The 70,957-nt window shown below is 48.0% G+C and overlaps 1 protein-coding gene across 2 annotated transcripts; it reads right to left on the bottom strand.

Annotated features, from left to right (window-relative positions):
- Positions 1-24,575: 24,575 nt before the first annotated feature.
- Positions 24,576-48,708, bottom strand: PI15 (peptidase inhibitor 15). 2 transcript variants are annotated; one of them, XM_068164306.1, is made up of 6 exons: positions 48,651-48,708; positions 46,894-47,235; positions 32,732-32,850; positions 31,280-31,412; positions 31,013-31,128; positions 24,576-26,937 (listed from the first exon to the last, which is right to left on the bottom strand). In XM_068164306.1, exons 2-6 carry the CDS (start codon positions 47,164-47,166, stop codon positions 26,802-26,804), a joined length of 777 nt encoding a protein of 258 aa, XP_068020407.1. In that variant the 5' UTR covers positions 47,167-47,235; positions 48,651-48,708; the 3' UTR covers positions 24,576-26,801. The 2 variants fall into 2 exon arrangements, with proteins under 2 accessions (XP_068020407.1, XP_068020409.1); XM_068164308.1 differs by lacking the exon at positions 48,651-48,708 and adding an exon at positions 47,808-47,839.
- Between the last annotated feature and the right edge of the window lie 22,249 nt (positions 48,709-70,957).

The following is a 70,957-nucleotide window of genomic DNA, read 5'->3' as shown; positions in this document are numbered from 1 at the left end:
CTAGCTGAAAGACTAACTCCTGCTTTACTCCACAGGCCAGAGTAAAGCTCTAGGTGCTTTGCAGTTCTTTTTCCCCTCTTTCTTCACCAGAAGTTCTTTACCACTCTCAGGAGACAAACTGCTACGTTGTGGCATACTGCAAGGTAGTCACTTTCTCTTGTAGCTCTCATCACAGTATCACATTACGTTAGAGAAGGGACCTCCAGAGATCAGCCACTCCAGGTCCCCTGCCAGAGCCACATCACCCAGGACAGTCTGCACAGGAATGCATCCAGGTGGGGTTGGAAGGCCTCCAGAGAAGGAGACTCCACAACCTCTCTGGGCAGCCTGCTCCAGGGCTCTGCCACCCTCACTGCAAAGAAGTTTCTCCTCATGTTGAGCTGAAACCTTCTCTGTTCAAGTTTGTATCCAATGGTCCTTGTCCTATTACTGCACACCACCCAAAAGAGCTTGGCCCCCTTCACTTGCCACCCACCCCTCACATATTGATAGATATTGATCAGATCCCCTCTCAGCTTTCTCTTCTCCAGACTAAACAGCCCCAGGGCTCTCAGTCTCTCTTCACAGGGGAGATGCTCAAGTCCCCTAAGCATCCTCATGGCTCTCCCTTGGACTCTCTCCAGCAGGTCTCTGTCTCTCTTGAACTGGGGAGCCCAGAACTGGACACAGGATTGCAGGAGTGGTCTCAGCAGGGCAGAGCAGAGAGGGAGAAGAACCTCCCTAGCCCTGCTGGCCACACTTTGCTTGCTGCAGCCCAGGATGCCATTGGCTCTCTTGGCCACCAGGGCACATTGCTGTCCCATGCAGAACTTGCTGTCCACCAGCACTCCAAGGTCTTTCTCCATGGAGCTGCTCTCCAGCAGGACAGCTCCTAAGCTGTCCTGGTGCCTGCTGTTATTCCTCCCCAGATGCAGGACCCTGCATTTGTCCTTCTTGAACTCCATGAGGTTTGCCTGCACCCAGCTCTCAGCCTGTCCAGATGTGGTTTGATGGCAGCACAGCCTGACAGGTGTCAGCCTCCCCCCAGTTTGGTATCATCAATGAATTGCTGAGGGTACTCTCAATGCCCTCAGCCAGGTCATTGATAAAGATATTGAACAAAAGTGGACCCAGTACTGATCCCTGGGGAGCACCACTGGCCACAGACCTCTATGTGGCCTCTGTGCCACTGATGGCAACCCTCTGAACTCTGTTGGGGAGCCTGTTTGCTGCAATCCATCTCATGTACCACTGAATATTGAATTTTGTGTTGAAGGTTAAAAGGCATGAAACTTGAGAAGGATTGTCCAGTGAGTCAGGGCACTCTCTGGGAAAGGGCAGACTGGGACCCTTCCCTTGCACAGATTAATTCTTGCTGTGCAGTGGAGCAGATTCTCCAAGGCTCACGGCAGAATGTTTGCAATGCTACAACATCCTGCAGCTGAGATTTGAAGCTTCCTTCAGGCAAGAAAGGAGGTAAGACTTTGAAGACTTCGGAATAAATTCTTGACAGTGAAGGAGTGAGACACTGGCACAGGTTGTCCAGGGAGGTGGTGGATGCCCCTTCCCTGGAGGTGTTCAAGACCAGGTTGGATGAGGCCTTGAGCAACCTGCTGTAGTGGGAGATGTCCCTACAGGGGGTTGGAAATGAATGATCTTTTAGGTCTCTTCCAACCCAAAGCATTGTGTGATTCAATGTGGAGGGTTAATGCCCATTCTGAAAGCAAATCCAAAGCAGGGGGGGAGGGCTTGCGAGTGCTTTGCCCTCCCTGCAGGGCGTTTTCCCCCTGGGAAACTGAGTCTGTTCCACTCCCCCCTCCCTGCCCAGCTAGGGTATAAAAAACAGGGCATTGCAGCCATTAGGGCTTTTTGGTTCCTGCCTCTCCTGGATGAGAGCTACTGCAGCTGCTTTCCTGCTCCTCTGCCACGTGGTTGGGCCTGATCCTTCTCCCTGCTGCCTCTGTGCCTCTTCAGGGAGAGACTGGTTTTGTATTCTTCTTCTTTGTCCCCCTCCCATCCATCCTTGTTCCTTGCCCTTGTGAACCTTACCTGTTATTGTTATATATACATTGCTTAAAGAAAACTCTTTACCTCTCTGCTTCCAGGCCAACTCCAAATTATTGCTTGGTGGATTTGTTCCTTCACTTTCCTTTTTTTTCCTCTCTGTTGGGAGGGAGGAGGGGGGAGCAGGGGTGAGATTCTCAGCCTTGCCCCCATCTGAGCTCTTAACTCCCAGTTCAGGCTCAAACCACCACATTCAACAATGCTATGAAGACCCTGGAACAAGGACACTGGAAAGTGACTCAGATACCTCCTCCTGAAGCCAGATCTTGATCTGGTGTTCTGGAAAGCTCTGATCTGTTCCTACTGTCTGCTTGGATCGAATATCAACCAGAAAATTCTTAAGACTTTCTAATTTTGCCTCTAGTTTATATTTAGCAGTCAAGTGATGCATTCCAGTAATAATATGGGGTTGTTTTTTCTGTTGGGTTTGGGTTTTTTGTTAAGTTTGGGATTTTTTGGGGTGTTTTATTTTGAGGGGGTGTTGTTGTTGTTTTTTTTTCTGGCTTATGCTGATCTGTACCTTTATTAAAACAGTCAATAAATTACTTAATTTTGGTTTTCACAGGATCAGAGGATGTCAGGGGTTGGATGAGACCTCTGGAGATCATCCAGTCCATCCCCCCTGCCACAGCAGGACCATGGAATCCAGCACAGGTCACACAGGAACACATCCAGACAGGGCTGGAAAGGCTCCAGAGAAAGAGACTCCACAACCTCTCTGGGCAGCCTACTCCAGGGCTCTAGGATCCTTATAGTAAAGAATTTCCCCTTGTGTTGAGGTGGAACCTCCTGTGCTGCAGCTTACATCCTTTGCTCCTTGTCCTATCACAGAGAGCAAGTGAGCAGAGCCTGTCCCCTCCCTCCTGACCTCCAGCCCTCAGATATTTGTAGAAATTTATTAAATGCCCTCTCAGTCTTCTCCTCTCCAGACTAAACAGCCCCAGGGCTCTCAGCCTCTCCTCACCAGGCAGTGCTGCAGTCCCTTCAGCATCCTTGTAGCCCTCCCTTGGACTCTCTCCAGCAAATCCCTGTCCCTCTTGACCTGGGGAGCCCAGAGCTGGATGTTTTGAGTAAAAGCCTTTGAAATAAATGACAGGAAAGACTGTCTGCTATACACAGGGTGATATATTTCATCACAGAATTATCCAAAGGTTTGTGTTGGAAGGGACCTTAAAGATCATCCCTGCCATGGGATCCTTATTGTTGAAAACAAGTCCTATTTAGTTAAACAGTAGTATTTGCTCTTTTTAAGGACTTCATTCTGATCAATTCTGTCTTGGCAGATGTAAGAACTCTGGATACACACAGCCTGAGCCTGGAAGAGGGAGTGAGGTTACTGTAGTGCTGGCAGCCAGGTTGGCATCAGATGGATTCTATAGAATAGAATAGAATAGAATAGAATAGAATAGAATAGAATAGAATAGAATAGAATAGAATAGAATAGAATAGAATAGAATAGAATAGAAAGAATAGAATAGAATAGAATAGAATAGAATAGAATAGAATAGAATAGAATAGAATAGAATAGAATAGACCAGGTTGGAAGAGACCTTCAAGAACATCATGTCCAACCTATCACCCAACACCATGTAATCAACTAAACCATGCACCAAGCACCCCATTCAGTCTCTTCCTAAACGCCTCCAGTGATGGTGACTCCACCACCTTCCTGGGCAGCACATTCCAATGGGCAATCTCTCTTTCTGGGAAGAACTTCTTCCTAACATCCAGCCTAAGCCTCCCCTGGCACAGCTTGAGACTGTGTCCTCTTGTTCTGGTGCTGGTTGCCTGGGAGGAGACTAACCCCCACCTGGCTACAACCTCCCCTCAGGGAGTTGTAGAGGGCAAGAAGGTCTCCCCTGAGCCTCCTCCTCTCCAGGCTAAGCAACCCCAGCTCCCTCAGCCTCTCCTCACAGGGCTGTGCTCCAGACCCCTCCCCAGCTTTGTTGCCCTTCTCTGGACACCTTCCAGCAACTCAACATCTTTCCTAAACTGAGGAGCCCAGAACTGGACACAGGACTCAAGGTGTGTCCTAACCAGTGCTGAGCACAGGGCACAATGACTTCCCTGCTCCTGCTGGCCACACTGTTCCTGATGCAGGCCAGGATGCCATTGGCCTTCTTGGCCACTTGGGCACACTGCCTGGCAGCTCTCAAGTCACTCTGACCCCAGCCTGTAGCTCTGCCTGGGGTTGTTGTGGCCAAAGTGCAGCACCTGGCACTTGGATTTGCTGAATACCATCCTGTTGGACTCTGCCCATCTGTCCAGTCAGTCAAGGTCCCTCTGCAGAGCCGTTCTACCCTCTAACAGATCAACATCTGCTCCCAACCTGGTGTCACCTGCAAATCTGCTGATGACTGACTCAATCCCCTCATCCAGATCATCAATGAAGATATTAAAGAGGATGGGGCCCAGCACTGATCCCTGGAGGACACCCAGGGTCACTGTCTATTTCCAAGGAGCACTTAATTGTACTGACTTCTGCTTTTCTGCTTGCTAACCCATAAAAAAGTGATTCTCCATCTCTTCAGGAACAAGATGGCAAGCTCAGCACCATGGGAAGTTTGATTCCATTGATGGGTTCCCATCCTTACACAAAGGATGGAGTTTTTCACTCCCTTTAATCCACAGCATGCTAATGATGTCCTTCTGCCACCTCCACAGTGAAACAGCTCCAGGTTAAAGGCAGGAGCCCAGGCAGAGAACCACAGAATGGTCTGGGTTGGAAAGGCCTCCCAAAGGTCACCCAGTCCAAATCCCTCTTCAGCCAGCAGGGACATCCCCAATTAGATCAGGTTGCCCAGAGCCCTGTTGAGCCTCACATTGAATGTCTTAAGGGATGGAGCATCAAGCACACATTTGAGCACAAGCCCTATGAGGAGAGGCTGAGGGAGCTGGGATTGTTTAGCCTGGAGAAGAGGAGGCTCAGGGGAGACCTTCTTGCTGTCTACAACTCCCTGAAGGGAGGTTGTAGTCAGGTGGGGGTTGGTCTCTTCTCCCAGGCAACCAGCACCAGAACAAGAGGACACAGTCTCAAGCTGTGCCAGGGGAGGTTTAGACTCGAGGTGAGGAGAAAGTTCTTCACACAGAGAGTCATTCGTCATTGGAGTGTGCTGCCCTGGGAGGTGGTGGAGTCCCCATCCCTGGAGGTGTTCAAGAGGGGATTGGATGTGGCACTTGGTGCCATGGTTTAGTCATGAGGTCTGTGGTGATAGGTTGGACTCGATGATCCTCAAGGTCTCTTCCAACCTTAGTGATACTGTGATAATTACCTGCCTGGGCAACCTGTTCCAGTGTTACACCACTCTCCAGAGGTGCTGGAGTACTGTTAAAAGAGGCTCTCTTCTACTCAGCACTCCAAATGGAGTCACATGGTGGAACTGCGTGGCCTTTTCCATCTCTTCACTGCCTGAAATTCCCTCCACTCTTGTAGTGAAGTCTTGTGCACCTGGGAAAGAATAAACTGCAGCAGTACAGGCTGGGAGGGATCTGCTGGAGAGCAGCCCTGGGGAGAAGGACCTGGGAGTGCTGGTGGACAGCAAGTTCTGCATGGGACAGCAATGTGCCCTGGGGGCCAAGAAGGCCAAGGGGATCCTGGGCTGCATTCAGAGGAGTGTGTCCAGCAGAGCCAGGGAGGTTCTCCTCCCCCTCTACTCTGCCCTGGGGAGACCTCACCTGGAATATTGCATCCAGAAAGAGAGTTGTTAGCTGTTGGAATGTGCTGCCCAGGGAGGTGGTGAAGTCCCCATCCCTGGAGGGGTTCAAGAGGGGATTGGATGTAGCACTTGGTGCCATGGTTTAGTCATGAGGTGTTGGGTGACAGGTTGGACTTGATGATCTTTGAGGTCTCTTGGTGATTCTGTGATATGTCCAGTTAACACCCATTTAGCTTTATCACCATCCTCAGCCATCCCATGAGCAGCATTCTAAATTAGTGGATGTATGTTTTGGCCAGGGAGACCGAATTCTAGAGTTCTTCATAATGACAGCCTTAGCCTTGTTCACTTCACCCTGCATTCTTCTCCTTGCCCTTCATGCCAGCACTTTCATGCTTTCTTTTCCCCTCCCCTCCTCCCTGCAAAGAAAGCTGTTGGAAATACAAGATTGTTTTGAACCCAACACTTATTTGCCTTTGAAAATAAACATCTCTTCGTGTTTCTCAGTAGGGGGTTTGCTTTGCGCTTACTTAGGGCTTTCAAACTATTCTTTCAGGGCACTTCAGGTCCCTCTGCCTGCAGCTGATCTGAAAAACAAGAAAAAGAATGAAAGTAAAAAAGGTGGAGGCTTTTCAGAGCCACAGCAAAAGCATGGAGCTTCAGACTTCTACCTCTCCACTACAGCATTTTTTCCCAGTAAATCCAGGTGGGCCCTGATGCAGTCACCTCTTGCAGAGCTGAGCAGATGCTCGAGGGTGCCTCTGATGCTCTTACAATGCTTGAGCAGATGCTCAAGGGTGCCTGTGATACCTTCACTGTAGCTGAGCAGATGCTCAAGGGTGCCTGTGATGCTCTTACTGTGCTTGAGCAGATGTTCAAGGGTGCCTGTGGTGCTCTTACTGTGCTTGAGCAGATGCTCAAGGGTGCCTGTGGTGCTCTTACTGTGCTTGAGCAGATGTTCAAGGGTGCCTGTGGTGCTCTTACTGTGCTTGAGCAGATGCTCAAGGGTGCCTGTGATGCTCTTACTGTGCATGAGCAGATGTTCAAGGGTGCCTGTGGTGCTCTTACTGTGCTTGAGCAGATGCTCAAGGGTGCCTGTGATGCTCTTACTGTGCTTGAGCAGATGTTCAAGGGTGCCTGTGATGCTCTTACTGTGCTTGAGCAGATGTTCAAGGGTGCCTGTGGTGCTCTTACTGTGCTTGAGCAGATGCTCAAGGGTGCCTGTGATGCTCTTACTGTGCTTGAGCAGATGCTCAAGGGTGCCTGTGATGCTCTTACTGTGCTTGAGCAGATGCTCAAGGGCGCCTGTGATGCTCTTACTGTGCTTGAGCAGATGCTCAAGGGTGCCTGTGGTGCTCTTACTGTGCTTGAGCAGATGCTCAAGGGTGCCTGTTGTGCTCTTACTGTGCTTGAGCAGATGCTCAAGGGTGCCTGTTGTGCTCTTACTGTGCTTGAGCAGATGCTCAAGGGTGCCTGTGGTGCTCTTACTGTGCTTGAGCAGATGCTCAAGGGCGCCTGTGGTGCTCTTACTGTGCTTGAGCAGATGTTCAAGGGTGCCTGTTGTGCTCTTACTGTGCTTGAGCAGATGCTCAAGGGTACCTGTGATGCTCTTACTGTGCTTGAGCAGATGCTCAAGGGTGCCTGTGATGCCCTCACTGTAGCTGAGCAGATGCTCAAGGGTACTTGTTGTGCTCTTACTGTGCTTGAGCAGATGCTCAAGGGTGCCTGTGGTGCTCTTACTGTGTTTGAGCAGATGTTCCAGGGTGTCTGTGATGCTCTTACTGTGCTTGAGCAGATGCTCAAGGGTGCCTGTTGTGCTCTTACTGTGTTTGAGCAGATGTTCCAGGGTGTCTGTGATGCTCTTACTGTGCTTGAGCAGATGCTCAAGGGTGCCTGTTGTGCTCTTACTATGCTTGAGCAGATGCTCAAGGGTGCCTGTTGTGCTCTTACTGTGCTTGAGCAGATGCCTCTTCTTCTCCAGGCTAAGCAATCCCAGCTCCCTCAGCCTCTCCTCATACACTCTGCTTAGAGAAGAAGTATGAGGTGGTGTACAGTCTGCTGCTTCCCAGGATTTTGCAATGAGGTATGCTAACAATTAATGAGGGGAAGTGTAAACTGGTGAAATCTGAAGCTTGCACAACCAGGAATGGCATAATTGAAAGAAACTTCAATCATCAAGAGCCCAGGAGTAGCGGAAAGGAGGACACATTGCTTCATCTCAACCCTTTGTACTGCCAGCCCAACACAAATACTGCACAATTAAGCAGCAATAAAACCCACACAGCATCCACTTTGGCAGACAGAGGCTGCTGGAAGGATGATGCCTGCCTTGTCTGATCTGATGTGATGCCAGCTGCAACACTGCAGCCCATGGGGTTACAGATAGCTGTCTGGAACACTTTGCTTTGAGGAAAAGGAGGAGGTGGTGAAATCACCTTGGTTTAGTGATTCACAGCACGTTCAAGATACTCACACCTCATCAAGCAGAGAACAAGGAGGCTCAGTGTGTGGGGAATCCTTAGTTTGGGCTCTTTGGGGTTTGTTCTTGAGATTTTTTAACTCATATCATGGGCTGCCTCCAAAGAAGTGTGACCAGCAGGATGAGGGAGGTGATTCTGCCCCTCTGCTCTGGGTGCTGGCTCTGGATTCTGCAGCAGGACAGCAAGAGGATGAGTAAGCAGAGAGGCAGGCAAAACAGAGAGATCCTGGAGTTTTCTTCTCCTAAGGGTGTGGAAGCCAGGAGAATCTGTGCTGAGTGGAATAGGTGGGAAGGATAGGCTCAGCAGAGAGGTCTGAACAGGCTGGATCAACGGGCTGAGGCCAAAGGGCTGAGGTTCAACAAGGCCAACTCTGGATCCTGCACTTGGACCACAGCCACAGGCAGCAACCCCAACAACTCCAGCCTTGGGGCAGAGTGGCTGGAAACTCCTAACAGAAAAGGAGCTGGGGGTCACAGGATCCCAGGATGTTAGGGGTTGGAAGGGACCTCTGAAGATCATCAAGTCCAACCCCCCTGCCAGAGCAGGACCAGAGAATCCAGCACAGGTCACACAGGAATGCATCCAGATGGGGTGTTGATCAACAGCTGCCTGAACATTAGCCAGCATGTGCCTAGGTGGCCATGAAAGGCACCAGCATCCTGTCCTGAATCAGCAATGGTGTGGCCAGGAGGACCACAAAAGTGATTGTCCCCCTGGACTCAGCACTGAGGAGGCTACACCTCATGTACTGGGTTCAATTTTGGAGCCCTCACTCCAAGGAGGTCACTGAGGTGCTGGAGTGGGTCCAGAGGAGGGCAACAAAGCCGGTGAAGGGTCTGGAGAACAGGGTTGGGGAGGAGCAGATGAGGGACCTGGGGGTGTTCAGTCTGGAGAAGAGGAGGCTGAGGGGAGACCCCATAGCATGCTCTCTACAGCTCCCTAAAAGGAGGCTGGAACCAGGTGGGTTTTGATCTCTTTCCCATTGTAGCAAGTGTTAGAACAAGAGAAAATGGCCTCAGTTTGCACCAGGTGAGGTTTAGGTTGGACATTAAAAGAGAATTTTTGACTGAAAGGGTTCTTCAGCCACTGGCACAGTGGAGGTGGTTGAATCCCCACTCCTGGGGGTGTTTCAAAGAGGCAGAGCTGTGGTGCTCAGGGCCATGGGTTAGCCTCAGCCTTCACAGAGCTAGAGAATGGTTGGACTCAGGGATCTGAAAGGCCTTTTCCAACCACAAGAACTCTATGATTCAGCAAATCAAGTGGCAGCCTCCTGTTGTAGCAGCAGCTTTAACACCACTCATAGCTCTTGCTCTTAGCTTTTCTGTTGGCAGGGTTTTGGGGTTTTTTTTTGCTCTAAACTCTCTTCATGGACCTGCAGCTTCCATAACCCTGGGTGCCAGGAGGAGCAGTGGAACAAGCACCAGTGCTTTCATTGCACAGCTTAGGGGCAGATGGAGAGAGACAGAACCATTTTCTCTGGGTTTTTCAGACCATGCTTTCACTTGGCATGGTTTGCATAAACAGTTCTCAAAGTGTGGCTTGCAGAGCACTCCCTGGAGGTCCATGAAGAATGAGCTCAGCCGACAGGGCCCTGAAAACACAGCTAACGCTGCACTCAGGCCTTTCCTGGCACCCCTTCTCCAGGCAGGCAAATGCTGCACTCCTCTGCAGGAATGCTCTAAGTTTCTGAACAGGCTGGTTAAAAATTGGTCCTTCCCCTGGCATCTCCTGAGAGCTCACAGCTGGCCCTCCCCAGCTCTCTGGCCAGCCCAGAGATTGTAATACAAGGAGGCAATGCAAAAACAAATCCCAGCAGTGCAGGAGTACTCCAGCCACGGTTTGTGCACACTCAGCATGCTGAGCTAGTCCAAGCCAAAAGGACTATTTTTTTTTTTTCCCCTCCCCTTGCATTTAAAGAAAGATTTATTCAGAAAGGTGAAGAGGGCAAATTCCCAACATTTCAGCCCTCAGCTGGCTTTTGTCAGGGGGTTTCCAACGCACGCGCGTGGTGAGGCTTGGCCTGAGTCACACAGCGGGGAAGAGGTTATGAAGTAAATTCTATGGATTGATACATTCTGTGCAGCGAGGGTTAGGTTTGCCAGGCTTGTCATGGATGAGGAATGTGAAAGCTGAGGAGTATCTGCAGCTCTGCTTGTGCTTTTACACACACAGGCACGGTGCAGCCTGTGCCTTGCCACCGCCACTTCACTGCTGCGTTGTCTTCCTTGCTGCCCAGACATGCACTCAGTAACCCTTTCAGCTACACAGCTGGCATAAAAGCAACCACATCTGACCTTCTAAATGACATTCAGAGGTCCCTTCCAACCCAAACCATTCTGTGATCCTGTAATTCTGTGATTTTGTGATTCTGTGCTTCTGTGCTTCTGGACTCTATGATTCTGTGATTCTGTGACTCTGTGATTCTGTGATTCTATGATTCTGTTATTCTGTGGTTCTGTGATTCTGTGACTATATGATTCTGTGATTCTATGATTCTGTGATTCTATGATTCTGTGACTCTGTGATTCTGTGATTCTATGATTCTGTTATTCTGTGGTTCTGTGATTCTATGATTCTATGATTCTGTGACTCTATGATTCTGTGATTCTGTGACTGTATGATTCTGTGATTCTATGATTCTGTGATTCCATGATTCTGTGATTCTATGATTCTGTGACTCTGTGATTCTATGATTCTGTGACTCTGTGATTCTGTGATTCTGTGACTCTGTGATTCTGTGATTCTGTGATTCTGTGACTCCATGATTCTGTGATTCTGTGACTCTATGATTCTGTGACTCTATGATTCTGTGATTCTATGATTCTGTGACTCTATGATTCTGTGATTCCATGATTCTGTGACTCTGTGGTTCTGTGATTCTGTGGTTTTATGATTCTGTGATTCTGTGGTTTTATGATTCTGTGATTTTATGCTTCTGTGATTCTATGATTGAATGATCCTGTGATTCTATGATTCTATGAGTAATGCCCAGCCATGCCAGGCTCCTCTTCCTCATGCTAAAGGACAAACAAACCTTGCAACTCCTTGCAACTCAAAGCAGCATTTATAGCCAGCAGTGTGAGCTTGCAGCACAGAAGGCCAATGGCTTCCTGGGCTGCATCCAAAGCAGCATTGCCAGCAGAGCCAGAGAGGTGATTCTGACACTTTGCTCTGGTGAGACCTCACCTGAAGTGCTGTGTGCAGGTCTGGAGCCCTCAATATAGGAAGGACATGGACCTGATGGAGAGCGTCCAGAGGAGGGCCACAAAAATGATGAGGGGGTTGGAGCACCTCTGCTGTAAGGAGAGGCTGAGTGAGCTGGGGGTGTTCAGCCTGGAGAAGAGAAGACTCCAGGGAGACCTAATAGCAGCCTCTGCAGAGAGACTGTTTGCAAAGGCCTGCAGGGACAGGACCAGGGGCAATGGTTTGAAATGAGAGAAGAGCAGATTTAGATTGGATGTTAGGAACAACACCATGAGGGTGGTGAATATTGGAATGGGTTGCCCGGGGAGGTGGTTGAGGTTCCTTTTCTGAAGATATTCAAGGCCACACTGGATAAAGGCTCTGAGCAAGCTGATCTAGTGGAGGATGTCCCTGCTAACAGCAGGGGGCTTTGGACTAGATGATCTTTAGAGATCCAATCCAACCTGAATCATTCTCTCTGATTCTCTGATTCTGTGGTGCTTGAATCCCCAGCCCTGGAGGTTTCAAAGAGGCAGAGATAGAATAGAATAGAATAGAATAGAATAGAATAGAATAGAATAGAATAGAATAGAATAGAATAGAATAGAATAGAATAGAATAGAATAGAATAGAGGAGGTTGGAAAAGACTTTTGAGATCATCAAGTCTAGCCTACCACCCAACACCATCTAATCAACCAAACCATGGCACCAAGTTCCTCATCCAGTCTCTTCCTAAGCACCTCTAGGGATAGTGACTCCACCACCTCCCTGGGCAGCACATTCCAATGGCCAATCTCTCTTTCTGGGAAGAACTTCTTCCTAACATCCAGCCTAAACCTCCCCTGGCACAGCTTGAGACTGTGTCCTCTTGTTGTGGTGCTGGTTGCCTGGGAGAAGAGACCAACCCCCACCTGGCTACAACCTCCCTTCAGGTAGCTATGTAAGGCACATCAGCAGATGTGTGCTGATGTGGTTTAGCCTCAGCCTTAATATAGTTAGAGAATGGTTGAACAGGATGATCAGAAAGGGCTTTCCCAACCAAAATGATTCTCTGATCCTACAGAAACCCAGCATGCTCAGGTTTTCTCATCGCCATACCCCAAATAGTCAAACAGATATGTAAAAGAGGAACATTTTCCACTACCTGTGAGGGAAAAAATCCTTCAGGAGATGGCTAATGCCAAATAGTTTTCACTCTTTGAAATATCAGCAGGAAGCTGGCAGTGCCCATAGGAAAAAATCCCACATGCCTGTGCGTGTTCCACACACCTAGAAGGAGATATGGGTGGGTGTTTTTTCTGACTGCCATCTCAGTTGTGTTTGGCACATCAGTTATTCATTGGAAAACAGGAACTGTTGGTGGTATACAGCACACTAAGCAGAAAGTGCACTCTCTGCCAGGGAGGGGTGGAGAAGAGAAGGACTAGAATCACGGAATCAATCACAGTACCAATCACAGAATCAATCACAAAATCACTCACAGAATCACTCAGTCACTCACAGAATCAATCACAGAATCAGTCACTGAATCACTGAATCAGAGTCAATCACAGAATCACTCACAGAATCACAGAATCACTCACAGAATCAAACACAGAAGCCTTTCAGGGAGCTGTAGAGAGCAATGAGGTCTCCCCTCAGCCTCCTCTTCTCCAGACTAAACAACCCCAAGTTCCCTCAGATGCTCGTCACCAGCCCTGTTCTCCAGACCCTGCACCAGCTCTGCTGCCCTTCTCTGGACACATTCCAGCAATGCCACGTGAGGGCCCCAAAACTGTACACACTTCATAGTTTCATAGTTTCATAGTTTCATTCAGGGTTGGAAGGGACCACAAGGATCATCTAGTTCCAACCCCCCTGCCATGGGCAGGGACACCCCACACTAGATCAGGCTGGACAGAGCCTCATCCAGCCTGCTCTTAAACACCCCCAGGGACGGGGCCTCGACCACCTCCCTGGACAACCCATTCCAGGGTTTCACCACTCTCATGGTGAAGAACCTCCTCCTCACATCTAGCCTGAATCTCCCCACCTCCAGCTTCATTCCATTCCCCCTAGTCCTATCACTACCTGAGATCCTGAGAAGTCCTTCCCCAGCCTTCCTGTAGGCCCCCTTCAGATACTGGAAGGCCACAATTAGGTCACCTCGGAGCCTTCTCTTCTGCAGACTGTACAGCCCCAACTCCTTCAGTCTGTCCTCATAGGAGAGGTGCTCCAGCCCTCTGATCATCCTCGTGGCCCTTCTCTGGACACCTTCCAGCACCTCCACATCCCTCTTGTAATAGGGGCTCCAGAACTGGACACAGTACTCCAGGTGGGGTCTCACCAGGGCTGAGTAGAGGGGGAGGATCACCTCCCTCGACCTGCTAGCCACACTTCTCCTGATGCAGCCCAGGATCTGATTGGCTTTGCGGGCTGCAAGTGCACATTGAGAGCTCATGTTGAGCTTTTTGTCCACCAGCACCCCCAAGTCTCTCTCCTCAGGGCTATCCTCCAGCCAGTCACTGCCCAGCCTGTATTTGTGCCTGGGATTGCCTCGACCCAGATGCAGGACCCTGCACTTGCTCTTATTGAACTTCATGAGGTTGGCCTGTGCCCACCTCTCCAGCCTGTCCAGGTCCCTCTGGATGGCCTCCCTTCCCTCCAGCCTGTCTGCTGCACCACACAGCTTGGTGTCATCAGCAAACTTGCTGAGGGTGCACTCAATGCCACTGTCCATGTCCCCCACAAAGATGTTGAATAAGACAGGTCCCAGGACTGATCCCTGAGGGACTCCACTTGTCACTGGCCTCCACTGGGACATGGAGCCATTGACAGCCACTCTTTGGGTGCGGCCATCAAGCCAGTTCCTTATCCATCTAGTGGTCCACCAATCAAACCCATGTGTCACCAGTTTGGAGACCAGGATGTGGTGTGGGACAGTGTCGAAGGCTTTGCTCAGGTCCAGGTAAATGACATCAGTTGCTCTCCCCTCGTCTATTAATTTTGTCACCTGCTCATAGAAGGCCACCAGGTTGGTCAGGCAGGATTTGCCCTTGGCAAAGCCATGCTGACTGTTCCCAATCACCTCTTCACTATTCTTTTGAGCGAGTAGTGACTCCAGGAGGATCTGTTCCATGATCTTTCCAGGCACAGAGGTGAGACTGACTGGCCTGTAGTTCCCTGGTTCCTCCTTCTTGCCCTTTTTGAAGATGGGGGCAATGTTTCCCCTTTTCCAGTCTGTGGGGACTTCACCAGACTGCCAGGACAGAGGAGACTTTGGATGTGATCTGGGTGGAAAAACCTCCCATCGTCCTGCAAGGTGCATGTTCATGGAAGCTACCATCACCTCACCGGTGCCAATGTCTACAACAGGCTGCAAACCAGCACCCTGAGGATGTCACTGCGGAGGTGTGGACTGCAAATTGAGCAAGACCTCAGAGAGTTTGGAGCTTTGCAGACAAGCTTTCAAATGTTGTGGACCCAAATAAATAAACAAACAAATGCAGTGGAGCAAGCACACTGCCAGGCTTCATGGCCACAAACAAACCAACCTGTCTTGCCTCAGATGAAAAGAGGATTCACAATGATGGAGCTATAGCTCAGGATGGAATCACAGAATCGTCAGGGTTGGAAGGGACCTCAAGGCTCAGCCACTTCCAACCCCCCTGCCATGGGCAGGGATACCTCACACTACAGCAGGTTGCTCACAGCCACAGCCAGCCTGGCTGCAAAAACCTCCAGGCATGAGGCTTCCACCACCTCCCTGGGCAATGTCTCCCAGTCTCTCACAACCCTCATGGGGAACAACTTCTTCTGAACATTCAATCTGAATCTACCCATTTCTAGTTTTGCTCCATTCCCCCCAGTCCTATCACCTGAAGGGAGGTTGTAGCCAGGTGGGGGTTGGTCTCTTCTCCCAGGCACCCAGCACCAGAACAAGAGGACACAGTCTCAAGCTGTGCCAGGGGAGGTTCAGACTGGATGTTAGGAAGAAATTCTTCCCAGAAAGAGAGATTGGCCATTGGAATGTGCTGCCCAGGGAGGTGGTGGAGTCACCATCACTGCAAGTGTTTAAGAGGGGACTGGATGAGGCACTTGTTGCCATGGTTTAGTTGATTAGATGGTGTTGGGTGGTAGGTTGGGCTTGATGATCTTAAAGATCTTTTCCAACCTGGTCTGGTCTGGTCTATTCTATTCTATTCTATTCTATTCTATTCTATCCTATCCTATCCTATCCTATCCTACCCTACCCTATCCTATCCTATCCTATCCTATCCTATCCTATCCTATCCTATCCTATCCTATCCTATCCTATCCTATCCTATTCTATCCTACCTGATACACTAAGAAGTCTCTTACCAGGGGGAACTGAGGACCTGATTTGCAGGCCTGATCCATCCCACAGGGAGGTCTGCTGCCTACCTGGAGCATGGGTTAGGGACACTTCTAAGAGTCTGCCCATTCTAGTGAGGCCATCAGCCTATTACCCACTGCTGGTTGTGCAAATTGGGGCTGATGAGGTCATGGGCAGGAGCATGAAAGTGATTAGAAAAACCTTTGGGCTGGGCCCAGAGAGTGGTAGTGAACGGTGCCACAGCCAGCTGGAGGCCAGTCACCAGTGGTGTCCCCCAGGGATCAGTGCTGGGCCCTGTCCTCTTCAACATATTCATCGATGATCTGGATGAAGGGGTAGAGTCAGTCATCAGCAAGTTTGCAGATGACACAAAGTTAGGGGCAGATGTTAGTCAGTTAGAGAGTAGAAAGGCTCTGCAGAGGGATCTCGACCGACTGGACAGATGGGCAGAGTCCAATGGGATGGCTTTCAACAAGTCCAAGTGCCAGGTGCTGCACTTTGGCTACGGCAATCCCATGCAGAGCTACAGGCTGGGGTCAGAGTGGCTGAGAGCTCCCAGACAGAGAGGGACCTGGGTGTGCTGATCGACAGCCACCTGAATATGAGCCAACAGTGTGCCCAGGTGGCCAGGAGGGCCAATAGCATCCTGGCCTGCATTAGGAATAGTGTGGCCAGCAGGAGCAGGGAGGTCATAGTGCCCCTGTACTCTGCTTTGGTTAGGCTGCACCTTGAGTCCTGTGTCCAGTTCTGGGCCCCTCAGTTTAAGAAGGACATCGAAACACTTGAAGGTGTCCAGAGAAGGGCAACAAGGCTGGGGAGAGGCCTTGAACACAGCCCTGTGAGGAGAGGCTGAGGGAGCTGGGATTGTTTAGCCTGGAAAAGAGGAGGCTCAGGGGTGACCTCATTGCCCTCTACAACTACCTGAAAGGTGGTTGTAGCCAGGAAGGGGTTGGCCTCTTCTCCCAGGCAACCAGCACCAGAACAAGGGGACACAGTCTCAAGCTGCGCCAGGGGAGGTTCAGACTCGAGGTGAGGAGGAAATTCTTCACCGAGCGAGTCATTCGGCATTGGAATGGGTTGCCCAGGGAGGTGGTGGAGTCATCGACCCTGGAGGCGTTCAAGAGGAGATTGGACGTGGCACTTGGTGCCATGGTCTAGTCATGGGGTCTGTGTTGATAGGTTGGACTCGATGATCCTCGAGGTCCTTTCCGACCTAAGTGATACTGTGATACTGTGATACTGTGATACTGTGATACTTGAGGTCTGGGGAGCACAGATGGTGTTCTCCTCAGTCCCTCTAGTGCCAGGGAGAGATTTCAAAGGAAAGAGGAAAACCCAAGTGGTTAACACATGGCTTAGACGTTGGTGCCAGCAACAGAACTTTGGGGGTTTTGACCATGGGGAAGTTTTCATGGCACCAGGTTCTACTGGTGACAGATGGAGCTCATCTGTGCCATCAGGGCACAAGAATCCTTCCACATGAGCTGTGTTGGGGTCCATGCGGTGGCCTCATGATGGTTCATTACTGTGGTGTCAAGGTGCAAAAAACTCAGGGCAACCAAGCCAGGGGGTTCACTCCAGTCAACAACAGAGCTTTATTGTTTGCTCATAAGCTGGCATGTGATAGGCAGGGAAAGGTGAAAGGAGAAAGAGGAAAGGTTAAATAAAGTGAAGAGAGAAATGAGAAAGAGGTTTATAGCTACCACCAATGTAGGCATCCAAAGATGGCTCTCTGGTCCTGCTGGTCCTTCTGAGCTTTGATCCTGGTGGAGAGCGCTCTTCAAGTCTCACTGCTAGGGAGACATCTTTTATAATCAGTTCACACCTGCCTGTGTCTGAACTCCATCTCTCTCTGCCCCCCATGCCCCTCACGAGCAAGGCTTCCACACATGCCCAAGGAGGAGTGACCACCTTTATGGATGAGCTTGAGAAGGACACAGAGTGTGTCAGCAGTAAGTTCACAGATGACACCAAGGTAGGTGGAGTGTTGGTCTGCACCAGGGTAGGGAGGCTCTGCAGAGGAACTTGGATAGGTTGGATCCATGGCCAGTATTAACAGGATAAATCCATAAATAGTGTCAATACTTACATGAACTTAATGATACTTGGATCAATGGGCCAGTGTTAAGAGGATGAGCTTCAGCAAGGCCAAGTGCCAGGTCCTGCACTTGGGGCACAACAGCCCCAAGCAATGCTCCAGGCCTGGGGCAGGGTGGATGGAAACTGCCTGGCAGAAAGGGACCTGGGGATGCTAAGGGACAAGGGGCTGAACAGGAGGCAGCAGTGTGCCCAGGTGGCCAAGAAAGCCAAAGGCATCCTGGCTGGGATCAGCAATGCTGTGTCCAGCAGGAGCAGGGAGCTGATTGTCCTCTTGTACTCAGCTCTGTGGAGGCCACACCTGGAGTCTTGTGTCCAGGTTTGGGCACCTCAATACAGGAGAGCTGTGGAGGTGCTGGAGCCAGGGCAGAGGAGGGCAAGGAAGCTGTGAAGGGCCTGGAGAAGAAATGTGATGAAGAGCAACTGAAGGAGCTGGGGATGGTTAGTGTGAAGCAGAGGAGGCTGAGGGGAGACCTCCTGGCTCTCTGCAACTCCCTGAAAGGACCTTGTGGAGAGGTTGGTGCTGGTCTCTTCTCACAGGTGACAGAACAAGAGGGAATGGCCTCAAGCTGTGACTGGGGAGGTTTAGACTGGACAGTAGGGAAAAAATGTTTCCCATCAAGAGTGGTCAGGCATTGGAATGAGCTGCCCAGGGAGGTGGTGGAATCCCCAAGCCTGGATGTGTTTGAAGGTGGTTTGGATGTGGTGCTTGGGGATATGGTTTAGGGGTGAACCTTGTAGAGTAGGATTAATGGCTGGACTTGGTGGTCCTGAGGGTCTTTTCCAAGCTGAATGATTCTGATTCTAACATTTTCACATCCTTCTTCTGTTGGGGGTTCCAGCGCTGGGCAGAGGACAGGTGGGGTCTCACCACAGTGAAGCAGAGGACAGAATCCCCTCCCTTCACTGCTGCCCACACTGCTTTTGGGGCAGCCCAGCACACGCTGGCTTTGTGGCCCAACTGGGTTTTCTGAGCCAGCTCTGATAGCGAGTTCAGGCTCTCAGTACCAAAAGAAAGTCTCCTGTCCATGTAGGTGGATACACAAAGAGATTTGAAGAAGATAATGGAGCTCAGGTGAAAAGCAACTGAACTAAAATTCCATTTATGGCCTTCAACTTCTCCCTGAAAACTTACAGAATCATAGAATGATAGAACCATAGAATCAATAAGGTTGGAAAAGACCTCAGAGATCATCAAGTCCAACCTAGTACCTAATACCTAACACCTCCTGACAGCTAAACCATGGCTCCAAGTGCCACAGCCAATCCATTTATGAACACCTCCAGGGATGGGGACTCCACTACCTCCCTGGGCAGCACATTCCAATGGCAAATCTCTCTTTCTGGGAAGAACTTTGTCTTTACCTCCAGCCTAAACTTGCCCTGGTGCAGCTTGAGACTGTGTCCTCTTGTTCTGGTGCTGGTTGCCTGGGAGAAGAGACCACAACTTGTCTCCTTCAGGAAACGACCCAGCAGAAGAAACCCAAAAGATGCCTCAACAGACCAGCAGGTGTAAGGAGTGATTAATTTACTTCTTTATTGAAATGCATAGATGTTACAAAAGACATCAGAGTGATTGACATCTCTTTTTCTTTAATAGCTTTGTAGCATTAGGAGTTGAAACAGGAGTAGGAGTTTGTATCTCAGGTGCAAGATGTTGATAGCTTCATAGGACAGTACAAAGGTAATGTGATATTGGTTAGGTCCCTGCCAGACCTGTTGGACAACAAGCTTTCTTCTCTGACAAAGAAGATACCCCAACAGACACAACCCCACCCACACAACTATCAAACAGCTCAGAACCAAAAGGAAATGATTAACAAAAAATGATGAGAAGAGGAGATTTTGCTGTCTGAACACTGAACAGTTTTAATCGGCTTGGGTTCAGGTAGGAAAGGTAGAAGTGGCCTCATTTGCCAACCCTCAACATCTTCACTCTTCAGAAAATCCATCCCTTATTGCATATGGGAAAAAAAAAGCACCTGGAGATGGTTTGCTTCTCAAATGAACCCTGCCTTTAAGCACCATTTTCATTGTGTAAGAGCACCCTATGTGAAATAGCAGTTAACAAACAAAACCAGGCTGTTCATCTCCTCAGAACTCTTCCATTCCAATATTACCATTCACTCCCAAAGAACAAGCTTATTGATGACTTCAAATATTGCATCTAAGAGACTCCCTGACTCACATGATGGCCTGCTGAAGCTGTAGAGTTTGCAGCTGGAAGCACAGCTCTGAAGGGCAACTGCTGCTGCTTAAGCAGCAGGAAATTCTTGAAATAGCCAATAGCAATGAATTGTTTTGTGCTGCTCTCTTGAATGATCCATGTAGAATCACAGAACTGTCAGGGTTGGAAGGGAACTCAAGGCTCAGCCAGCTCCAACCCTGCTACCATGAGCAGGGACACCTCACACTACAGCAGGTTGCTCACAGCCACAGCCAGCCTGGCTGCAAACATCTCCAGGCAGGAGGCTTCCACCACCTCCCTGGGCAACCTGTGCCAGTCTCTCACCACCCTCATGGGGAACAACTTCTTCCTAACATCCAATCTCAATCTCCCCACTTCTAGTTTTGCTCCATTCCCCCCAGTCCTATCACTCCCTGACACCCTCAAAAGTCCCTCCCCAGCTTTCTTGGAGCCCCCTTCAGATGCTGGAAGGCCACAATTAGGTCTCCTCAGAGCCTTCTCCTGTCCAGGCTGAACAACCCCAATTCCCTCAGCCTGTCCTCATAGCAGAGCAGCTCCAGCCCTCTGCTCATCCTGATGGCCCTTCTCTGGACACATCCCTGTAGGCTGCTGCCCATCTGTTGAATTAACAAGATGGGTCATTGCATTGCTATTTTTTTCTCCCTCGAGTTTCAATTGATCTTTCTGTCAAAAGAAAGCAGTTGGAGAAGGTTGTGGTTATTTCACTAACTCTTGAGAGAAATTCAGTGTTCTCCTCATGAATCCCAAAGGGAAAGCTGGTGCACTTGTAGACCATCAGAGCAATCATGAGCTGGCAACCAGAATTTTCTGTCTTGCATGGTTTTCAACAGCACCATAAAAATGCTGTGTGCTTGGATTCTGTGAGACCATTTTATTCTAGAAGAGGAGAAGGGCAGCTTACTCTTGAAAACTTTGCAATAATGGGCAAGTTCCAAGAGTAATTGGGGCCTGAAAGCTCTTTCTATTACTGATCATTAGAATTTGGTATTCAAGCAGTGAGGTTCCCCACCACCTGCTTTTTAAGAGCCACACCTGATTTAACACCTCTGAACACTCTCCTGCTGGCAGTTCAATGTCTATGTTATTCATAAAGCTTTGGGTGATAGGTAACCAGCATCCAGCACAACAGTGACTGAGTTGGGTACCAACAGAAAGCTAAGAAAGGGAGAAGTTTCCCGGAGGACCTCACTGCTCACGGGAAACAGCCACACCAAGCCATTTGTCTTTCAAATCTGTGTCAAAACGAACTACATTTGCATAGGCTTGGTTTCAAAGGACACTAAAACCTCCGGACCTTTCCAATCAAGCCAAGGTGCTGGCTTTCTCCACCACCAGAGGGCATCCATGCTTGCCTCCTGATGCTCCAAGCTCATCTGAACCGGTAGATTATACAATCATCGAATTGTCAAGGTTTCAAGGGCCTCAAGGATCAGCCAGATCCAACCCCCCTGCCATGGCCAGGGACACCTCACACTACAGCAGCTTGCTCACAGCCACAGCCAGCCTGGCTGCAAAAACCTCCAGGCATGAGGCTTCCACCACCTCCCTGGGCAACCTGTGCCAGTCTCTCACCACCCTCACGGGGAACAGCTTCTTCCTAATATCCAAGCTGAATCTACCCATTTCCAGTTGTGCTCCATTCCCTCCAGTCCTATCACTCCCTGACACCCTCAAAAATCCCTCCCCAGCTTTCTAGATCCACCCAACTGTCTACCCATCCACTGGACAGAGATACTCCTGTATCTCCTTCTGCTAGATCCCAGGGCATAAAGAACTTTTGCTCTGGGAGATTTCCTCTTTCAGACCCCCATGGTATTTCCCATTGTTGACTAGGGGATGGCACATGAAGCCTGGTTTTGCTGTCCATAAAGCTCTCCTGGCATCCAACTTTCTCAGTCCTGCAAAAGTTACATTAAACCTGACATGGTTTTAAGTGAGGCCTGACCCACATCTCAAATCCAGAGAACAAACTGATCTCACAGAATAGGAACACAGAGCTTCCCAAGGGTAAGTGTGTGAGGGCAAGCTCAGATTATCTCAAGTCATTTGTTATCCCAAAGGGTTGCCTGGAACCTGCTCAGCATCCATCTGAAGTCATGATGCTCAGAGGTCTTCCTCCTCCAACCCCATCATTTCTTCCACAGGCACTTCATTGTTGTGATGAGGGGAGGAGGGTGCTGCTTGTGTTGGTTTTGAACTGGACTACATTTTCCATCACTGATGCACAGCAAAGCCTCTCCTTAGAGCCTGGAACAACCACAAAAGGAACTTTGAAAGCACATCTGGCCTGGTGGTAGATTCTGTGACGAGCTGAAAGAGATCTCATCAGGGCTGGAGTGTATATGGTAATATCAGAAATAAACCTCCTCTTCCACCAAAAACTAAGGTAGAACTTCAGCACCAGAACACAGAGGTTAGCACCAAAAGGTATCAGTTGCTACCCATCATCTCAGATCTTTAAATGAGGCAATAAAAAAACCCTAAACAACCCCACAAGCAGATATTAGAAGCAACTGCACTCCATAATTAACAATTTCAATGACTTCATTTTTACTCTTCTGCCTCTCAGTATTTTGAGGGAAAACATTTTGAAGCTTTATTTTAGCCTGTGTGTACTTTCATAATTTTATATTTGGAACAGAAGCCTGAGCTAATTTCTCTGTCTCTAGGGGCACAGCTCTCTGCTCAGAAGGGATTAGCACAAATCTCCAAGGTTCTCAGAACCTCAGCTGGGGATAGTTCACCTCAGCATAGCCTTGAACTCAGCAAGCGTATCAGAGCAGATAGAGTGCCAAAGGCATCTGAAGTCTTCAACACAGCATATGCAGTGCCAGAGGCATCAAGCAGATGCAATGCCAGAGACATCAGAAGTCTTCCCCAGAGCAGATACAGTGCCAAAGACACCTGAAGTAAGTCTTCTACACAGCTCAGTGCTTTTGCTCTAGCAGCACTTGGTGCCAGGTAGTCGGCTGGGCAGCACTGACACTGCCAAAGTAGAGCTTCGCTGGCATTGGCACTGCCTGACCCAAGAGCAACCAAAAAGATGGTAGAAACTGGGGTGGTTCAAAGAGGTAACAGAGTAATCTACTTATTAAATGAAGTGGAAGGGCAAAATTTCATCTGCAATCCTCAATCCAAACTATTCTTGAGTGCTTGTGGCTGGTTGTCCCAGGAGCTGCTCGTGTGAAATAGCTTAGAATCATAGAATTGTCAGGGTTGGAAGGGACCTCAAGGATCAGCCAGTTCCAACCCCCCCTGCCATAGGCAGGGACCCCTCAACACTAGATCAAGTTGCTCAGAGCCACATCCAGCCTGGCTGCAAAAAACCTCCAGGGATGAGGCTTGCACCACTTCCCTGGGCAACCTGTTCCAGTGTCTCACCACCCTCATGGTGAAGAAGCTTTATATACCCAGATCACTTCTTGCTGCTGCCAGTTACAGTGTGATTACAGCAGTAAATCCCTAGCACCACCATGCAACAGCTGTGGACAGCAAAAACAACACCTGCCTACCTGCTTGCTTAGAGAAAAAAAGCAAAGTTTTGCTATACTCAACAGAAAACAAAATGTTCCACACAGAATCAAGGTACTGGTAGAAAGCAACAGAGAGGATAACACAGATACCCGTGATCATCATCGCAGCTGAGTTGCACAGTCATGAATTAACCTCCCACCTTTTCTTTTCTTTTCTCTTTCTTTTCTTTTCTTTTCTTTTCTTTTCTTTTCTTTTCTTTTCTTTTCTTTTCTTTTCTTTTCTTTTCTTTTCTTTCCTTTTCTTTCCTTTTCTTTCCTTTTCTTTCCTTTTCTTTCCTTTTCTTTCCTTTTCTTTCCTTTTCTTTCCTTTTCTTTTCTTTTCTTTTCTTTTCTTTTCTTTTCTCTTTTCTTTTCTTTTCTTTTCTTTTCTTTTCTTTTCTTTTCTTTTCTTTTCTTTTCTTTTCTTTTCTTTTCTTTTCTTTTCTTTTCTTTTCTTTTCTTTTCTTTTCTTTTCTTTTCTTTTCTTTTCTTTTCTTTTTTCTCTTCTTTTCTTTTCTTTTCTCTTCTCTTCTTTTCTTTTCTTTTTTCTCTTCTTTTTTCTTTTCTTTTCTCTTCTCTTCTTTTCTTTTCTCTTCTTTTCTTTTCTTTTCTTTTCTTTTCCTTTCTTTTCTTTTCTTTTCTTTTCTTTTCTTTTCTTTTCTTTTCTTTTCTTTTCTTTTCTTTTCTTTTCTTTTCTTTTCCTTTCTTTTCTCTTCTTTTCTTTTCTTTTCTTTTCTTTTCTTTTCTTTTCTTTTCTTTTCTTTTCTTTTCTTTTCTTTTCTTTTCTTTTCTTTTCTTTTCTTTTCTTTTCTTTTCTTTTCTTTTTTTCTCTTTTCTTTTCTTTTCTCTTCTCTTTTTTCTTTTTTTTTGTTATTTTCTTTCTTTTCTTTTCTTCTTTTCTTTTCTTTTCTTTTCTTTTCTTTTCTTTTCTTTTCTTTTCTTTTCTTTTCTTTTCTTTTCTTTTCTTTTCTTTTCTTTTCTTTTCTTTTCTTTTCTTTTCTTTTCTTTTCTTTTCTTTTCTTTTCTTTTCTTTTTTCTTTTCTTTTCATTTGTCCTTTCCTTTCCTTTCCTTTCCTTTCCTTTCCTTTCCTTTCCTTTCCTTTCCTTTCCTTTCCTTTCCTTTCCTTTCCTTTCCTTTCCTTTCCTTTCCTTTCCTTTCCTTTCCTTTCCTTTCCTTTCCCTCCCCCCTTTTCTTTATCCTTCTTTGATTTTTGTTTTAATTAAAAATAGTGACAATTGCTGGATGCACTTCAAATTGCTGGGTGTCTTCACTGTGCTGTCTTTACCTCTAGAGATCTCTTATGCAGAACAAAAATGTGTTTGTCCCATGCATGGTGGATGTCCCCTCCCTGGAGGTGTTCAAGGCTGGGTTGGATGAGGCCTTGGATGATGTGGACTAGTGGAAAGTGTCCCTGCTCATGGCAGCAGGGGGGTTGGAACTGGGTGACCTTTAAGGTGCCGTCCAAGCCAAACCATTCTATGAATCTTTGCTAAGAGCTGGGCTGGATGAGGACCAGGGACTCACCTACTAGTTTTGTGTCACTGAAAGCTTTCAATGTTTACACAGAGGATGCAAAAAGGTTGCCTTTCCCTCCTGCCACAGGACTGGATTTTGCTCAGCCAAAGTGCTGGATTGACTGAGCACTGCCCAAGCCCCTGTGAAAGCAAAAGGAAAAGCTCCTATAGTGGCATGAAAGTAGACTATTCCAAGTGCTGTTCTCTTAAAGCACAGGCATGTTTTAAGAAATGCATCTCTCTGGTCATTGTCTTGTCAGACACAGGAGGGCCACTAACCAGAAGAGCCATGGATCAGCTGCTGACATTCTCTGAGGGATCACATTATGGACAGAAGGAGAGAGACTGCTGCACTTCATACTCTGCAGATCCCATTCTGCTGTCTTGCTGGAGAAACAGACTAACCAACCTGAAGAATTCAGCCTCTGCTCTGTCTTTTTACATCACCACTCTGGTGACAAACTGTCTCAAACACTCTCCAAAGGACTGAATCAGTGACTTAAAGACACATGCCACTGGAGCACGAGTGAAATCAGGGAATCAAGAGAGTTGTTGCGTTGGGAAAGCCCTCCAAGCTCATCCAGTCCAACCTTCAACCTAACACCACCACGGCCACTAAACCATGGCCCAAAGTGCCATGGCCACACATGATTGAACACCTCCAGGAACTCCACCACCCCCCTGGGAGGCTTGTTCCAATCCCTGACCATTCTTGCAGCAAAGAAATTTTTCCTTGTCTCCAACCTGAACCTCACCTGGTGCAAACTGAGGCCATTTTCTCTTGTCCTAACACTTGCTACTATGGAAAAGAGATCAAAACCTGCATGGTTCCAGCCTCCTTTCAGGGAGTTGTAGAGAGCAATGAGGTCTCCCCTCAGCCTCCTCTTCTCCAGGCTAAACACCCCCATGTCTCTCAGCTGTTCCTCCCCAGCTTAGTTCTCCAGAGCCTTCCCCAGCTTTGTTGCCCTTCTCTGGACACACTTTAGCACCTTGACGTCTCTCTTCCTGTACAGGAGGAAGCAAAGCACCATTACACCGTTCTGACTGTGCTCACCAACACAAGGAGGTACAGTTAGGCTGTTCCATTACACCAGCATATGTGAAGTGATGGAGCTTTCCAGGTAGATAAGGTAGGTTAACAGCCATGGCACCTTGGCCAGTGTAGCTCCTCATTCCCCCTGATTTTCCTGTCTGCCCACAGGCATCATCATTGATGATAGCAGCTGCTGTGTGCTGGACTCTGGAAAGCCATGAAGCCACTGGTGGTGTGTGTGAGGTAGGTAATGTCCTGCAAGGTTGTTCTCTGCTTGCCATTGCAGGTGGAAGCTCAGGTGGCAATGAGAGGAATCCTTGAGAGTGTGAGGACAGTTTGTTGCTTTGCATGTCATGCTCCATTGGTAAAGCCCAGCATTAAACCATCACCCTTCTCTTTCTGGAGCTGGTGTGTTTTCAGAGGAACTTGCATTCTACCATTCAATCAGCACTTAACAGAAACTAATCCTAAGGTGGAAAGGAGCTTGCTTCTCTTGGCACAAAAATTTAACCTGAACAGGGTTAAGGAGAGCCTTAGAATCCCAAAGTGTTAGAACCAAATTATCCTATGGTTTGCAAGCTAATTATACAAAAGCATACAAAAAAAAGGAAAACATCAGGAGTATTCTTACAGTATCTCTCTATATATAATATGTGCAAAATTCAATATACAAGCTTCTTGTTACTCTTTTTGGTTGTGGTGGTTCTCTTCCAAAAAAAACAATGTAAACCTTAACTTATTTAAACCAGTACAAGTAGTTTGATGTCACTCCTGGGAAACAAAGATTGTCAGTACAAGAACCTCCATAGCTTGGAGGACAAGCTGAGCATGGCACTCCTACTTTATATGGGGCTTCTCCAATCCAATTCCCCCTGAAAATAGAAAAGGAAATAATAATAATAATGATAATGATGATGATGATGATGATGATAATAATAATAATAATAATAATAATAATAATAATAATAATAATAGTAATAAAAGAACAAAGAATTGCTTAGTGGTTTCAGTGAGGAAGAAAAAGAACTCCTTAACAATCCTGAGTGATCAAATGCAATGTCTTCAGCAATATCCTGTAAGGGGCCTGCTGCTGAAAGCAAACATCCATGCAGAATACAGAAGAAGAGAGAATACTGAATTAACCAGGTTGGAAAAGACTTCAGAGATCATCAAGTCCAACCTATCACCCAACACCATCTGATCTGAAGGTTGGGGAGGGACTGCTCAGGATCTCAGGTAGTGACAGGACTAGGGGGAATGGAATGAAGCTGGAGGTGGGGAGATTCAGGCTGGAGGTGAGGAAGAAGTTCTTCCCCATGAGAGTGGTGAAGCCCTAGAATGGGTTGTCCAGGGAGGTGGTCGAGGCCCTGTCCCTGGAGGTGTTTAAGGCCAGGCTGGATGAGGCTCTGGCCAGGCTGATCTAGTGTGGGGTGTCCCTGCCCATGGCAGGGGGGCTGGAACGAGATGATCCTTGTGGTCCCTTCCAACCCTGACTGATACTATGATGATACTACAATGGAGCTGTGTCACAGAGCTCAGGGGCAAAGGGGTGCAAGTCTAGAGACTGACCATGTGAAAAGAGCATCCAGGCTTTTAGGTGCTTATTTAATAATAATAATTTTAATAATAATAATAATAATAATAATAATAATAATAATAATAATAATAATAATAATAATAATAATAATAATTAATAATAATAATAATAATAATAATAATAATAATAATAATAATAATAATAAAAAAAAATAACCAGGTTGGAAGAGACCTTCAAGATCATCGTGTCCAACCCATCAACCAATCCAACCCACCTAAACAACTAACCCATGGCACCAAGCACCCCACCAAGTCTCCTCCTGAACACCTCCAATGATGGTGACTCCACCACCTCCCCAGGCAGCCCATTCCAATGGGCAATCTCTCTCTCTGTGTAGAACTTCTTCCTAACATCCAACCTAAACCTCCCCTGGCGCAGCCTGAGACTGTGTCCTCTTGTTCTGGTACTGGCTGCCTAGGAGAAGAGACCTTAATACCCAGGCTTTTAGAGATTCATGTAATGTAGGCAGGGAGGAAAAAAATAATGTTAAAATTAGATGTTTTTTGTTCAGCTGTGTTGTCTCACTGAGCAGAGAACTTTCCCCTGCTTTGCATGTGACGTGGTCTAGCAGTGAGTAATGCCATTATTTAGGAAACATTTCCTCATCCCACCTCCCAGACAATAACATTGGAATCAAAAGCTCTGGGTTGTGCCTTGGAAGAAAATAGGAATAATCTCAAGTAATTTTCTCCCTTCTACTTCTCTTCCAAACTGGGTACAGCAAGCTGAGTGCTTAGGAGGTATATTTAGTTTAGATTAGCAGATGTGTTTGGGTTGATAGCAGATAAGGGAAACCAGAAAGGGTCTGCTGAAGGCTGCTTTCGGCTTCATTGTCTGTGCAAGGTGAGAATAGAATAGAATAGAATAGAATAGAATAGAATAGAATAGAATAGAATAGAATAGAATAGAATAGAATAGAATAGAAGAATAGAATAGAATAGAATAGAATAGACCAGGTTGGAAGAGACCTTCAAGAACATCATGTCCAACCTATCACCCAACACCATGTAATCAACTAAACCATTCACCAAGCGCCCCATTCAGTCTCTTCCTAAACACCTCCAGGGATGGTGACTCCACCGCCTCCCTGGGCAGCATATTCCAATGGGCAATCTCTCTTGCTGGGAAGAACTTCTTCCTAACATCCAGCCTAAACCTCCCCTGGCACAGCTTGAGACTGTCCTCCTGTTCTAGGGCTGGTTGCCTGGGAGAAGAGACCAACCCCCACCTGGCTACAACCTCCCTTCAGGGAGTTGCAGACAGCAAGAAGGTCTCCCCTGAGCCTCCTCTTCTCCAGGCTAAGCAACCCCAGCTCCCTCAGCCTCTCCTCACAGGGCTGTGCTCCAGACCCCTCCCCAGCTTTGTTGCCCTTCTCTGGACACCTTACAGCAACTCAACATCTTTCCTAAACTGAGGAGCCCAGAACTGGACACAGGACTCAAGGTGTGGCCTAACCAGTGCTGAGCACAGGGCACAATGACTTCCCTGCTCCTGCTGGCCACACTGCTCCTGATCCAGGTCAGGAGGCCATTTGCCTTCTTGGTCCCCTGGGTACACTGCTGGCTCATGTTCAGCTGCTGTCAACCAGTCCCCCCAGGTCCCTCTCTGCCTGGCTGCTCTCCAGCCACTCTGTCCCCAGCCTGTAGCACTGCCTGGGGTTGTCGTGGCCAAAGTGCAGCACCTGGCACTTGGATGTGTTCAATCTCCTGCCCTTGGACTCTGCCCATCTGTCCAGTCTGTCGAGGTCCCTCTGCAGAGCCCTTCCACCCTCTAACAGATCAACTCCTGCCCCCAGCTTGGTGTCATCTGCAAACTTACTTATGATGGACTCAATGCCCTCATCCAGATCATCAATAAAGATATTAAAGAGCACAGGGCCCAGCACTGATTCTTGGGGCACACCACTGCTGCCTGGCTGCCAGCTGGCTGTGGCAACATTCATCACCACTCTCTGAAAGACTCAGGAGAGTGTATGGCTGATGTGTGTGAGGCCATTCAATAGCCAGGGGCAGGACCTCTCTTAAACTTTGTCATTACCTTCCTTCACTTTTGTTACTCTCCTGATTGTGGATGCACTTGGATGTATTTTTCAGCAATACAGAGTGGTGAAGATTATTGAAGCTGTAAATATTAAACCCTTGCCAAATTCCAATCTTACTACCTGGGGTCAGGGCTATAATGTTCACCCTCCTCTTCTTCAGAAGAGTTTGTGACATGCAGCTTACTCAGAAGGACATAGCCTTTGCTGACTGGCAAAGAGATTTCTACATATGTGCCCAAGGACTCAAAGTTCACTGTCCTTAACTCAAACCTGCCCTGGTGAGACCACACCTGGAGTGCTGTGTCCAGTTTTGGGCTACTCCATTAAAGAAAGACAGGGATCTGCTGGAGAGTCCAACAAAGAGCTGTGGGGATGATGAAGGGACTTGGACATCTCTCCTTTGAAGAAAGACTGACAGACCTAAGGCTGTTTAGACAGAAGAGAATGCTGAGAGGGGATCTGATCAATGTCTCAACAGGAGCCAGTAGTGTGCACTTGCAGCCCAGAGAGCCAAGCAGAGCCTGGGCTGCAGCAAGAGAAGTGTGGCCAGCAGGGCCAGGGAGGGGATTCTCCCCCTCTGCTCCACTCTGCTGAGACCACACCTGGAGCTCTGTGTCCAGTTCTGGAGCCCCTAGGACAGGAAGGATCTGGAGGTACTGGAAGGTGTCCAGAGAAGGGCCATCAGGATGAGCAGAGGGCTGGAGCTGCTCTGCTCTGGAGACAGACTGAGAGAGTTAGGGTTGTTCAGTCTGGAGAAGAGAAGGCTCTGAGGAGGCCTTCTTGTGGCCTTGCAGTATCTGCAGGGGGCTCCAAGAAAGCTGGGGAGGGACTTTTGAGGGTGTCAGGGAGTGATAGGACTGGGGGGAATGGAGCAAAACTAGAAATGGGGAGATTGAGCTTGGATGTTAGGAAGAAGTTGTTCCTCATGAGGGTGGTGAGAGACTGGCACAGGTTGCCCAGGGAGGTGGTGGAAGCCTCATGCCTGGAGGTGTTTGCAGCCAGGCTGGATGTGGCTGTGAGCAAGCTGCTGTAGTGTGAGGTGTCCCTGGCCATGGCAGGAGGGTTGGAACTGTCTGATCCTTGAGGTCCCTTCCAACCTGGACAGTTTAGTGATCCTGTGATTCCCTTCCTTCCATACCCAAGCCATGCACTGCTCTATGACCAGCGGTGAGCTCAGCAGGACGGAGCAGCCAGCAGCGAAAGCACAGAGGTCAGGCTGCAGGAGAAAGGAGGCAGCGCTGCTGGGAGAGGCAGGGCTAAAGCATGCACGAGGTATAAAAATCACCAATATGAAAAGCAAGCAACTCACTTGGGGGCATAGTTGCATACCAAGTAGACAGCTTGTCTCCAAACAGCTCCCCAGACGTTCATGTTGTGGCAGGTGTGGATGGCGCAGCCTATACGATTGGAAGTGGCCCAAACCATCTGAATAAATATTTATGATTTGTCAAGGCCACATTGAAAAGAAGTAGCAATTTATAGATAGACAGATAGATAGATACAGCTATACCTCTGCTTGAGAGAGAGCAACAAGTACAGAGTGCAGCTTTGACTAGAAGAAGGTCATTTCTGTCACCTGTGTGTAGTGGGTGCACATGGGTCCGTAACAGCGCATGGGGCACCTGGGGTTGCAGTCCTGAGGGTAGGGGAAAGCATAATCCTTCACCTCATCATACCAGGGCTTCACCAGCTGGAGGATAGATCGATACCTGGGAGGGTTTCAAAGGCAGACAACAGAAGTGGCAGGTTAGATTGAGGCATTGTGGAACTTGCTGCAGCTGCTCCCTCTGATGGAAGTCACCTAATGAACACATTTCCCAACTAGGGGCAGAGCACTATCAGCAGTGTTCTCCTGGACAGACTGGAGAGTTGGGTGGATGTTGATGGATTTGATGTTGATGGATTTCACAAAGGACAAGGGTATAGTCTTGCATCTAGGGAGTAATAACCCCATGGACCAGTAAAGGTTGGGGCGAACATTTCTAGGGAAAAGGACCTGAGCGTCCTGGTGGACAGGGGGATGCCCACGAGCCAGCAATGCGCTCTTGTGGCCAAGAAGGCCAAGGGCATCCTGGGGTGGATTAGAAAGGCTGTGGTGAGTAGGTCAAGAGACGTTCTGCTTCCCCTCTGTCCTTCCATGGTGAGACAACATCTGGAATATTGTGTCCAGTTCTAGGCTCCTCAGGTCAAGAAGGACCTCAGAGAACTGCTTGAGAGTGTCCAGCACAGAGCCACAAAGCTGCTGCAGGCAGTGGAACATCTCCCTGTGAGGACAGGCTGAGGCAGCTGGGGCTTGGAGCTTGGAACAGAGGAGCCTCAGGGTGACCTCATTGCTGGTGATAACGATGTGCAGGGCAGTGTGGGGAGGATGGAGCCAGGCTCTGCTCAGGGATGCCCAAGGACAGCACAAGGGGCACTGGGGGCAAGCTGGAGCAGAGGAGGTGCCACAGGAACAGAAGGGGAAACTTTTTCCCTGTGAGGGTGGCAGAGCCCTGGAGCAGGCTGCCCAGAGAGGTTGTGGAGTCTCCTGCTCTGTAGACTTTCCAGACCCACCTGGATGTGTTCCTGTGTGACCTGCCCTGGGTGATGCTGCTCTGGCAGGGGGGTTGGACTGGCTGATCTCTGGAGGTCCCTTCCAACCCCTAGCATTCTGGGGTTCTGTGATTCAAGGCACATGAACATAGATGGATGGATATCAGATATCACAGAGTCACAGCATGGTGGGGTTTGGAAGGGACCTCCAGAGGTCATCTAGCACAACTCCCCTGCTGCTGCAGCTTCATGGCAATCAGGTCACACAGGATCACACCCAGGTGGGTTTTGAAAGTCTCCAGAGAAGGAGACTCCACAATCTCTCTGGGTAGCCTCTTCCAGTGCTTCAGCATCCTCAAATTAAAGAGGTTTTTCCACATGTCAATCAATAATAGCTAATCTCACTTATTGCTGCAGTACAGGATGAGACTTGCAGCAGTCTAAGATCTGGATCTCAAAGGCTGCTTGAAGGCTATTTTGTAGAGCATCTGCCTACCTTCCAGTTCTCACAGACAGGTTCTGCCCCAAGAATCTCAGTAAGTAGGAAGGTCCATGGTCCCAAATGCACGTAGCAGCCCAAGCCTCTGCAGATTTAGCCAGAGTTTCATCCCAAACCTGACAAAAGAAAGTATCCTCAGGAGGATATTTGGGTCTCAGGAGAACATAAAAAACAAAACAAAACAACAAATAATAATCACAGTGCAAGAAGGCAAGCAGCAAGCATCTGAAATCACAAATACGCTTCCATAGCACACCAGAGCTGTCACTAGGCAAGGAGCCACTTGAGTTCAGGGAACTGCATGGAGCAGCATGTAGAGAATCCAGCAGGATTTTACCCTATCCCTGGAGAGAATTCCTGGCCACATCCTCAGAGCAAGCCCAGGATTCAGAGCTCTCTTAGCTTTTCTGGAGAAGCCCTTCACTGAACAGGCATTCTCCTAGCATTGTCTCTTCTGTGTTAGGAGACCCATGTGTGGAGAGGAGGGAAATGTTGGATGGGACTCAGAGAGAAGGTTAAAGTGAAGGAGAGGCACATGGGGGAGAAAATTCCACACAGGTATCACACAACCCACAAATCCCTAAGACATCTGAAACAGGACCTCAGGAGCCCCTGGAGTACTGCACCAGGAGCACCTGGAGTACTGCATCCCCTAGGACAGGAAGGATCTGGAGGTGCTGGAAGGTGTCCAGAGAAGGGCCACGAGGATGAGCAGAGGGCTGGAGCTGCTCTGCTGTGGAGACTGAGAGAGTTGGGGCTGTTCAGTCTGGAGAGGAGAAGGCTCTGAGGAGACCTGCTTGTGGCCTTCCAGTATCTGAAGTGGGCTCCAAGAAAGCTGGGGAGGGATGTTTTAGGGTGTCAGGGAGTGATAGGACTGGGGGGAATGGAGCACAACTAGAAATGGTTAGATTGAGATTGGATGTTAGGAAGAAGTTGTTCCCCAGGAGGGTGGTGAGAGACTGACACAGGTTGCCCAGGGAGGTGGTGGAAGCCTCCTGCCTGAAGGTGTTTGCAGCCAGGCTGGCTGTGGCTGTGAGCAAGCTGCTGTAGTGTGAGGTGTCCCTGGCCATGGCAGGGAGGTTGGAACTGGCTGATCCTTGAGGTCCCTTCCAACCCTGATAATTCTGTGATGCTATGACTCCAAAGCCAGAGACAGTGTGTGTGTAGCAGTTTTTCATATCTGAGGTCAAGCAGAAGGTCAAACAGAAGTATGCCACACAGGCAAAGGCTGTGGATAGTTTCCAGGTGCAGTATGACTTTGGGCATTTTATGCCTCCTCTGAACCTGCTACAGCAGCTCCATGTCCCTTTTATGCTGGGGGCACCAGAACTGGAGGCAGTGCTGCAGGTGGGGTCTCAGCAGAGCAGAGCAGAGCAGAGCAGAGCAGAGCAGAGCAGAGGGACAGAATCCCCTCCCTGTGCTGCTGCTCTCCCTGCTTTGGATGCAGCTCAGCACACAGCTGCCTGCTGGGCTGCCAATGACCATTGCTGACTCCTGGGAAGTTTGCCACCAAGTGAGACCCCTAAGTCCTTCTTTTCCAGGCTGCTCTTGAGTCACTCCTCAGCCAGGCTGGATTTGTGCTTGAGATTGCTGTTACTCAGGTGCAGGACCTTGGTCTCGTGGAACTTCATGAGGTTGTCATAGGCCCATCTCTTCAGCCTGTCCAGGTCCCTCTGGATGGATCCCTTCCCTCCAACATGTCAACTGAGCCACACAGCTTGGTGCCATCCACAGACTTGCTGAGGGTGCCTCCATCCCAGTGCCCATGTCACTGATAAAGGTATTAAACAGCACTGGATTCAGCATCGACTCCTGATGGACACCACTAGTCACTGGTCTCCATCTGGAGACTGAGCTATTGACCACAACTCTGTGAGTGCAACCAGCCACCCAGTTCCTTATCCAGCCAGTACTCCATCCCTCAAGTCCATGCTGTTCCAATTTGGTGACCAGGATGTCATGCAGGACAGCATCAAAGGCTTAAACAAGCCCAGGCAGATTCCATCAGTTGCTCTTCCCTTACGCACTGATGCTGTAGCTCCATCAGAGAAGGCCACCAAGTTCATCAGCATAATTTGCCCTTGCTGAAGCCATGTTGGTTACCCCCAGTCACCTCTTCTGTGATTCTATTCTGCAGATTTCTCAGTGGTGAACCAAGGATTTTAACCAGACCACTGGTGGCCCTCTCAGGAATTCCCTGAGCTCTGGAAACTAGGCAGCATGGGAATCCCCTCTCCAATAGCAGTGGTGTCACCAGCTTCTCAAGCGGGCTGATGGAGGGACAAACACCAGACAGATGTTTGAGCAGAAATTAAGAGCAAATAGATGAATTATGCTGTCTTAATCACTCTCCCCCTCAACAGCTTCTTTACATGACTGCAGTGACATGATGAGATTGCAAATGAATTGTTGGGATGTGTGATTTGAGGCCTCTCCATTCAACCATAGAGTCACAGAATGGTCCGGGTTGAAATGGAGTTCCAAAGATCATCCAGTCCAAACCCCCCTGCAGTCAGCAGGGACACCCCCAACTAGAGGACACAGTCTCAGGCTGCACCAGGGGAGGTTCAGGCTGGAGGTCAGGAGGAAGTTTTACACAGAGAGAGTGATTGCCCACTGGAATGGGCTGCCCGGGGAGGTGGTGGGGTTGCCATCGCTGGAGGTGTTCAGGAGGAGACTTGACAGGGTGCTTGGTTGCATGGTTTAGTTGGTTGGGTGGTGTTGGGTGATAGGTTGGACACGATGATCTTGAAGGTCTCTTCCAACCTGGTCTATTCTATTCTATTCTATTCTATTCTATTCTATTCTATTCTATTCTATTCTATTCTATTCTATTCTATTCTATATCAGGTTGCCCAGAGTCCTGTCCAGCCCCACCTTGAATATCACCAGTGATAGGACCTTAACCACCTCCCTGGGCAACCAGTTCCAGTGTTCCACTACCCTGTGTCATGGCAGTAATAGAAGCTGGCAATTTGTTTGCCAGGTTGGGCATCCTGTATGTCACCCACATGGGATTACTGTGGGCTCACTTTAATGTCTTCAGGTTATTTGGTACAGACAAAGCCACAGTGGTTCCTGGGGACCTCAAAGGGGTGGCCAGCAAAGCCTTCTTTCAGCAGTGATCAGTCAAAAAAAAATTAGCCTGTCTACCTCTGCCTTCTGGTTTTATTCTCCCCTAGCCCTGTGCTTTTGCTTGTTTTCCCAGATGAAGATCAGAAGCTCTCAATTCCAGAATGGCAGCAAGTGGGAAAGAATAAAACCTCAGTTCAAGGGATTTGTTCCTCTTGGAAAAACACTGAGAAGCTGAAGGATGAAATCTGACATGTCCAGCCCATCTGTGCAGCTGCAGGCCACAGCTGCTAGAGCAAGTCCCGGAGCGGATTAGCAGATGTAGGCTTCTGCCCTCCAACATGCAGGTCTTGTCCTCATGGCTCATTGAGCTGTGCAGCCTCGCACCAGCCTTGCTGCTCACACGTCTGCTGGCTGTTCTGAGAAACCTCACAGCAGCCTGCAGGGACAGTGAGAGCCCCTCGCAATGCTTCTCCCCTTCTTTCCTTCTCTAGGCAAGAATTTCCAGGTTCAGAGGCTTTCTGCAGGACCCATCACCGCATCCACTACCCCATATCTGGCATAAAGCTTAAAAGCAAGTGCAAAGGGGGGCTTCCTTAAGCTGGGGAAGAGCCTGGAGAATAAATCTGGGGAAGAGCAACTGAAGGAGCTGGGGATGGTTAGTGTGAAGAAGAGGAGACTGAGGTGAGACCTAATTGCTGCCTACAACTACCTGAAAGGACCTTGTGGAGAGGTTGGTGCTGGTCTCTTCTCACAGCTAATTAATGATAGAACAAGAGGGAATGGCCTCAAACTGCCACTGGGTAGGTTTAGGCTGGACATTAGGAAACATTTTTTCAGGGACAGAGTGGTCAGGCACTGGACTGTGCTGCCCAGGGAGGTGGTGGAGTCCCCAACCCTGGATGTGTTTAAAGGTGGCTTGGATGTGGTGCTTGGGGATGTGGTTTAGGGGTGAGCCTTGTAGAGTAGGGTAAATGATTGGACTTGGTGATCCTGAGGATCTTTTCCAACCTGACTGTTTCTGATTGTGCAGAACAACTCCCAGCCCTTCCCCCCGAATGCTTTTGCAGCGGTGTGACTGCAAGAGCCTCCTCTCTTTGCCTTCCCTTTCTCTCAATCCATACTGTGTGATGAAAACAGATGAGCTCATTGGAATTCACAGACAGATCTGGCCAACCTGATGTATTTATTTGGGCTCTGAGGTCATCTGAACTCCAAGCTCTCTCTCCCTCTCTCTAGGAACACGACTCCTTTTTGCTCTCAGCTGCCACCTGCTCGCGGCTGTACCGCGCGGGCTGTGGCGGGTGCCCACCACATGTGCAAGCCCTTTCCCCAGCTGCATTAGGTAACTATCAGAAAGTTTACACAGCAAATCGCTGACATCCACAGACAAAAATCTCCATGGGAATCACAGGTCTGTCTCTCATCCTTCTGCAAATAAATAGAGGGTGAATGCATCAAGCTGCTTGGCCAATACTCCACTGCGGCTCAAAGTGAGGCTGTGCAATGGTTTAGAGTCAATTTACTCTGCTGCAACCAAACCTTCAAACTCCTGATTCCCACTTCTCAAGGGGTCACTATTAGAAGGGCTGCCTTAGAAGGAATCAGGGCATCATCAGACAGATGTCCAAGAAACCTTCTCCTCCTCTTATGAAAACTGAAGTCTGTGTTTCATACATGAGCTGATATTCCTGGATGTCTGTCTGACCCACTTTCAAAGTGCCATGGTTTGAAGCTTGACCACTGTTAGCAGTCAGTTTGTGCCTTCTAAAGGTTGTCTGCATTTTTTTTTCTGTGGTTGCCACCAGGCTTTTCAACAAAGAAAATCATGGAATTACACAATCATAGAGCTGTCAGGGTTGGAAGGGACCTCAAGGATCAGCCACTTCCAACCCCCCTGCCATGGCCAGGGACCCCTCACACTACAGCAGCTTGTTCACAGCCACATCCAGCCTGGCTGCAAAAACCTCCAGGCATGAGGCTTCCACCACCTCCCTGGGCAACCTGTGCCAGTCTCTCACCACCCTCATGGGGTGATTCTGTGGTTGTGTGACTGTTCTTTTCGCATTTTATGTTCAGGTAGAGAAAGAGAAGAAAAATGCTGAGAGGTTTAAGGTTACTATCAGCTCCATTCATGGGTGAAAGGAAGCATTGTGTGCTTTGGATCAAGACTCTTGTCAAAAATGCCCTGTCTCTGTTTTCAGCCAAGAAGTTCAAGAGGTGCTACATTTAATAATAGAGGAATGTCTAATTCTGAGGGCTCTGGGCAGGCTGCTTTTCTATCCGAGACTTCACTAGGTTGTTTTGTTTTGTTTGCTTGCTTCAACCCCTAGAAGGCTTTCTGCTAATACTGAATTTAAATAATATAAATATTCTCTTCTGAAACACCATCAGGGTGTTTTAACACAGTCACTCTTTATCACAATACTCATCAACAACAGCATTTTTGTGGAAGCTTTTCAGATTTTTCAAGGAGTGCTTTCCAGGAAAGGTCTTTTCTATTCAGCTCTTGAACAGCTCTGAACACAGCTGGTGGCTTTTGTACTTCATTTGGCTAGCATCCCCTTGGATTTGATCCCAGAGGAGCACCAGCTGAGTTACTGAGACTAAAACAGGGGATCCTAGCCCCTTGCAGATGAACTTCTGCCAGAAAAGTGAGCACCATCCTGCATGTCATAGAATCATAGCATCAATGAATCATAGAATCAGAGTCATGGAATTATAGAATCAATGAATCAGAATCATAGAATCAATCAAACACAGGTTCAATGAATCACAGAGTCATAGAATTGTAGAATCAATGAGTCAATGAATCAGAATCACAGAGTCATAGAATTGTAGAATCAATGAGTCAATGAATCAGAATCATAGAGTCAATGAAACACAGAATCAGTGAATCATAGAATCAGAATCATAGAGTCAATGAAACACAGAATCATTGAATTACAGAATCAATGAATCAGAATCATAGAATCAATGAAACACAGTATCAGTGAATCATAGAATCATGGAATTATAGAATCAATGAATCAGAATCATAGAATCAATGAAACACAGTATCAGTGAATCATAGAATCATGGAATTATAGAATCAATGAATCAGAATCATAGAACCAATGAAACACAGAATCAGTGAATCATAGAATCATGGAATTATAGAATCAATGAATCAGAATCATAGAATCAATGAAACACAGTATCAGTGAATCATAGAATCATGGAATTATAGAATCAATGAATCAGAATCATAGAACCAATGAAACACAGAATCAATTAATCGTAGCATCATAGAGTCATGGAATTATAGAATCAATGAACCAATGAATCAGCATCATAGGATCAATGAAACAGAATCAATGAATCATGGAGTCATTGAATTATAGAATCAATGAATCAGAATCATAGAATCAATGAAACAGAATCAGTGAATCATAGAATCATTGAATTATAGAATCAATGAATCAATCAGAATCATAGAAACAATGAAACAGAATCAATGAATCATAGAACCAATGAGTCATAGAATCATTGGATCAATGAATCACAGAATCATTGGATCAATGAACCATAGCATCTATGGATCAATGAATCATGGAATCAATGAACCATTCTATGGTTCTGTGTCTTGCCTCCATGTAGACAAGGGTTGAGTGTGCTGTGAAATGACTGCTTGCTTTCAAAGCTGGCATGCAGACAAACAGTCCTGCCTGGAACTTTGTAAACCACATCAGTTCTCTGTCTTTTTCCCCCTGCTGTTCTGAGAGCACTGATAATCCAGAATTCATCAGCCCACAATCTTCAGACACACCTGGTGCTGGATGATGATGACACCAGGCAGAAAGGACATACTCAACTGGCTAAACAGAAGCACAAGTGGTAGGAAAGAGAAACTGGAACCAGTGAGCACGTTTCACCATCACAGACTCACAGAATGGTGAGGGTTGGAAGGGACCTCTAGAGAACATTGAGTCCAACCCCCCCTGCTCACCCAGGGCAGATCACACAGGAACACATCCAGATGGGTCTAGAAAGTCTCCAGAGAAGGAGACTCCACAACCTCTCTTGGCAGCCTGTCCCAGTCCTCTGTGACCCTCACAGTGAAGAAGTTCCTCCTCATGTTGAGGTGGAACCTCCTGTGCTCTAGTTTATATCCATTGCCCCTTAAGGTGGACTATACTAAGTGTCACTCTCTGCTCTGGCATGATGAGAAGCAGACTGAAATCTTTGAAACCTGACCCCTCATCTGATGCCTGCCTTTCAACCTGCACCATGTGGGTAGAATTTAAGGGAACAGGGCTACAGGGGTTGGACTGGAGAATCTTTCAAGGTCCCTTCCAACCCCTAACATTCTACAACTCCCTGAAGGGAGGTTGTAGCCAGGTGGGGGTTGGTCTCTTCTCCCAGGCAAACAGCACCAGAACAAGAGGACACAGTCTCAAGCTGTGCCAGGGGAAGTTTAGGCTCGAGGCGAGGAGAAAGTTCTTCCCAGAGAGAGTTGTTAGCCATTGGAATGTGCTGCCCAGGGAGGTGGTGGAGTCCCCATCCCTGGAGGTGTTCAAGAGGGGATTGGATGTGGCACTTGGTGCCATGGTTTAGTAGTCATGAGGTCTGTGGTGACAGGTAGGACTTGATGATCTTTGAGGTCTCTTCCAACCTTGGTGATTCTGTGATACTCAAAGGAAAAAGCAGGCTGCCAAGTAACTCCTGGAGGAAATCCTCCACCAGATCATGGCACTGGTGTCTTCAAACATGCAGAGATCAAACAGTGGGCCCCATCTGCTGGGGCTCTCAAGGGTGCTGTTCAGTGAGTCAAGCAAGGAGCTGTAAATGGAGAGCAACTGCAGTTTGCTGCTCTATGCAGCAGTATTGTTAAGGCACACGCATGGAAATTAAGGAATCATTCTCTTGATTGATGCCAAGAAAACTGTCAGTAAATATGGAAAGGGTAATACTGGAAGTGAAAAAAAAAAAGGAAAAAAGAAGACTAGAAAGAAAAGGAATTCTGTTGGGGAGCTAAAAAGTGCACATAAAGATTAATTATCTGAGGTTTAGAGTGAAATATTTAGGTTAGGCAGTTGGAAATAATTTCTATGCCTAATGTCAGAGATTGTTTTTTTGCCAGGAGATGTGACTGAGACAGCATCACTCTCTGTGTTCAGGAGGAGGCAAGATGAAAACCATATGTATTTAATGCAGAAGGAAGTCCTGCAACAGGGCAGGGATAAACTATGTGAATTGAGAGATCCTATCCAGCTCCTCAGCCATAAATCCTGAAGGAACTAGCCCTGCAATCCTTTACTCACAGGCATGGATGGTTTCAGTGGGATCATGTAGATGAGCCAGGGCAAATAAGAACAAAATGTCCTTTAAGATCTAGAATGGTCTGTAAGAAACCACACTGACAACAGCAAAAACTAGGTGAAGAAGTTGAGAGGCTTATTTATCAGCAGTGCTTTGGAATTGGAGAGAAACCCCAAATTAACTCCTTTTTTCCCATGGCCAGATAAAAGCCTTGAGGCATTCAATGTGGAAAACCTGAAGAGGGGTTGGGTTTGGGTTTTTTTTTTTCTCCTTCTGCCTTACCCATCACCTATTGAATATTCAAAGAGCACTTTGAAGGTCAACTTGGCAGCAAGAAAATGTTGTCAAAGACTTTCAAACGTGGGAGTGAAATAATAATAATGCAGTTATTGACATTTCTGACCCACTACAGGAGCTCTTTGCTTGCTTCTCTGGCCTGCCTTTGGAAGTTCTCTGTAGATCTTCATGGGCAGGAAGCAAAGTGCGTGGCCTCAGCCAAGAAGGTCACTGCTGGGTCATGCAGAGTGCACAGATTTCTCCTGTGACTCCTGTGGCCCATGTACAAGAAGGGCTGCAAGGATGGACCAGGCAATTCCAGGCCTGTCAGTTGACCTCCATGCCAGGCAAGACTATGGAAGAGGTCATCATGAGTGCAATCACACAGCACCTACAGGAGGGCCAAGGGGTCAGACCCAGCCAGCATGGATTTAGGAGGGGCAGATCTTGCCTGACCAACCTGATCTCCTTCTGGTGGATGTGGGGCAGGCTGTGGATGTAGCCTGCCTGAACTTCAGCATAGCAAACTCCTGGCCAAGTTGTCAGCCCCTGGCTTGGACAGCAGCACTCTGAGCTGGGTTAGGAACTGGCTGGAGGGCAGAGCCCTGAGAGTGATGGTGAATGGTGCCACATCCAGCTGGCAGCCAGGCACTAGTGGTGTCCCCCAGGGATCAGTGCTGGGCCCCATCCTGTTCAATGTCTTTATTGATGATCTGGATGAGGGGATTGAGTCCATCATCAGTAAGTTTGCAGATGGGGGACCATAACTGGCCACAGTATTCAAGGTATGGCCTAACCAGTGGGGAGGGTTAGAGTCAGGCTGGTGTTGGGCTCTCCTCTCAATTAACTGGAGATAGGGAGAGAGGAAATGGGCTGAAGATGCACCAGGTGAAGCACTGGAACAGGCTGCCCAGGGAGGTGCTGGAGTCACCATCCCTGGAGGTGTTCAAGGAGCTGTAGATGTGATGCTTCAGGATATAGTTTAGTGGTTATGGTAGTTAGTTAGTGGTTATAGTTTAGTTGGGTTACAGATAGGCTCAATGATCTTAAAAGGTTTTTTCTAGCCTTAATGATTCTATGGTTCTATCATCAAACAATGTCTCCCAACATTGCTTTTGACTTCCCAGCTGTCTGCTTTCTTTGAGGACTGCATACACCAACAAGCTGGAGCAGTACTCAGAGCAGCATCTCCCAAAGAGAACTGAAGCACTCCTCCAGCTCAGCTACTGCAGTGTTCACCTGAACTTCCCCCTAGTGCCTACCACGTGTGCACTCAAAGCCACTCTTCAAGCCCTCTCCTCCAAAGCTTTACTGCATACTAAATCTCCAGACAGCAGGGGCAGGCAGAACAGTATCCAAGGAGGTCAAAGTATCCATGAATGCACTGAACATGTGAGAAACAGACTGCAGCAGGGAAAGAACAGAATGTGTCAAGGAGAAAAGCACCCCCCAATGGTGCTTCCAGTGCAGAACTGGAATCACAAGAACCAACCTGTCCAGCTAAACCCTGAGCTCTTACCAGTAGAGAAGAAAAAGCAAGGGGAACAGTGGAGAAATGAGATACAGCAGTTCATGAGAAGAGCAGAGCTCCTAACTGAATTAGGAAAAAAGAACAAAACACAATTTAATGTGACTGTGGACACTCTTGGCCTTCCAAACTGCTCAGGGCTTCTCTACCTCCACACGCTTACAAGAGATTTCCACAAGCTGCCACATCTGTAAATAATTCCAGCTCTCTGACATGGGACATCCTTTTCAGCCATCATTAGGAGGAATAGAAAGGCCATTTCCATCACTACCACTCACTCTTCCATAAGGGTCAGCACAGGAGCACATGCTCTGTAATGGTCTTTCAGCACAGGGTACCTTCTCTGCTGGTAGTGACAATGCGTTGGCCATCATGGATTCACAGAATGGTTTAGATTGGAGGGGACCCTGAAGATCACAGAATCATAGAACTGTCAGGGTTGGAAAAGACCTCAAGGATCAGCCAGTTCCAACCCCCCTGCCATGGCCAGGGACACCTCACACTACAGCAGCTTGCTCACAGCCACATCCAGCCTGGATGCAAAACCACTAGGGATGAGGCTTCCGCCACCTCCCTGGGCAACCTGTGCCAGTCTCTCACCACCCTCAGGGGGAACAACTTCTTCCTAAGATCTAATCTAAATCTGCCCTCCTCTAGCTTGGATCCATTCCCCCTAGTCCTATCATGTAGTTTCAACTCCCCTGCCTTGGGAAGGGACCCTTGTCACCAGCCCAGGTTGCTCAAGGCCTCATCCAACCTGGCCATGAACACCTCCAGGGAGGGGGCATCCACAACCCCCCTTGGCAACCTGTTCCAGTGGTATAACATCTTTCATATACAACAGTGACAATCTTCTGTCATGAGATTCTCTTGCCATAGGACACAAGAGATGCTCTGAAGCCATACAGAGACCAGCAAATGGCTAAGCAAGTTTGAAAAGGCATTATTGACAGAGGGGGCTCCAGTCTTGGTATGGCTCACAGCGCCATGTCATCTTCAAGACCTTCCTACCAAAGTCTCTCTGTAGTGACAGGGATAAAAAGCTGACAGGCCAGACAGAAGAGCAAGCTCTGTGTGATGTTACTCACTGGGCTTTTATCTCTGTAAAGTTACACAGGACACACAAAGACTAAATTGTGAAAGGGAATTGGTGCCAAAGGGCTTGGCTTCCACTTGGGGTCCAAGTTGAAGTTGCACTTTGGATCTACACACACAGAGGTATGGTGCTGAGGGACATGGTTATAGCACCACTCTTAGTAGAGTTGGTTGAACTTGATGATCTTAAAGGGCTTTTCTAACCAAAATCATTGCCTGCATAGCTTGAGATGCTGCTCTGAACTGCACAGCGTGAAGTCACAAAGTACTTTAAGACTGGGAAACCAAGCATGAAACAAAGCCTTAGACCTGATGCTGATAGGGACACAGATACCTCCTTTTGCTAGTTGGTACTGGTAAAAGCAATGGCATGAAGAGCATGGTTTCAGTCTTGATTTTCACAGAATCACAGAAGCATTCAGGTTGGGAAAATCCCTCAGGATCACCAAGTCCAACCATTAACCCTGCTCTGCAAGGGTCACCCCTAAACCAGAGCCCCAAGCACCACAGCCAAACCACCTGCAAACACATCCAGGCTTGAGGACTCCACCACCTCCCTGGGCAGCTCATTCCAGTGCCTGACCACTCTTGATGGGAAAAAGGTTTTCCTACTGTCCAGTCTAAACCTCCCCAGTCACAGCTTGAGGCCATTCCCTCTTGCTCTATCACTAATTACCTGTGAGAAGAGACCAGCAGCAGCCTCTCCACAAGGTCCTTTCAGGGAGTTGTAGACAGCAATGAGGTCTCCCCTCAGCCTCCTCTCTTTCACACTAACCATCCCCAGCTCCTTCAGTTGCTCTTCACATTTCTTCTCCAGGCCCTTCACAGCTTCCTTGCCCTCCTCTGCCCTGGCTCCAGCACCTCCACAGCTCTCCTGTGTTGAGGTGCCCAAACCTGGACACAAGATTCCAGGCATGGCCTCCCCAGAGCTGAGTACAAGAGGACAATCAGCTCCCTGCTCCAGCTGGACACAGCATTGCTGATCCCAGCCAGGATGCCTTTGGCTTTCTTGGCCACCTGGGCACACTGCTGGCTCCTGTTCAGCCCCTTGTCCATTAGCATCCCCAGGTGCCTTTCTGCCAGGCAGTTTCCAGTCACACTGCCCCAGGCCTGGAGCATTGCTTGGGGTTGTTGTGCCCCAAGTGCAGGACCTGGCACTTGGCCTTGTTGAAGCTCATCCTGTTAACACTGGCCATGGATCCAACCTACCCAAGTCCCGCTGTAGTGCCTCCCGACCCACTCCACCCAACTTGGTGTCATCATTTGTGTTAAACCTTTCACAGCCTCTCTGCAGAGCAAAGCTGCAGCAGAATCTCCTGCCCCTACCGGTAAAACCTGGGTGGTTTATACACATGAAGTCATCCAAAGGGGAATTCAAAGAAGAACTCAAGAACACTGGTCTCTCAGAACTCTTGGGAATAGGTCAGGGTGCTGGCTTGGCTTAAGCAAGCTGTGGGAGCACATTTCTAAAGCACACAAGCCAAGCAAGGGCATGGTAGGCTGCCATTCCCTCAGACATTACAACAAAGTTTATTTATGCAGAATCAAAGGAAATGTCAGTGGAGAGCAGAGCAATGAAAATGATGACTGAGCCTGACTTCTAACCTCTCTGTTTTTTCTTGTCTCTGACCTTTCCACTCAACCAAGCTTCAAACTCAGCCTATGGGATGGCCACAGGCTGCCCCCCTGCCACGTTTCGAGCGCACTCAGCATTTTGAGGTGCTGCTGGGGTGTGCTAAGCAGATTGTATGATCAGAGCCAGGTTTTAGGTAACAGCTGTGATAAAAAAAGATGTCCAAATCGTTAGTCACTAGCTGCTAACAAGGAGGAGTTGTTACTACAATAAGCCCCCTTTTTACATGTCAGGCTGATGGTGTCCTGTTTCTCAGACCTTGTTAACCGTCTGTTGTCAGACAAGAAGTGCTGCGACTTCTGGCACCACTTGTCTGTGCTTTCAAAACCCTGAATAGCTTACTCAGAAGGCAAAACAATTTTTGCCTGGCCAGTCTATGTTTAACATGAGAGCTCCACAGAATGAATGCATTCAAAAGCTGGCACACAAAATAGCAAACATGCTGCTTCAGCTCCCGGGGCCAAGTATGAAGTCACAGGGAATTAATAACTTCTATCATACCTGCAGGAACAGATAGCTCACGTCAGGAGGACCTACCAATAAGGGGAAAAGCCACAAACACAACATTTTGAGCAGACTGAAACCCTCCATGCTAGAGCAGCATTTAAAAGCAGCACTGTCTGATGGAATCAAAAATAAATCAGGAAAGCATTAGGTGCACACAGCAACATGCAAGCAGGTAAAACACATGAGCAGGAGACAAGCAGTGCATCAGAGGAACAGCTCTGCAAGCACAGTCTCACCACAGAGCCTCCAAGTATTGTGGGTGAGGGAAATGCGAAGTGGAGCCTCCAAAATGTATTGTGGGTGAGAGAAATGACAAGTGGTCACTGGCTTTGTTTTTGCACACATCAGAGCAATGGCTTCCAGTGTACTCCACAAAAGCAACGGGGCTGCTAAGGGTTAGCACTTTAAAGGCTGTGATCCCATGTTGTGGTCACATCCTGTGCCTCAGGCCAACAAGCAGTTAACTCACAACCTCCTTTACTTTGGGTCCCAGAAGCTTCACTGGGTCTGCTCACAGAAAGGAACATTCAGCAGGGCAAGCAAAAGGTTCAGAGTTCAGTACTGAGCTTTTCCTTCCTTAAGTTACTGCAACTTGCAATAAAAAACGGAAGGACAGAACATTTTTTGGTCAGCAGCAAGAGCTAGAAGCCAATTATCTGCTTAACTAAACCCTCCCAAAGTGCTGGAGAAAAGTGAAATCACAGGCTCAGGGCTTGTTTTGCTGGGGACTAAAGAAAGTTCACTTACCATGTATTCCATGTTGGAAGCAGGTGGGAAGACTTTGCCTCTGACCTGGTTGTGGTAATCGAGGATGGCAATCATGTCGCTCTGCGAGATGTAGCGCTTCCGCCTGGCCTTGGGCATGCTGGCAGAGTCCAGGGGAGCTGTCAAAGCCACCTCCACCTCAGTGAAATTCTTCTCTGCCAGGGGCAGGTCGGTGGAATTGGGTACCACGAATGCACTTGTTTCACAGAGAAGGGAAAAGAAGAACGCGCAGCTGACTGCGGCAATCGCTGTCATTTTGGAGCCAAGGGAGAAGGGCAGGCCACAGAGGTACCCTGCACCAAGCCAGGGCAGGAGGCACCAGATCTGTAGAAGAGAAGATGTCAAAGATGTGACGCTGTGCACCTGGGTAGCAAGGCACGGCTCGTTGACAGGCTGTGAGCAGAAAGAGGAATCTGCCTGTCAGCTCAGCCATAAAAGCGATCCGGGCAGGGCGATGTGTTACCGAGCAACCTTCAGTAATCACAGGGAGTGAGGAGGTGTCCTTGCTGTAAGCACACCGAGTGAAGCAGCATCCTCACACCATCAGTTACATGGCCAGAGCTGGTGCTCCTGAAATAGCTACAGTGCTGTCACACCAGATCACCCCATAAACCACACTCTGAGGCTGAAATGGGGAGGCTGCAAGAAACCTCCCAGCACATTTCCCACCCCCACTCCGAAAAGGAAAAAAAATCCATCCTAGCCTCTGCCTGCCTCCCAGGCATGGATCCTTGTGACACAGTGTGGCACAGAGAAACCAGGAGGCAAAAGGCAGCACAGAAAGCATGACAGCAGGACATCTCAGAGAGACAGCATTCAAATCTTAGCTTCAACCACATGTGAGGAGCAGTGCTAAAGCTGCATGCAAAGCGAACTGAGTGAGCTGAACGGCTTACCTCTGGATAATAGCAAGAGAAATAAGAAAGAAAACCACAACCACAGCCTATTGTTCTCCCAGTATCTACAGCACTCTCCTATGTGATGGCATGGACCTTTGTGAAGGAGTGTCTCTTATTACAACCCCCCAGCAAGAACAAATCTCTGCTGCTTTTGAAGCTTCTGGCCACGGGAGCTGCTAACAGCTTTTATATGTTACAGTCTGTAGAAGCCAGAGCAGGCAGCTTCTCCGAAGGTCTCCGCTCAGCCAAGCCAGAGGGGAGGAGTTCTGCACGGCACACAGGCAGCGATTGGGTGGCATCCCTGGGGTGTAGGTGGTTTGGCTCTTCAGTCACACCTCCAGGTTCTCTACTACAAAGAGGCGACCGGCGAGACTCTTTATCCGCTACGTCCGACCTTTGTTTTTCTCCACAGTCGTTTCCCCTCCCCCCCAACCGCTTCCCCACCTCATTTCACGAGCATCACTCTGGCTTGGCAAAGGTAGGCAGCTCTCGGAGCGGCCCCGGAGCCGAGCGAAGCACAGAAAGTTTGCAACCTCAGGAAACGGAACCCATGCAGCGCCGTCCCCCCGCTCCCTTCCTCGCCCCGGCTCGTTCCGCGCTGTGTTGCGCCGTGGGGCGCGGGCCCCGGCGAGCCGGGAGGTGTCCCTCGGAGCCCGGCTGGCAGCGGCAGGGCAGGCGAGTGGCGTCCATCCATCGTCGAGCAGGGCGGGCTGCCGCTCCTCCCTCCTCGCCGGCCCGCAGCCCGCTTCCCTTCCCTTTCGCCTCCTCCCTCCGCCTGCTCACCCCCGGAGCACCCGGCAGCAAACTCCGGGCAGGTCGCGGCTGGCCGGTCTCGGTTACCTGGGGGTCTGCCCGGGAGAAGCTAAGGGAGCGACAGGACAGAAAGCTCTGGCCGGTGCCTGGGAGACATCTGGTTCCCGTTAAGCAGCATATAGCTGGAACGCTCTGAGCACAGAATGGTCCAGCTTCTCAGACAGCAGAGCTGAGGGCATAAGGCTGAGGCCATGACGAAAGCTTAGCAGAGAGAGGCAGCAGCAGCCAGCAATTGTGTTCTGGGGCCAGGGGATGTGAGCAGCACAATGTCAGGCTGATCCCCCACCGGGGCTCGGCAACCTGGGGCAACTCATAAAATGAGGCCCTTGGAGAGGGAAAAAAAAAATAATAAAAAGAAAGAAAAGTCATTGCAGTGTTTTGTGACATCTTAAAGGAGCCGGCAGAGAGAAGCACAACTGGTTTGGTATTACACCAAAGCCCGTCGAGGGCTCTCCGACGTTTCCAGTAGCTGCATTTAGAGAAGCAATATGGGAATTAAGTATTAAGGCAGCTAAGTCCGGTAGTTAGAGCAGGGGGCTGGAAGCCAACACTCACGCTCTCCTTTTGGCTCTGCTGCTCACTCGCTGTGTGGCCTAACCCCAGCCGTTTAATCTCCCTGTGCAATCGCTACAATGGTGGAATTGTCTTCTGCAGACGTGTTGTAAGGCTCCAATAACGAGGGGTTTGATAGCGCAGCTTGTGATGAGAGGTGGTTAAGTAGGCACCAAGTATCATCACTTAGCTCTGTTGCCAGGTCTACTGCCCAGCATGTCCCAAGCTGCTGCTCACCATGCAGCCGCAGGTATTCCTTTGCATGACGGTACAGGAAACTTTAACACATCATTTGTCTTTGCAGGACTAGATGATGGATGATTTGTATCCCCCCCCACCCCCTCCCCAATTTTCTCTCTCCTCAAATGAAGTGCATAATTGTTTATCTTAATGGCAAGAGCTGTCCTCCTATTGTTTCAACACAATGGGGAGGATTCTCATCTCCTTTTGAGCTGCTTTGATTTCATCTGAACAGCAATAAATCATCCCAGAGAAGAAGGCAGCCGGGTAACACCTCAGGAAGTTCAGAAGGTAGATTTTTACCAGTTAGTCACATTTAAGATTGCTGTAATTGTTTCCTCATACTCAGCCTGTGGCAGGAGCTGGAGCCTGTTATGACACAGGGCCCTACGCAGAACAGTTAGGATGTGCAAGAGAAGGTTGTAAAATACAACATTCCCAGCTGCAAAACTGAGCTGTGCTTCCCTAAGAATGGGCCAGCTTGTGAGACTGCTTCTATTTCCATAACTTGTGGTCATTGCCTAATTATTTGTTTCCATGTCTCACTGGCAGTCAGTGTAACCTCTCATCTGAACGTAGAAAAAGAGGTTCTGAGCAGCAGCACCAAGCACAACAGCAACAATTCTGTGGTGAACATGGAAGTCTTTAAGCTGTGAGAGTGCCATGACCCAAGCCTGTTGTACTCAGTTCAGTGGCAAAGAGTGAAAGAGCAACAGGAACTCTCAAGCTTGACAACCAAGATACCTGGGCAGAGTCCAACATGATGGCACTGAACAAGTCCAAGTGCTGGGTGCTGCACTTTGGCCACAGCAACCCCATGCAGAGCTACAGGCTGGGGTCAGAGTGGCTGGAGAGCAGCCAGGCAGAAAGGATATGGGGATACTGGTTGACAGCAGCTGAACATGAGCCAGCAGTGTGCCCAGCTGGCCAAGCAGGCCAATGGCATCCTGGCCTGCATCAGCAATAGTGTGGCCAGCAGGAGCAGGGAAGTCATTGTGCCCTGTGCTCAGCACTGTTTAGGCCACACCTTGAGTACTGTGTCCAGTTCTGGGTTCCTCAATTTAAGAAGGACATTGAGACACTTGAATGTGTCCAGAGATGGGCAACAAGGCTGGGGAGAGATCTGGAGCACAGCCCTGTGAGGAGAGGCTGAGGGAGCTGGGGTTGCTTAGCCTGGAGAAGAGGAGGCTCAGAGGAGACCTTCTTGCTGTCTACTGTTTCCTGAAGGGAGGTTGTAGCCAGGTGGGGGTTGGTCTCTTCTCCCAGGCAGCCAGCACCAGAACAAGAGGACACAGTCTCAAGCTGTACCAGGAGAGTTTTAGGCTGAAGGTGAGGAGAAAGTTCTTCCCAGAGAGAGTTGTTAGCCATTGGAATGTGTTGCCCAGGGAGGTGGTGGAGTCCCCATCCCTGGAGGTGTTCAAGAGGGGATTGGATGTGGCACTTGGAGCCATGGTTTTGTTGTAAGGAGGTGTTAGGTATTAGGTAATAGGTTGGACTTGGTGATCTCTGAGGTCTTTTCCAACCTGGTTGATTCTGTGGTTCTGTGATTCTGATGTAAGACAGCCATAGAGGTATGAGCATTCAGTTTTCTTCTGAAAGAAATGAGGCAGTGCAGTGAAAATAAACAAGCAAGACCAGTGAAGCCACACTACGGTCCTCATGAAGGTCCACACCAAAGAGAGAAATGGATAAAATGAAGAAGGATGAAGGCAAGAAGCATCACAGGTGTTTGCAGTCTTGTAAGGAGAAAAATGAGAGGTGAGTGGAGCCATCTGCAAAGAACTATTTCCTGACTCTTCAGCCCACTCAGGAAAGACATAGAGATACAAGTTGGTGAGGCAAAATATCTGCAAACCCAATTAAGAGCACAACGTGCCAGCCAAGGCAACCACCACATGGTTACTGAGCAGCCTGGGGGGAGGAAAGAAAAAGCAATAATTCTTGTACTTAACCTTGGCAAATGTTAGCAACCAAGAAATTTATACAATCAAGAAGGAGAAAGAATGCAGAAGAAACTAAGAAAGAAAAATAACTCCGTTTATCTTTTGAAAGGCTCTCTGAGTTCTAGGAAACGGAGTGGACTGTTCAGGCCGGCCAGGAAATGCCTACTTTTTCACAGAAATGGTGTTCAAGCACAGGGAAAAACAACAGCCACAGGGAAAAAAAAGAGAGCAGCAATGGCAAGACAATGTATTAGCATAAGATCTAGATCTGAGTTGGAAGACAGGCTGTACAGAGGCATGGGTGAAAGAGAACAGGAGAGACGTTTATGAAATACACCGACTCTGTCTTCATTGCACAACAGGAGTGGTGACTCACAGCACTTAAGAGTTCTTCTGCAGTGTATGCCTTGGATTAACAATACCAATTCTAATCATCCATTACTCAACACAGTAGCAGGAGCTCCATCATTTTGACTGACCTTTATTTTAGTAAATGAATTATGACTGTGCAGAAGCCAACGTTTCAGGACAGTGCACTTACACCAAATTAGCTTTGTGCTGGCTGCTAACATTCGACAATGAAGCCTGAAACATTTAGAAGTAGAATCTCAGAATCATAGAATCTTAGAACCACAGAAAAATAGAATCATAGAATCTTAGACTCTTAGAATCACAGAATCTTAGACTCGTAGAGTCACAGAATCTTACAATCATAGAATCTTAGAATCATAGAAGCCTAGAATCACAGAAAAATAGAATCATAGAATCATAGAATCTTAGACTCTTAGACTCTTAGAATCACAGAATCTTAGAATCTTGGAGTCTTGGAATCATAGAATCATAAAATCATAGAATCACAGAAAAATAGAATCATAGAAAGATAGAATGGTCTGGGTTGGAAGGGACCTCCGAAGCTCATCCAGTCCAACCCCCTCTGCACTCATCAGGGACATCCTCAACTAGATCAGGCTGCACAGAGCCCTGTTGAGCATCATCTTGAGTATCTCCGGGGAAGAAGCCTCAACCACCACCCTGGGAAACATGTTCCAGTGTTCCACCACCCTCATGGTAATGACCTTCTTCCTAGCATCCAATCTAAATCTGCTCTGCTCTAGTTTGAAGCCATTGCCCCTCATCCTGTCCCTGCAGGCCTTTGCAAACAGTCTCTCTGCAGCCTTCCTGTAGCCCCCTTCAGGTACTGGTAGGCTGCTATTAGGTCTCCCTGGAGCCTTCTCTTCTCCAGGCTGAACCCTGCCAGCTCCCTCAGCCTGTCCTCACAGCAGAGATGCTCCAAGCCCCTCATCATTTTTGTGGCCCTCCTCTGGACCCTCTCCATCAGGTTCATGTCCTTCCTATATTGAGGGCTCCAGACCCAGACTCCATGTGAGGTCTCACCAGAGCAGAGTAAATACCTGCTTGGTATTGCAGATACAGTTGACATTATGACTTTAAGCCATAGAATTTGTTCATAAAATAGAACCCAAAGTGCTTTTATTTTTCCTTTCCCTGTTCTATATCTCCAGACAGACAAATGACCAAAAAGTTGCACATATTTTGGTATTTTTCCTTTTCTTTTTGATGCTTCATCACACTGATAGCCATCATACAGAGACAATGAAGCACTGAGAAGCTAAGTAGCATACCTATAGTTACTCAATTACTCAAGAATCATGCAGCAAGCAGTATCTTGATCTGAGCTCTACCAGGTTGTAGATTATAGATCAACTGCTACCTCTGGGTCATGCTGGGAAAGAAGATTGGTTTCCAACTGGGGAAGAAGATAGGTTTCCAACTCTACATTAAGGACAAAAAAGAAAAGGAAGTGAAATGAGAATGGGAAACAACATCTTCATTGAGGAGGTCTTGGGCAATATTTACCTCCCTCTGGCAGGGTGGTGACAGAAGCGTCAGCACTGTCATAGGTGAAGTCTGAAATAAGCCACTGGGGCCTAGAGTGGGAGTCTTCAGTTTAAGATTCTGAGTGTGCAAGGAGTTATCTTAACTCCTGAAAAACATCTTAGAATCATAGAATTGTCAGGATTGGAAGGCACCTCAAGGATCAGCCAGTTCCAACCCCCCTGTCATGGGCAGGGACACCTCACACTACAGCAGATTGCTCACAGCCAGCCTGGCTGCAAACACCTCCAGGCAGGAGGCTTCCACCACCTCCCTGGGCAACCTGTGCCAGGCTCTCACCACCCTCATGGGGAAGAACTTCTTCCTCATAACCAATCTCAATCTACCCATTTCTAGTTTTGTTCCATCCCCCCCAGTCCTATCACTCCCTGACACCTTCAAAAGTCCCTCCCCAGCCTTTTTGTAGCTCACTTCAGATACTGGAAGGCCACAAGAAGGTCTCCTCAGAGCCTTCTCTTCTCCAGACTGAACAGCCCCAACTCCTTCAGTCTGTCCTCACAGGAGAGGTGCTCCAGCCCTATGATCATCCTCCTGGCCCTTCCCTGGACACCTTCCAGCACCTCCACATCCCTCTTGTAATAGGGGCTCCAGAACTGGAGGCAGTACTCCAGGTGGGGTCTCACCAGAGCTGAGCAGAGGGGGAGAATCACCTCCTTTGTCCTGCTGGCCACACTTCTCCTGATGCAGCCCAGGATCTGATTTGCTTTCTGGGCTGCAAGTGCACACTGAGAGCTCCTGTTGAGCCTCTCCTCCACCAACACCCCCAAGTCTCTCTCCTCAGGGCTGCTTTCCAGCCAGTCCCTGCCCAGCCTGGATTTGTGCCTGGGATTGCCTCTACCCAGCTGCAGGACCCTGCACTTGATCTTGTTGAACCTCCTGAGGTTGGCTTGTGCCCACCTCTCCAGCCTGTCCAGGTCCCTCTGGATGGCCTCCCTTCCCTCCAGCCTGTCTGCTGCACCACACAGCTTGGTGTCATCAGCAAACTTGCTGAGGGTGCACTCAATGCCACTGTCCATGGCACCCACAAAGATGTTGAACAAGCCTGGTGCCAGGACTGATCCCTGAGGGACTCCGCTTGTCCCTGGCCTCCACTGGGACATGGAGCCATTGACAGCCACTCTTTGGGTGCGGCCATCAAGCCAGTTCTGTATCCATCTAGTGGTCACCCATCACACCCATGTGTCACCAGCCTGGAGACCAGGATGTGGTGCGGGACAGTGTTGAAGGCTTTGCTCAGATTTCCCTGCTGACTGCAGGGTGGTTGGACTATAAGGCCTTGAAAGGTCCCTTCCAGCCTAAACTGCTCCTCTAGGACTCTATCCTGTGATGTAGAGCTTAAAGAGATCTGTGCTTTTTTGAAGTACATGAGGTGATCAGATGAGGACCTCTCAAGTTGCATCAGACACTCACCTTGGCAGGTTGCTTGAACAACTCTTCCAACCTGTGTCTTGACCATATCTTTGGTGACTACACTGGGGGCTTGAGCACTCAGCTTCCATACAAACACTTCCTTTTGGTGTCTTCATCTCAGGCTGGATTCTCTCCAATAGATCAACATATCTTGTATATACAACTCCCATCCAGGAATTAAAGCTTTTATACCAAGAAGAGAGATCAAATACAGTATGGATAACCTTACTCTCAGCATTAAACACTTGCCCTGCATTTCCCAACTTCCACCAAGCACAAGCATTAATGCTCTTAATACTCTGTGGAGCTAATGGCACAGGATTGGGTTGCAACGATAACAAAATTGGCCAATGGCAGGCTCCTGAAACAATTTGCTCAGGTTTGTCTATTGTTCCTGGAGAGGTATCAACAGCCCTAGAAAAGAATTAGCAGAAAATGAGGAACAATTATTTGTAATGGGAGGAAATGCTAATTACACATAGCGAGGACTCTGCTTGGCCAAGAAATTACTGCTGAGTAGAGTGGATGCTGAAGAGCTGTGCCAGGCATAACACAACATTTCTTAGAAATGAGGTAATTAGCACACTCTGAGGCACTGATAAAAGCAGAGTTCTTCTCACTAATACATCAGCAGCAACCACTGGCCACAGAGAAGGGAAACAGAAGGGCTAAGAATTGAGGAGGCCGAGTGTGGCTGTGACATGAGGCATACGTTTTCCGGACTTGGGCCCAGACTCAACAGGGCTCTGGGCAGCCTGGTCTAGTTGAGGATGTCCCTGCTGACTGCAGAGGGGGTTGGACTGGATGACCTTTGGAGATCCCTTCCAACCCAGACCATTCTTTGATACTGTGATTCTATGATTCTAAGATTCTATGATTCTGGGATTCTATGATTCTGTGTCTCTATGATTCTAATGTTCAGACTTTCTTATGGTTCTTGTGTCATTTTTCACTGCTCTGAGCATTCACTTAGGAATCTCCTCAGACCCAGAGCAATGAAAAAGGATAACCACATCAGTGCTTATCTTCCTGGGAGGGGGAAATTACAACCCAAAGTCTCCCTAAGCATTAGTGTCTGCAGTGCTTGCCTCGTGAGCTCACTCTGATTTAGATGAGACATCAGGAAGAAATTCTTCCCTTTGAGGGTGCTGAGATGCTGGAAATGTTGCTCAGAGAAGTTAGAATCATAGAATCAATAAGGATAGAAAAGACCTCAAACATCATGAAGTCCAGCCTATCACCCAATAACTCATGACAACTAAATCACAGCTTCAAGTGTCACATCCAATCCTTTTTGAACACCTTCAGTGATGGTGACTCCACCACCTCCCTGGGCAGCACATTCCAAAGGCCAATTCCTCTTCCTGGGAAGAACTTTCTCTTCACCTCCAGCCTAAACTTCCCCTGGCACAGCTTGAGACTGTGTCCTCTTGTTCTGGTGCTGGCTGCCTGGGAGAAGAGACCAACCCCCACCTGGATACAACCTCCCTTCAGGAAACAGTAGAGAGCAATAAGGTCTCCCCTGAGCCTCCTCTTCTCCAGGCTAAGCAAGCCCAGCTCCCTCAGCCTCTCCTCACAGGGCTGTGCTCCAGACCCCTCCCCAGCCTCCTTGCCCTTCTCTGGACACATTCAAGTGTCTCAATGTCTTTCTTAAACTGAAGAGCCTAGAACTGGACACAAGACTCAAGGTGTGGCCTAACCAGTTATGGAAACTCCAAGCCTGGAATTGTTCAAGGGTAGGTAGTATGGAGCCTTGAACCCCCTGGCTTAGTAGGAGGTATCCCTGAAAATGGCATGGGGGTTGGAACTAGATGTTCTTTCAGGTCCTTTTCAACCCAAGCCTAAGCATCTTTTTGTGTGCTCTCACACAAAAAGCTCTTTGATAATTGTCTTCTCTTTATATGGTGCTTTAAGCATCTTTATAATCAAAAATGCATTTGAAAATCCAGTGTATCCCAGGACTCAATAAAGCAACACTTCTCACTCCAAGGGCAGAAGTTCATGTTTCATTTCTGCTGGACTGAAGCATCTATTTTTCAGCCTTTGAAGAGTGCTCAAGTGAAAAAGAATAATAGCTGAGTGAGGGTTCAACATCTGTCACCTGCAAATCAGGTTCAGATTCTAGCATTGTGTCATTTTCAACACTTTTAATATTTCTCTCTTTTTTTTTATTTTCTTTTGGAAGAGATCTCCAAGCTCATCCAGTCACATCCTTGACCCAGTTTAGGGTCAGCCCTAAACCATGTCCCCAAGCACCAGGTCCACACACTGCTTAAACACCTCCACTGTCCTGGACAGACCATGCCAATGGCTGAGAACCCTCTCTGGGAAGAAATACTTCCTAGCATCCAGCCTGAACCTCTTCTGGTGCAGCTTGGAACCATTTCCTCTGCTCCTGTGTCCAGTTCTGGGGCCTTCAATTGACAGCAGCTGAATATGAGCCAGCAGTGTGCCCAGATGGCCAAGAAGGCCAATGGCATCCTGGCCTGCATCAAGAATAGTGTAGCCAGCAGCAGCAGGGAAGTCATTCTGCCCTGTGCTTAGCACTGGTTAGGCCACACCTTGAGTCCTGTGTCCAGTTCTGGGCTCCTCAATTGAAGAAGGACATTGAGACACTTGAATGTGTCCAGAGAAGGGCAATGAGGCTGGGGAGGGGTCTGGAGCACAGCCCTGTGAGGAGAGGCTGAGGGAGCTGGGGTTGCTTAGCCTGGAGAAGAGGAGGCTCAGAGGAGACCTTCTTGCTCTCTCCAACTCCCTGAAGGGAGGTTGCAGCCAGAAGGGGGTTGGTCTCTTCTCCCAGGCAGCCAGCACTAGAACAAGAGGAGACAGTCTCAAGCTGTGCCAGGGGAAGTTTAGGCTGGAGGTGAGGAGAAAGTTCTTCCCAGAAAGAGGAATTGGCCATTGGAATCTGCTGCCCAGGGAGGTGGTGGAGTCACCATCCCTGGAGGTTTCAAGAGGGGATTGGATGTGGCACTTGGAGCCATGCTTTAGTAGTCATGAGGTATTGAGTGACAGGTTGGACTTGATGTTCTCTGAGGTCTTTTCCAACCTTATTGATTCTATAATTCTATGATTCTATTCTATGTCTCTTGCCACCAAGGAGCAGAGGCTGCCCTCTCCTCACTCCAACCTCCCTTCAGGGAGCTGTAGAGAGCAATGAGGTCTCCCCTCAGCCTCCTTTTCTCCAGCCTGAATGCCCCCAGCTCCCTCAGCCCCTCCTCATAACCCAGGTGCTCCAGGTCCTTCTCCAGCCTCGTTGCCATCCTCTGGACAGGCTCCAGTGCTGAGCACAGGGGGATGACCACCTCCTTGTCCCTGCTGCCCACCCTTTTCCTGATCCAAGCCAGGAAGCCATTGGCATCATAGCAGTATTGAAGACATGACACCACCTTTGAAGACTGAGTGCTTATTTTCTGCTCTGTTTTCCTTGCCTTCCAGAGGATTCATCTTCCTTCATCTTCTGTGACCAAAAAAATACAACCACCCTTCTAAATTACGTTTGACCTGAACATGCCCCAAAGAACTTTGCTTAAGGAAATTGAATTTGAGCTTGAAAAAGTTTCTAAATATTTACTTTGAAGGCATTATGGTTTCATGACCAGTTCACTGTATTGGAAGCAGAAAATGTAGCATCAATTTCTGGATCAGCTGCTGAAATTCCTTGTGACTCTAGGCAAGTAGCTTACTGCTTACAGCTTCAGGCTGAAGTCCAAACCTGTGTCTCCAGATATTCTTCTGTCTTTTTTTTCTTTCTCTTCTCTTTGCACTAAGCAGAAAACTATTAAGGCCTAGGGTTGAATCCTAGAGCCATTAAGGTTGGAAAAGACCTCTAAGGGCTTCCTGGGCTGCATGAAGAGATGTGTGGCTAGCAGGGCCAGGGAGGGGATTCTCCCCCTCTGCTCCACTCTGCTGAGACCACACCTGGAGCTCTGTGTCCAGTTCTGGAGCCCCTAGGACAGGAAGGATCTGGAGGTACTGGAAGGTGTCCAGAGAAGGGCCATGAGGATGAGCAGAGGGCTGGAGCTGCTCTGCTATGGAGACAGAGAGGGAGTTGGGGTTGTTCAGTCTGGAGAAGAGAATGCTCCCAGGAGACCTTCTTGTGGCCTTCCAGTATCTGAAGGGGGCTACAAAAAAGTTGGGGAGGGACTTTTGAGGGTGTCAGGGAGTGATAGGACTGGGGGGAATGGAAGAAAGCCAGAAATTGATAGATTGAGATTGGATATTGGGAAGAAGTTGTTCCCCATGAGGGTGGTGAGAGCCTGGCACAGGTTGCCCAGGGAGGTGGTGGAAGCCTCCTGCCTGGAGGTGTTTGCAGCCAGGCTGGATGTGGCTGTGAGCAACCTGATGCAGAGTGAGGTGTCCCTGCCCGTATCAGGGGGGTTGGAAGTAGATGATCCTTGAGGTTCCTTCCAACCCTGACAATTCCATGTTTCTAAGATCATTGAGCCCCACAGTCAGCCCAACACCACCAGCAGAGGAAAAAAGCAACCCTCAGAAATGGAGGGAAAGCAGAGTCCCTGACTCTATCTTTTAAGAAAAACATTCATTGCTATGGAGCTGTTACTGCTGCTCACCATCAGTGTTTGTTTTGCTAAGAGAAGGTCAAAGATATTGACTTTATCTGACTTTGAACTTCATCTCAACCCTATGATATATGACACTAGGACCCAGGGGAAATAATCCTCTATCTACAGAGGGCTTCTTCCCACTTTAGGAAGAGCTTGTTAACTCTCTTGGTACTTTGGTCAAGTTCCTCTCATTTCTAATATGATTTCATGTTCTGTTCCCAAATGCTTTAGACTGAGTAAAAGAAGCTTGTTAACAATGTGGGATAGTTTGGCTTTGTCCTTAGGCAAAGTAGTCAAATAAACTTAAAAAAACATTTATTTGAATAATTCTGATCTTAAAACACCACTCAGATTAAGTAGCTGTCAACCAGAGCCTGGGCTGCAGCAAGAGAAGTGTGGCCAGCAGGTCAATGGAGGTAATTCTCGCACTCAGCTCTACTCTGGGGACACCACAGCTGGAGCTCTGTGTCCAGTTCTGGAGCCCCTAGCACAGGAAGGATCTGGAGGTGCTGGAAGGTGTCCAGAGAAGGGCCACGAGGATGAGCAGAGGGCTGGAGCTGCTCTGCTACAGAGACAGACTGAGGGAGTTGGGGTTGTTCAGTCTGGAGAAGAGAAGGCTCTGAGGAGACCTTCTTGTGGCCTTCCAGTATCTGAAGGGGGCTCCAAGAAAGCTGGGGAGGGACTTTTTAGGGTGCCAGGTAGTGATAGGACTGGGGGGGATGGAGCAAAACTAGAAATGGGTAGATTGAGATTGGATGTTTGGAAGAAGTTGTTCCCCATGAGGGTGGTGAGAGACTGGCACAGGTTGCCCAGGGAGGTGGTGGAAGCCTCCTGCCTGGAGGTGTTTGCAGCCAGGCTGGCTGTGGCTGTGAGCAAGCTGCTGTAGTGTGAGGTGTCCCTGGCCATGGCAGGGGAGTTTGAACTGGCTGAGCCTTGAGGTCCCTTCCAACCCTGACAATTCTATGATTCTATTAAGGTAATTCAGTGAACCACAGAGTCACAGAATCACAGAAACACACAGTGCTGGGGTTTGGAAGGAACCTCTGCCCTTGGTCCTGTCCCTGCAGGCCTTTGCAAACAGTCTCTCTCCATCCTTTCTGTAGCCCCCTTCAGGTACTGGCAGGCTGCTATTAGGTCTCCCTCTTCTTTTCTCCAGGCTGAACACCCCCAGCTCCCTAGGCTTGTAGCAGAGGTTTTCCAAGCCCCTGATCATTTTCGAGGCCCTCCTCAGGACCTGCTCCATCAGGTCCATGTCCTTCCTATATTGAGGGCTTCAACCCTAACAATGTGTAGAGAAAAAGAAGGTCACTAGCATGGAGTTGTTCAGCCTGGAAAAGAGAAAGCTGTGGAGAGACCTTAGAGCAGCCTGCCAGTACCTGAAGAGGCCTACAGGAGAGCTGGAGAAGGATTATCACGAGGGTGTGGAGTAACAGGACTAGGGGGTGATGGCTTCGAACTGGAAGAAGCTCCAATTAGATTGAATATTAGGAAGAAATTCTGCCCCATAAGGGTGGTGAGGCTCTGCCCAGAGAAGCTGTGAAGGCTGCAATCCTGGAAGTGTTTCAAACCAGGCAGGATGGGTCCTTAAGCAACCTGGTCTAGTAGGAGGTGTCCATGCCTATGGCATGGCTGTTGGAACTAGATGATCTTTAAGGTCCCTTCCAACCCAACCCATTCCATGCTTCTATGGTCAGCCACATATTTGATCCTGAGTTATCTCTGGGATTTTTGCCTTGCATGGTTTTGCTCCTGAACATTTTTGGTGCACTTTCCCCAATCACTTTGGCAAATCAACTTCTTTTCATTTGTTTTCTATTTTGTATATCATCTAAACATGCTCACCATGGACCTCTTGGAACTGAGTCAGGCCAGAGGGCTGAAAGATTGAGAGTACCCTCAGCAAGTTCATTGATGATACCAAACTGGGGGGAGGCTGGCACCTGTCAGGCTGTGCTGCCATCCAGCCACATCTGGACAGGCTGAGAGCTGGGTGCAGGCAAACCTCATGGAGTTCAAGAAGGACAAGTGCAGGGTCCTGCCTCTGGGGAGGAATGACAGCAGGCACCAGGACAGCTTAGGAGCTGCCCCGATGGAGAGCAGCTCCATGGAGAAAGACCTTGGAGTGCTGGTGGACAGCAAGTTCTGCATGGGACAGCAATGTGCCCGAGTAGCCAAGAGCGCCAATGGCATCCTGGGGTGCAGCAAGCAAAGTGTGGCCAGCAGGGCTAGGGAGGTTCTTCTCCCCCTCTGCTCTGCCCTGCTGAGACCACAGCTGCAATCCTGTGTCCAGTTCTGGGCTCCCCAGTTCAAGAGAGACAGAGACCTGCTGGAGAGAGTCCAAGGGAGATCCATGAGGATGCTTAGAGCACTTGAGCATCTCCCCTGTGAAGAGAGACTGAGAGCCCTGGGGCTTTTTAGTGTGGAGAAGAGAAGGCTGAGAAGGGATCTGATCAATGTCTATCAATATGTGAGGGGTGGGTGTCAAGTGGAGGGGACCAAGCTCTTTTGGGTGGTGCACAGGAATATGACAAGGAACAAGAGGTTCAAGCTTGAACAGAGAAGGTTTCAGCTCAACATGAGGAGAAACTTCTTTGCAGTGAGGATGGCAGAGCCCTGGAGCAGACTGCCCAGAGAGGTTGTGGAGTCTCCTTCTCTGGAGACTTTCCAACCCCACCTGGATGCATTCCTGTGCAGACCTCCCTGGGTGATGCTACTGTGGCAGAGGGGTTGGACTGGCTGATCTCTGGAGGTCCCTTCCAACCTCTAATGTACTCTGATACTGTGACACTGTGACAGATTTGAAGAGAGATGCATTTCAACTCTTTATGTCGCCTGAATTAAAAATATTGCCACAGGAAGGGGACTTCTTCCACTGCTTCATTTGGAGATTGCCTTCTGTCCTCAGGAGTGTTCCCCTGACCACATCTGCCTTCAATTTGGGAAGAAAAAAAAAACCAACAAAACCAAAACCCAACAAAACCTGGCAAAACCTAAAGGAGGCACTTTCTCCTCATGTCAGGCTGTTGGATTATTTACACTTTCATGAACACAGGCAACACAATGGCCTCTTTGACCTCAAGCACAGATCTCTGACAAAGATCTCTGGTAATACAACTAGACAAAATATTTGGGGGGATGAGGGGGGGAAAGAGGGGTGGAGGGAATGGTGGTGTTGGGTTTGTTTTTACAGAGGGTTTGCCAAGTGATGCAAATGCAAATTGGAATTCCACCTTCTGTATTCACAAGAGGCAGAGCACTAATATTAAGCTTTGCTGCCCTTCTGAGTGTTGCTTCCTGGGTTTGTTTTGTCCTGTGTTGTTTTGTATTGGTTTGGTTTATACTGGTTTGGTTTGATTTGTTTTATATTGGTTTGGTTTATATCAGCTTGGTTTGGTTTATATTGTTTTGGTTTGATTTGGTTGGAATTGTTTTGGATTGGTTTATATTGGTTTGGTTTATATCAGCTTGGTTTGGTTTATATTGTTTTGGTTTGATTTGGTTGGAATTGTTTTGGATTGGTTTATATTGGTTTGGTTTATATCAGCTTGGTTTGGTTTATATTGTTTTGGTTTGATTTGGTTTAAATTGTTTTGGATTGGTTTATATTGGTTTGGTTTATATCAGCTTGGTTTGGTTTGTATTGTTTTGGTTTGATTTGGTTTAAATTGTTTTGGATTGGTTTATATAGGTTGGGTTTGGTTTAGTTTGGTTTGGTTTGTTTTATATTGGTTGGTTTGGTTTGATGTGGTTTATATTGGTTTGGTTTACATTGGTTTGGTTTGGCTTATATTGGTTTGGTTTAGTTTGGTTTAGTTTGATTTGGTTTATATTGGTTTGGTTTGGCTTATATTGGTTTGGTTTAGTTTGGTTTAGTTTGATTTGGTTTATATTGGTTTGGTTTATATTGGTTTGCATTTATTTGGTTTGTATTGGTTTGGTTTATATTTGTTTGGTTTGGCTTGATTTGGTTTATATTGGTGTGGTTTGGTTTATATTGGTTTGGTTTGGTTTAGTTTGATTTGTTTTATATTGGTTTGGTTTATATTGGGTTGGTTTGGCTTGATTTGGTTTGTATTGGTGTGGTTTGGTTTATATTGGTTTGGTTTGATTTGGTTTATATTGGTTTAGTTTGGTTTATATTGGTTTGGTTTGATTTGGTTTATATTGGTTTAGTTTGGTTTGGTTTCTATTGGGTTGGTTTGATTTGGTTAATATTGGTTTGGATTATATTGGTTTGGCCTAGTTTATATTGGTTTGGTTTGATTTGGTTTATTTTGGTTTGATTTATATTGATTTGGTTTATACTGGTTTGGTTAGATTTGGTTTATATTGTTTTGATTTGGTTTATATTGGTTTGGTTTATATTGGTTTGGTTTATATTGGTTTGTCTTGGCTTGATTTGGTTGATATTGGTTTGGTATGGATTATATTGTTTTGGCTTGGTTTGTATTGATTTGGTTAGGTTTATATTGGTTTGGTTTCATTTATATTCGTTTGATTTATATTGGTTTGGTTTTATTTTTCTTATATTGGTTTGATTTGGATTATATTGGTTTGAATTGGTTTATATTGGTTTGGCTTATGTTGGTTTGGTTTCATTTATATTGGTTTGCTTTGATTTGGTTAATATTGGTTTGGTATGGATTATATTGTTTTGGCTTGGTTTATATTGATTTGGTTAGGTTTATATTGGTTTGGTTTCATTTATACTGGTTTGATTTATATTGGTTTGGTTTAATTTATATTGGTTTGCTTTGATTTGGTTAATATTGGTTTGAATTGGTTTATATTGGTTTGGTTTATATTGGTTTGGTTTAATTTACGTTGGTTTGCTTTGATTTGGTTAATATTGGTTTGAATTGGTTTATATTGGTTTGGTTTATATTGGTTTGGTTTAATTTATATTGGTTTGCTTTGATTTGGTTAATATTGGTTTGCTTTGGTTTATATTGGTTTGGCTTGGTTTGATTTATATTGGTTTGGCTTGGTTTGGTTTGATTTGGTTTATATTGTTTTGGTTTGGTTTAATTTATATTGGTTTGGTTTCATTGGTGTGGTTTAGTTTGGTTTGTATTGGTTTGGTTTATATTGCTTTGATTTGGTTAATATTGGTTTGGATTATATTGGTTTGGCTTGGTTTATATTGGTTTGGTTTATATTGGTTTGTTTTATATTGGTTTGGTTTGGTTTCCTGCTGCATAAAACAATACTGGTTTTGGGGTAAGAAAACGACCTTCCTTTCCTGATCCAAGTTCAAGTTCATAAAATATAACCTGTTAAAAGAACAACAAAAAAATAAAGCTTTTCATTTAGTAAAAGGAAGCCATGGCTTCATCAGACATTTTAATGTAGTGCTAAGCAGAGTGATTCCACAATCTCATTTTGAAGCACACATGCAAATGACTGAGTTCCAGGGAAGTGGAGGGAGGCACAGCTCATGTTAAGGTGCACTGCTGGGGTTCCATCTGGCATCTGTGCTTGTGTGGTACCTGGGTGTGTGTTCTTTTTATTCATGAACCAATAACTATTTGGTGTTGCATAATGGCCCTAACCTAGGAAGATTAGAGAGGGTTTTACAAGCTAGACACAGGAACAGAATCACAGAATCCTAGAATCATGGAATCATAGAATTGTGGAATCCTAGAATCATGGAATCACAGAGTCAGAGAATCATAGAATGATAGAATGGTTCAGGATGGGAGGGACCACCAAAGCTCATCCAGTCTGACCTCTCCACACTCAGCAGGGACATTCCCAACTAGATGAGGTTGCTCAGAGCCCTGTTGAGCCTCACCTTGAATATCTCCAGGGAAAGAGCCTCAACCACCTCCCTGGGCAACCCATTCCAGTATTCACCACCCTCATAGTAAAGAACTTTTTCCTAACATCCAACCTAAATCTGCTCTTCTCTAGTTTGAAGCCATTGCCCTTGGTCCCATCCCTGCAGGCCTTTGCAAACAGTCTCTCTCCATCCTTCCTGTAACCCCCTTCAGGTACTGGCAGGCTCCCTGGAGCTTTCTTTTCTCCAGGCTGAACACCCCCAGCTCCCTCAGCCTGCCCTTGTAGCAGAAGTGCTCCAACCCCCTGATCATTTTAATTTCTCTCTGCATGCATAAGCTACAACTTTTATTTCAGTCCTTCTGTTGGCATTTTTTGGACCCTGAATTTAGACATCTCTACTGAAAGTGAAACCTTGGGTTTTTAAGAGCCAGTGTGCCCTATGAGGAGAGGTTCCAAGCCCTGTGGCTTTTTAGTCTAGAGAAGAGAAGGCTGAGAGGGGATTTAATCAATGTTTAGAAATATCTGAGGGCTGGGGGTCATGAGGGAGGGAACAGGCTCTGTTCTGTGATAGGACAAGGGGCAATGGATGGAAACTAGGGCACAGGAGGTTCCACCTCAACACGTGGAGGAACTTCTTTACTGTGAGGGTCACAGAGATCTGGAACAGGCTGCCCAGAAAGGCTGTGGAGTCTCCATCTCTTTAGGCATTCCAAACTTACCTGGATGCATTCCTCTGTGATTTCCTCTAGCTTTAGCAGAAGATTTGGACTGGAAGATCTTCAGAGGTCCCTTCCAATCCCTGCCATTCTGTGACTCTGGGTCTCTGTGATCTTGTTCACAGAGTCATTTCAGTCTGTGTGGGTGATGGGTTGGACTTGATGACCTCGAAGGTCTTTTCCAACCTGGTTAATTCCCTTCCCTTCCCTTCCCTTCCCTTCCCTTCCCTTCCCTTCCCTTCCCTTCCCTTCCCTTCCCTTCCCTTCCCTTCCCTTCCCTTCCCTTCCCTTCCCTTCCCTTCCCTTCCCTTGATTTTAGGGAAAAAAGAGGATTTTTCCTGACATTTGATTTGCAGTTTCATTAACTGCCCATTAAAGCTGTCTACATCAGCAGAGCCACACTGGAAATCGGTGAGACTAAAGCTCCTAAGTCAGATACCAGGCAGATCACAGCAGCTGCAGCTGCCAGCAAGTCAACAGCTGCTTGCAGGTGCAGGCTGCAGATGCACCCAGGGAGATGAACATCTTTTGTGCATTAGGCTGCTAAGCTCACACGAGCATGGCAATCCACGACCATTACCATGAGCTGATCTTTCATCTCTTTGTGCAAAGCCACCTGTGCCTCTGTCAGCACAAAAGATTTTCCGCAGTGGAAGGAAAAAAAACAAGCACCCTCCCCACTCCCCCACCCCAAAAAAAGCTCCCAAAGAAACAACAACAACAAAAAAAACCCCACTTAATTGAAAACTAGATTAAATATTAGACTAAACCCTGTCAACCCCAAACCTGTCACTGCCACTCAATCAGTGGGGGGAATATAAGGAGGCTGAATAGGAGGATTCAGGTTAGAATGCAGCTCAAACACCCAGAAAAACACTTCCATCCTTCTGCAGAGTTGGGTGTGAGCTTTAATGCAGAGGTTCACAGAATGGTTGAGGTTGGAAAGGACCTTAAAGATCATCCAGTTCCAAACCCCTGCCATGGGCAGGGACACTATCTACCAGCCCAGGTTGCTCAAGGCTTCATCCAACCTGGCCTTGAACACCTCCAGGGAGGGGCCATCCACAGCCTCCCTGGGCAACCTCTTCCACTCTCACTGTACAGAATTTCTTTCTCATCTCCAGTCTCAATCTCCCCTCTCCCAGCTCAAACCCATTGCCTCTCACCATGTTACTACAAGCCCTTGTCAAAAGTGCCTCCCAAGCTCCTTCAGGCCTATACTTAGTCAAGTACATTATGGGAAAACCTGATCCTCCAAAATAATTCAGGGCCAGGGATTCATTGCTGACTTAGAAGGACAAATGCAGCTAAGCCAAATCTTGTCCTACTGAATCTTGCTCTGAAACCTTTTATAATTCACTGCTCTGCCCTGTTGAGGCCTTACATGGAATGGAATGGAATGGAATGGAATGGAATGGAATGGAATGGAATGGAATGGAATAGAATAGAATAGAATAGAATAGAATAGAATAGAATAGAATAGAATAGAATAGAATAGAATAGAATAGAATAGAATTAACCAGGTTGGAAAAGACCTTGGAGATCATCGAGTCCAACTTATCACCCAACACCATCTAATCAACTAAACCATGGCACCAAGCACCCTATCAAGTCTCTTCCTAAACACCTCCAGGGATGATGACTCCACCACCTCCCTGGGCAGCACATTCCAATAGGCAATTACTTTCCCTATGAAGAACTTTTCCTAACATCCAGCCTAAACCTCCCCTGGCACAGCTTGAGACTGTGTCCTCTTGTTCTGGTGCTGATTGCCTGGGAGAAGAGACCAACCCCCACTTGGATACAACCTCCCTTCAGGGAGTTGTAGAGAGCAATAAGGTCTCCAGGCTAAGCAACCCCTGGGACCTTCTCAGGGCTGCCCAGTGACAGAACAAGGGACACTGGGCACTAACTGAAATCAAGGAAGTTCCACCTCAACAGGGTGGTGAGAGACTGGCACAGGTTGCCCAGGGAGGTGGTGGAAGCCTCATGCCTGGAGGTTTTTTTGTCCAGGCTGGCTGTGGCTGTGAGCAACCTGCTGTAGTGTGAGGTGTCCCTGGCCATGGCAGGGGGGTTGGAACTGGCTGATCCTTGAGGTCCCTTCCAACCCTGCGTAGGTCCCATTTGGTTATTATAAATTGTGGGGTTACACGCTGGTGAGCAGCACTTCTTTTTTAGCCAAGGGCTGTATTTCTCAACAAACAGGCACCACTCTGGTAGTGTGTGCTGTGTCAGCTTAAAGATGGAACATTTAAGGCCATCTGAGGATGAGGGAAATCGCTGCTGATGGGAATGATTAAGCCCTGAGTGCTGTGTTTATAATCTCTGCGCTGTGCCATCAGTGAGTTGTGGTGCCATAAATAAAGTGACACAGAAGAGGAGATTATATATATTTTTGGCTATTTTTCTTACACCATTTTCCCTTCCAAAGCATCATTTGAAATTATCTTAAAGAAGAAAAAGAAAACAAGAAGGGGAAAAAAAGAGGCATTTCTAGAGGTTCAGCACGATCCTCTAAGTCTGGTAAAACCAAAATGCTGCAGCAGAGGTGCAGGGCAGGATGGGCTGAGCACAGGGCAACAGCTGAAGTAGTACAAGTGCAAAAATCTTTGCTTCTTTTCACACTTTCTGGCTTCAGAAAATCATCTGTACAAGCAAACACAGACTGCCTGTCCAACCTGATCTCCTTCTATGATCAGGTGACTGCCTGGTGGATGTGGGGAGGCCTGTGGATATGGTCTATCTGGACCTCAGCAAGGCCTTTGACATCATCCCCCACAGCAAACTGCCGGCTAAGCTGTCAGCCCATGGCTTGGACAGCAGCACTCTGAGCTGGGTTAGGAACTGGCTGGAGGCTGAGCCCAGAGAGTGGTAGTGAACGGTGCCACATCCAGCTGGTGGCCAGGCACCAGTGGTGTCCCCCAGGGATCAGTGCTGGGCCCTGTGCTCTTCAACATCTTCATCGATGATCTGGATGAGGGGGTAGAGTCAGTCATCAGCAAGTTTGCAGATGACACCAAGTTAGGAGCAGATGTTAGTCAGTTAGAGGGTAGAAAGGCTCTGCAGAGGGACCTCGACCGACTGGACAGATGGGCAGAGTCCAATGGGATGGCTTTCAACAAGTCCAAGTGCCAGGTGCTGCACTTTGGCTATGGCAACCCCATGCAGAGCTACAGGCTGGGGTCAGAGTGGCTGAGAGCTCCCAAACAGAGAGGGACCTGGGTGTGCTGATCGACAGCCACCTGAATATGAGCCAGCAGTGTGCCCAGGTGGCCAAGAGGGCCAATGGCATCTTGGTCTGCATCAGCAATAGTGTGGCCAGCAGGAGCAGGGAGGTCATTGTGCCCCTGTACTCTGCTTTGGTTAGGCCACACCTTGAGTCCTGTGTCCAGTTCTGGGCCCTTCAGTTTAAGAAGGACATTGAGACACTTGAGCGTGTCCAGAGAAGGGCAATGAGGCTGGGGAAGGGTCTGGAGCACAGCCCTGTGAGGAGAGGCTGAGGGAGCTGGGGTTGCTTAGCCTGGAGAAGAGGAGGCTCAGGGGTGACCTCATTGCTCTCTCCAACTCCCTGAAGGGAGGTTGTAGCCAGGTGGGGGTTGGTCTCTTCTGCCAGGCAAGCAACACCAGAACAAGAGGACACAGTCTCAAGCTGCACCAGGGGAGGTTTAGGCTCAAGGTGAGGAGAAAGTTCTTCACTGAGAGAGTTGTTGGTGATTGGAATGTGCTGCCCAGGGAGGTAGTGGAGTCCCCATCCCTGGAGGTGTTCAAGAGGGGATTGGATGTGGTACTTGAAGCCATGGTCTAGTCATGAGGTCTGTGACAGGTTGGTCTCTTCCAACCTTGGTGATACTGTGAGACTGTGATACTGTGCTCCAGCATAGCAGTCTTAGAATCATAGAATTGTCAGGGTTGGAGTGGCTGAAGGAGCTGGGGCTGGTTAGTCTCCAGAGAAGAATGCTGAGGGGAGACCTCATTGCTCTACAGCTACCTGACAGGATGTTGTAGAGAGGCAGGCACTGGTATCGTCTCACAAGTAACTAAGGATGGCCTCAAGCTGCGCCAGGAGAGGTCTGGGCTGGACATTAGGAAAAAACTTTCATGGAAAGGGTGGTCAGGCACTGGAAGAGGCTGCCCAAGGAGGTGGTTGAGTGACCATCCCCTGGTCTGGGGACATGGTCTAGTGACAGACTTGGTGGAGTGGGCAAAACATCTGGACTTCATGATCTTGGAGGTCCTTTCCAGCTTGGAAGATTCTGTGATTTTTCTGCTGGGGACACCAGAGCTGGAGGCAGGATTGGAGGTGGGGTCTCAGCAGGGCAGAGTCAAGGGGCAGAATCCCCTCTCTTGCCCTGCTGCCCACACTCCTCTGGCTGCAGCCCAGCACACAGCTGCCTGCTGGGCTGCATGAGGGCACTGCTGGCTCCTGGGGAGCTGCTCAGCACCCAGCACCCCCAAGTCTCTTTCTTCAGAGCTGCTCTCAACCCATTCTGCACCCAGCCTGGATTTGTGCCTGGGGTTGGCCTGACCCAGCTACAGGACCTTGTACTTGGACTTGTTGAACTTGATGCACTTGGCACTGACACACTTCTCAAGCTTCTCAAGATCCTTCTGGATGGATCCCTGGCCTCAGGTGAGTGAGGCTTTGCTGCAAAAAGCAGCATAAGGCTCCAGGCTTATTAAATATCAAGGAGTTCTGAAGTGAGCCTGCTACTTTCCTAAGCAGACAAACTGCTGCCTGCTGGGCTGCATGAGGGCACTGCTGGCTCTTGGGGAGCTTCTCCTCAATCAACACCCCCAAGCCTCTTTCTTCAGGGCTGCTCTCAACCCCCTCTGCACCCAGCCTGGATTGATTGCCTTGCTCCTTCTCAAATAAGTTTAATTTTCCCATCTCAACATTTTAAAACAAACTTCTCAGCCCTGACAAAACAGAAGCCACAATCACTGCAAGTCTTGATCCCTGCAACAAAAGATTTGTTTAGCTGAAGCTCTCAGAGAAAGATGTTTGCAGGGCTGGATGTTTGCAGGGCTGTTTTAATGCAGAGCAGGGAGTGCTGGGACAGAGAATGGTGTGCTTGTTCATAAAGCAATTGCACAGGACAGTCCAGAAAGCCTTGCCAGCTTCATGCATTGCCAAGAGAGATACACTTCAACAGATCATCATTTATATGAGCAGCTGGACAAAGCAGAGCAGTGTGATGCATGAACTG

The sequence above is a fragment of the Melanerpes formicivorus genome, unplaced genomic scaffold (genome assembly GCF_026170545.1).
Source record: "Melanerpes formicivorus ecotype bairdi unplaced genomic scaffold, bMelFor1.0.p_v2 SCAF_79, whole genome shotgun sequence".
NCBI lineage: Eukaryota > Metazoa > Chordata > Aves > Piciformes > Picidae > Melanerpes > Melanerpes formicivorus.
This window is presented reverse-complemented; position numbering and strand designations above follow the sequence as displayed.

Coding starts and splice junctions, on each gene's coding strand:
- PI15 (XM_068164306.1), bottom strand. CDS start 47,166: ATGACAGCGATTGCCGCAGTCAGCTGCGCGTTCTTCTTTTCCCTTCTC. Junction 32,851..46,893: donor CTTCCAACATGGAATACATG/GTAAGTGAACTT, acceptor TTCTTTTGTCAG/GTTTGGGATGAAACTCTGGC. Junction 26,938..31,012: donor GTATGCAACTATGCCCCCAA/GTGAGTTGCTTG, acceptor TTCTATTTTCAG/GGGGAATTGGATTGGAGAAG.